At 41.3% G+C, this 72089-nt stretch overlaps 1 protein-coding gene across 1 annotated transcript; it reads right to left on the reverse strand.

Annotated features, from left to right (window-relative positions):
* Positions 1-24301: 24301 nt before the first annotated feature.
* Positions 24302-51523, reverse strand: LOC142948122 (solute carrier family 23 member 2). Its single transcript, XM_076090004.1, has 12 exons — positions 51452-51523; positions 45817-45969; positions 43538-43695; positions 42000-42183; positions 40361-40542; positions 37268-37385; positions 34618-34774; positions 30451-30704; positions 27470-27634; positions 26666-26774; positions 24576-24671; positions 24302-24483 (listed from the first exon to the last, which is right to left on the reverse strand). Exons 1-12 carry the CDS (start codon positions 51521-51523, stop codon positions 24302-24304), a joined length of 1830 nt encoding a protein of 609 aa, XP_075946119.1.
* Positions 51524-72089: the final 20566 nt, after the last annotated feature.

Below are 72089 nucleotides of genomic sequence, written 5' to 3' on the forward strand. Positions count from 1 at the left end.
CACCTACAAAATGACGTCAGAATGCCGACAAAGAAACATACAACGATCACAAAAAGACTACAAAGGCACCAAAACAACTACAAAGACATACAAAACTGCTGCAGAGAGACACAAAGAGACTCACGACTACAAAAAGGGTCAAAACAACCACGAAGAAACACAAAACGATTACAAATAAACCCAAAACAACCACAGAGACACAATATGATCACAAATAAACAAAACAAACGATGACAAAGAGACACGAAACGACTACAAAGAGACACAAAACAACTACAAAGAGACACGAAACGACTACAAAATCATGCAAAATAGCTGTAAGGAGACACAAAGAGACACAACAATTACGATAAGGGGCAAAACAACCACAAATACTATATACAGTAGCCTACTATAGATACTATAGATCATAGCTAATTATTGAGAATAATGTGTCATCTTTGCAGACGATACAAATGTATTTTCCTCTGGAAAAGTTTAAAGGACTTTTTTGTTTTCTATCGAAAGGAAGCTGGAAATCATCAAAACTTCATTTAGGATTGATGTGTATTTATGTGTATTTATGATGACAGTCAGTATATCCTATGCATATATTTGGATATCATACATTTCAACACATATCACTCAGTGTGTGTGTCTGTGTGTGTGTGTGTGTGTTTCATATTCATCAGGTTGTGGCATGTTGATACATTTTTGGCAGCAAGCATGGATGGATTGCCGAACAGGCCTCTGGCCAAGGCCCAGGGTCCCAATGTGTCAGGGGGACCCCTGGCCTTCACCTACAAAATGACGTCAGAATGCCGACAAAGAAACATACAACGATCACAAAAAGACTACAAAGGCACCAAAACAACTACAAAGACATACAAAACTGCTGCAGAGAGACACAAAGAGACTCACGACTACAAAAAGGGTCAAAACAACCACGAAGAAACACAAAACGATTACAAATAAACCCAAAACAACCACAGAGACACAATATGATCACAAATAAACAAAACAAACGATGACAAAGAGACACGAAACGACTACAAAGAGACACAAAACAACTACAAAGAGACACGAAACGACTACAAAATCATGCAAAATAGCTGTAAGGAGACACAAAGAGACACAACAATTACGATAAGGGGCAAAACAACCACAAATACTATATACAGTAGCCTACTATAGATACTATAGATCATAGCTAATTATTGAGAATAATGTGTCATCTTTGCAGACGATACAAATGTATTTTCCTCTGGAAAAGTTTAAAGGACTTTTTTGTTTTCTATCGAAAGGAAGCTGGAAATCATCAAAACTTCATTTGATATTATTAAATTGTCTCTTAATATAAAGAAGACTAAATGTATGTTTTTGGAAATCAAAAATAATTAGATGGGAATATTGAATAAAAAATCTGTGATGATAAAATTGAATGAGTTTTTGAGGCAAAATTCCTCCTATTGACCATATTTATGGTGAAATTCTAAAGTCAAGAGCAGTACTGTATACATCTAGAGATGTATTAACTTCTTAGGCCTTGCATATCAATTATTGCTCACTTATACTTCCTTACATATCTTATTGTGTGGAGATCAACCTAACAAACACTGATGAATTCAACTGTCTTGTTACAAAAGCAAGCTATACGTATTAGCAATAAGGATGGTCTCATGTTATGATATTTAATGATCAGGTACATTACAAAGTACTGCAAACAATGTTCCGAGCTTGAACAAAGTTTTTGTCAATACACGAGTGTAAATATGATTTGAGAGATGTTTCATGATTCATTTGTCATTTGCTAGTCCCGGTAGTCTTTAGTCAGTGAAGTTAATACAAACCAACATTGTGTGTGTGTTGACCACAAAGACACATCCATAACTGCTGCTAGAGGGATACGTAGTGCGTGATAGTGTGAAGCTTAGAAGTACCGACTCTACCAGCGGTATGTGATGCATTGGCAGTTTGAATGTGAATGTGTTGCCTGTGGCCAGGGGCCCATTTTCTCATCGTACTTTGTTATTATTTTAAATTACAGGGTTGAACTTGTGGGAGTGAATCTTCCTTACTTAATTGCAGGTTTTCTATTGTAGGAGGGAGAGCATTTCTGTTTCAGCCTCACCTGTTGAACAGTGACCACATATTCTGTTTTCCTCTGGTTGCCATGAGTTTGTGTGCTTTCCCAGGTATATTGCCAGCTTGTGGTCACTGAGCCTGTACTCGGCTAGGATCTGCCTCCGCCTCATCTCTTTGTTAATGACCTTGTCTCCTACAAAATGGCGTTCTCTTACAACTAGACTGCACTCTCAATTAAGCTTCGAGGGAAATGTTTTTTTCTTCCCGGATAATGTGGTTAGCATGAATTGAAACAAAAGACAACAAAAAATGCCAACAAAACATCATGGTTTGGCTTAACAATTAATAAAAATTGAAACATAACAAAAACGCAGCAATGTACTTGATTATGTTTAGGCATAAAATGTCCTTTGTTCACATGGGACACCAACAGCAGTCTCCTGCGAAAGCCTTGCGTTTTCTGACCCATCCACCACCCCGACCTCAACAGACTCCTTTGAAACTTAATTTGTGATATGTAAAAAGTAAAAGTGATCCACAACATCATATGTTTGCCTCTTAAAGGTAATTGTTGCGTTCCCCAATTAGGGTCCAGGGGATGAGGGGAGTAACAATAAAATAAACCCAGGGAAAGACAGTCAAGGGCAAAAGATGGATAAACAAAAAGTAGGCACTTATTAGCAGTTAAATGAAGAGCTCACAATGAAACCGACTGAAAACGACACTTTCTATGCGAAGGATGCGGCTTTGGTATATTTGAATGTACCAAGGCTACATGTACAGGTTACTATGTACATGTGCATCGAGGCCGACTTAAGGAAGACGCTCCGTACAAATAGTTGGGAGTGGGAGCGGTGTCGGGCCGGATTGGAAACAGTAGTCCTGGAATGGCCTGCAGGCTATAGACTCATCTCTCTAACCTGTTTCAAACAGAAGTTACGACCACAAACCGTTGTTGCAAAATTCAAACAATTTTGTCATGTCTTCATGCCTTCTTGTCTGTTTGTGTTATATACTATGTGTATATTTAACCTCCTCTGTTGATGCATGAGCATTCACTTTTACTCTGTAATGTATTGTTTTGTATTTTATTGTTTGTATGAAATCAACGCGCAGTTGACATGTAACTTTGCTGCCTTGTTTTTTTATTTGGTTAAATAACAGATTACAGATTTCTGTCAAATGAAGCTGACATATTGCCTTTAAAAAAAAAAAAAACTTGAACCATGAAATCGTGCCCTCATTTTGTGTGTGTAACTTAGTGAATGACTAAGTGTGAGTCACAGTATCTATAAAAAACATGGGTAATTTCACAACAAACTGACTAAATCCAGCACATTGTGAGCAACAACTATGAAAGTCAAAACCTTCATCGAGTTATATGGCATGACTGGTATGTGGAGCGGTTTATATTTACCCAGAGCAAAGAAAAACAGCTTGATGAAGTCTGCCTCATATACACACTTATCTCATCCATCTTTACCTTTATTATCCAGAATGTCATATCTGTGTACTTAATACATAGCCTCTGTCAAACAGTAATTGGGCTTTTGAGATGAGATTAATTTGTTGCATATGATGTTTTCTACAAGAAAGCTCTGTGTCTGTGATGCTCACTGTAATGACATGATGGTGGGACTTATTTCATGGCTCTGTTATTTGTGATCATTGCTTAGTGTTGATTTCACAGTGGCCTAATTGTTTTCAATGGCATTCCCTGTTGCTGTTCTGTCTCTCGATCAGTTCAACCCGTGGTAACAAGCTCGTGTTGCATGTGACATTGGTTTGTCAAAACATTGAGGAACTCGTTTTTATTTTAGCACAATTCCATTTCCAGTGTTAAAACATGTCTTCATTTTTTATTACATTTTTACAGCTTGAATAATGTGTCATCATCATACTTGTTACATATAATATTGCCTTATGATAAGATATATGACAGTCATATATAATATGATCCGTTTTGTAAATAACTATAAAAACACAGAGACAAAGTTAAGATTTGTGTCATTATAATTTTTCTGAGTCTCTTCTATTTTCTTGTGGAGGAGTACAGGGGGTAGATTCTATTAGCCGTGCCTGAGGGGTAAACGCCTCTAATGATAGGATTGCTACCGCAAACGTTTGTGCTTGAAGCAACAAACCCCAGATCACTTTCCCCTGAGTGCTCCTCTGCCTGTCCTGTCACCACCTGCATGCCAGGAGGCTTATCTGCCAAGAAGTTTCAAGTGATCTGCACATATTTGGAGCCCAGTTTTGGCAGGCTTTTTTTGTGGCGTGGGTGCAAAATTTGCACAAGACTTTCGTCGCATTGCAGAGAAATAATCAGGCTTAACAATCAGAGGCATTGTTGTTCACCGAATGGGCAACTCCTAAACCCAAGACATGCTGCCCGCCCCACCTCTCTCGCAGAGCCGCTGTCTGACGGGCCTCCTTCCATAATCTGCTTATTTGGCAAATCTGTCTGTTAAATGCGACGCCTTCGCTGATATTTATCAATGAATGTAATCTAGACCTGCAAGAAACAGGATTTCCTGTACTTACAATGCGAGTCCCCTGTGGAATGTCTGGAGAATCTGGCCCCTGAATCCATATTAAAGCTTCATTAATTGATTTTTGGCCACTATAGGGTTCAGAAGAAAAAAAAGCCCACAAGCTCCCCAGCATATTATCATCTTGTAAAGCTGACGATGACTGATTTGTTTGCAAACAGCAGCTTACTTACAAATCCAGCAGACACAGAGCAACGTCATCAGTCTGTAACCGTAGTTTTCTCACTAATGTTAATGATATGAGGTCCAGTTTTTATTCAGATAAATAATATAGAAATATCAAGTTAAATATAAGTTTTGATATTTACTTGAATTAATTAATTAATTGTTATAAAAAATAAAAAAAACGTCAGTGTGTTCAAACTTATACGACTCAATGCCAGTAGCACTTACAGTGATTCTGACTGTTGGGAAAAGACTTCAGAGTGTTACCTTTCAAAAGAGACCAAAACCATGCATGCATGTACTCCAAATGGTTCAAGAAGAGCTTTCAATTGACTTTGGCTATGCCTTGGATATGCGTTTTAGGCTAATTTTACTGGAGTGGTAACAGGTTACTGGTTTACTTTTGAATATTGACTCCAGGACTCATTTTAATGAAACATTTAAAAAAAAAAAAAAATCATTTTGTAATTTAACTTTTTGAGTATTACTTCCACAGCAGCACACTTCCTTGCTCTTCATCATCATTATCTCCAACAGGTAATCAAATACTGAGACAATATCAGTTTTGAGTGATATATGGGCCCCCAAGGTGTGCACATTCCTTCAAATTAGATGCTTGAATGCACAACATTTGAAATGTCAGCATTAATAAAAAGCTTCAGTGCACTACACAGACGTCTACACCGGCGCTACAGCGTTTCTCTTTCAAGTTACATACTTGAAACTTTTGTATTCAGTTGATCTTTCACGCTCAGTCATGTCTGTCCTCCACTTTACTGTGACTTACTGTTATCCCAAAGTGGAGTTGGTTTCGTAGTTGTCTTATATCATCGTTTATCTGTCAAAGATGTTGCATGTTTTAATTTCCGTCTAAAGCTCACCTAATAACATGGAGTAAAGTGCAGCCCTCAGAGGGAGCTGATAGTGAAACCATCCAGACTCATGTCGGAAAGAGTCTGGCCAATTAGGATTTAGGCAATCCGTGGCAGCCACTAGCAACATACACACATGCACACAGATACACTGTATGCTAGTTTAAGCAAGTCTGTAACCTTCCCCCCCTCCCCCCCCCCACACACACACACTTCTCTCCGAACTTCATTCATAGATAGAGGGTTTACTTCTTTTGAGTTAATGGAAACAGTTGATGAAATGACTGACCAGGTTTTGGAGTTGGTGTTACTCTAATAGACAAAAGTTATTCTGCTTTAATCTTCATTGTTTTAGGATGAAAAATAATTGCCTTGGAAGTGGACGTAGTCGACGTGACATTTCGGACTACCTTTTTTAAAGCCTCAAGTTTGGCATTTTGGCCGTCGCCATCTTTGTTTTGTACAGCCAGTGAATGGAAGTGACCCTATTAAGACTGCTGAGGATTGATGCTTTGGTGGAGACGCCATATGCGGCTCTGGGTAACGACCTGTCAATCACAAGGTAGCCCCGCCCAAAAGCATACTCTTTGACTCTAAATGGACCACAATTTACTAAATGATCATAATGCTGTATTGAAGAATACTTGATACAAGTGATTGAGACCATAAACCTATGTTTATATTTACTGAGGTAATAAATCAAGAGAGAAGTAGAGTCATTTTCTCATAGACTTTTATACAATCTGAATTCTTTTTTCAAAAGAGTCGCCCCCTGATGGCCATTAGAAAGAATGCAGATTTAAGGCACTTCAGCATTGACGTCACCTTTTTTTTATAGATTGTACATTCCAGGTATGAGTCATTGCAGTTTCCATACCAGATAACAGATGAAACTAGTCATTACATTCTATGGTGCCTCAATTCAATTCAATTCAATTTATTTTTGTATAGCCCAAAATCACAAATTACAAATTTGCCTCAGATGGCTTTACAATATGTTGACATCCTCTTGTCCCGGAACCCTCACATCGGAACAGGAAAAACTCCCCCCAAAAAAACCTTTAACGGGGAGAAAAGAGGAAGAAACCTTAGGGAGAGCAACAGAGGAGGGATCCCTCTCCCAGGATGGACAGAATGCAATAGATGTCATGTGTAGAACAGGATAACAACACATTCAATGTAATTACAACACATTCAATGTATGACAGAACCACGGCAGGAGGCAAGACCAGGTCCAGGTATAACCTGGATACACAGGAACCTGTGAGGCGAGAAAGCACAGACACTCTGGTGAAGAAGCAGGTCAATAATGTGCATTAATGGTATCGGTAATATGAAATAGTAATGTGAGTAATAATAAAAGTGATATTAGCAGTTGGAGTCAGCAGGGCAATGGTAGGAGGAAGGACCAGGGTCCAGATGAAACCAGGCTCCATGGAAACCTGTGAGGCGAGAAAGCACAAGGACTCCAGGGAAGAAGTAAAGTTAGTAACGAGCATTAATGGGACATCAATACAGACAGAGGTGAAGAAGAGGAGAGAGGTGCTCAGTGTATCCTAAGGAAGTCCCCCTGTAGTTTTTGCCTATACCAGTTTGTCTAAGGGTTAGTCCAAGGCAAGCCAGAGCCAGCCCTAACTATAAGCACTATCAAAAAGTAAAGTCTTAAGCCTATTCTTAAATGTGGCGAGTGTGTCTGCCCCCCGGACTGAAACGGGAAGCTGGTTCCACAAAAGAGGAGCTTGATAACTGAAGGCTCTGGCTCCCATCCTACTTTTTAAGACTCTAGGAACCACAAGTAACCCTGAATTAATGGAGCGCAGCTCTCTAGTAGGGCAGTATGGTACTATAAGCTCTTTAAGATATGATGGTGCCTGACCAATTCGGGCTTTGTAGGTAAGTAAAAGATTTTTTAATTATATTCTAGATTTCACGGGGAGCCAGTGCAGAGAAGCTAATACAGGAGTAATACGATCTCTTTCCTTAGTTCTTGTTAGTACATGAGCTGATGTGATGAGGGGGATGTGCTCTCCTCACCTGTCGCAGGAAGTGCAAGCGCTGCTGGGCTCTCTTGGCTAGACATGTCTGTGATGTGCACCCCTCAGGACCCAATGCATTTCCAGACGGTTCCACGATGATCTCCGTCTCTGCTTTGTTGACATTCAAGAACAGATTGTTGGTTTTGGCACCAGTCCATCAGTTGTTCCACCTCCTCCCTGTAAGACAGCTCCTAGTGTAACGCGCGACGGCCGCCGCACGCTTTCTAAAAATAAAAGTCAATTAATAAAAAATTGAATTGAATTATTTTTTTATTTTTTATTAAAAATAATAATAAGAGGCCTTTTGTTTGAAACGAACAAAAGTGAAACGAGGATCCCTCAGTAGTGTGTGCGCGAACTGAGAGGACCTCGCCGGCGACGGGCAGACCCGAGCTGCCGCCGGGGTGACCACGGATCCACGGGACTCGTGCCCCGATGTCCGGTCGCCCCCTCTGAGCGCCCCTGGTGCAGCAAGAGACTGCAAGAAGGGGGAGAGAGGCAGAGGATCAGTTCTCTCTCTATATGACTCACTCACCTGGCCTGAGGGAGAGTGGCTCCCTATTTGGTGCAAATTGCACCAAATAGTAATAAATCGCCAACACAAGCACAATCGATAGCTCGTTTGCTTTCTTCTCTGATATACTAAATAGTATACTCTGTCGCTCGAATAGCCGTCGGTTTTATAAAATCTTTAAAAATTGTATTTCTCTGCTCAGAGCCCAACAGTTATAAAGCTCTTTCAAACTCATGGTCGTTCTTTGGGACCAGTTTGAAGCGGGACTTCCCCGAGTCTCTCTTAACTATAGAAACGGATGTTAGTATGTATAGGTGTGTGTGCATAAAGTATGCGTCAGTCGTGTGCCGTGCTGGAGGTCCTTCAACTTACCACAGGGGCTGGGAGATCTCCCCCTTAGAGGAGACCTCTTCTCTCTGAGTTGCCAAAATAGACAGAAAAAAGTTAAAATGTTGCTTATTTATTTCTGTTCAATCCAAAGTATATTATTTTGGTTCTGTTTTCAAATGTCCGGAGATTTGTAAGAATTTAAAGTTTAACCCCACGCAGGTACAGACCTGGTGGACTTCTCCTCAACTATCGCCTCGATCCTTTCAAATATTTATACTCTCACAACACCGGGGGAAAGTTCCAAACCCCCCCCCCCCCCCCTTATTGCTGCCTCTGTGGGTCATGACATGGGCATGGTAACCCCCCTTAAATTTAGTCATACATTGATGAACATACTGTTCTCTAACACAATGACATCTACTGGTACTCAGGACGTATGACACACCTTGCGCACTGGTTGATAATAATATTCAGATACATCAGGTATGTTCCAACAGGTTACAGGGATACAGGATAATACAAACAATACATGATATAAAACATAATACACCTTTTTGCCCATCATAAGATTAATCCCAGGGTATTCTCATATATATGTACCCTTCTGCCTAAATTGCGCCTATGTCCTTAAGGGAGCCTTGCCTGTTAAGGGGCAAGAATGCGGACGCGATCCGATGCCTAAACTAAGGCTGTAGGAGACCCTAACCGAAGCTTAAAGTAAACATAAAAGATAAGTAAAAAATGTGTGTGCAGGTATGTGGTCATCTTTCTAGGCCAAGGTGAATGTGTTGACAAACGTCCAGGGCTAAATGCAGAATGCAAACATCTGTGTAAGCAGATTTGTGGATCAGATTTGTTTTGTGGAGCAGCAGTACGGTGCTTGTTAACACCTAATAACCAGGGCATTCTGTGTAGAGGGCATTCACAATTTCGCAAAACACTCCAACATGTCTAACACTAGTCATCCCCGATGGACTAATAGCATTGTGTCATCTGCAAACTTTATGATGCGGGTCATCAGAGTAAACAGTAGCAGACTCGGGACACATCGCTGCTCAGTGAGATGGTGTTGGAAGTGTTTTCACAGGGTCAATGCCAAGTAGAGATGCAAAGAGGCCAACTCTAGAGCAAGAAGCCACAGACTCAGGTAGAAGGTTGATGCTTACATGTCTATAATTACGCCGGATTATAACCTACTTTCTCTTGTCAACATGAAAGTCGACCTGTCAGTGTGGCCAACATCGAGCAGCAGGATTAACTGCACAGAGATAAATCATGCTAACTTCAGGGCAGGGCAGCAGGCTCTGACATGTTCTAACTCAACATCAATGTGCAAACCTATAATTGGCACTTAGGCGCACAACCGACTCCCCCAAACTCAAAATAGATTAGTGACCAAATAAACCAGTTTGGTGCGCCAGTGCCTGAATTAATACACTGCTGTTGTTGGTGCAAGAGGATTAGCTTGAATTACAGCGACTTAAACTAAAATAGTCACAATAGTTAATTGTGGCAATTATCTATTTATTGTGAAGCCAAAGCGGCTACATAGTGCTGACTTGGCGCTGCAATTAACACCTGTTTGACCTCCCCACCGCGAGGCAGGATAGAGAGGCACTGAAAGGTTGGCTATTTTGAATTCCTTGAATGGTTTTGGAAAAGCTTTTGTACTTCCTTCTTTTTGGTTCTCAGTTATTTCTCATAATTGTATAAAGTATTTTGAGATAAATAAATGAAAGACGCTTCAAAGAAGCTTACCGTGAACTTTTTTTATTTTAGCTTCATCTGATTCGGAGGTATTATGGCCAACATACAAAAGGCTGAATTCTTGAAATGAAATGCTTTGTCAAGTAAAAGACGTCTTCCTTTTTATGAAATAAGTCTTAAGTAGTGATTTGATTGAGCTGTAAACTACCAGTCTTTTGTCACTTTGATGTTTTTCTCCTCTTCAGCCTCAGTCTTGCCGCTCCTTTCGTTTCTCTATTTCGTTCCTCTTCGTCTCCTCATTTCCTCTCTCCTCCCCTCTATGCCTGTGACCCGAAAAATCGATCTCGACATCTTGATGGAAGTCTCAATTCCTCAAACGCGTCTTGAGCAGAGAGAAGGAGGCTTGCTGGAAGAGCTATAAGTGAGCAAGCACACGTGTGTCCTCTGTGGAAAAACCTTTTGTCGGAGCCGTGACCCCGACAACATTGGACAGATGACGTTTGATCAACGTTGTTTTAAAATGATGGATGCCTTGACCGCTCTCTGCTGTATGTGGGTCTTCAAGTCTCATCTGTCTTCTAGCTGCCCTCCTTGAGTTTCTCTCCTCCAGAGATCACCTGCTCAGCCGTCTCAGATTCCCTCATCCGCCTCCTCCAGGACACTTTAACGGTAGTAACGCAGAGGGCCGATGCCGACAAGCTGCTTTTAGTTGTCTGTATCTGCCTCGTTTCTGTTACCTGCCCGACACATGTTTCCCTGATTTCATGACTTGTTGCATTTCACCATTAATTTCCACTAGTTATTAAATCTACATTTGAACGAGAGGAGATCTAGAGCATCCTTTTGACTTGATTTTACGAATACCTTCTCCAGACGCTGTTTTGTCGCCACAGTCGCTTGTGGGCTTCACCAGTAAGATAACAAATTCCTTTTTATTCCCCCATCTCGCTTACTGCTGCTTTGCTGTGTTTTTATTTGGCTAATAAAAAGCACCCAGTGGAGCACTTGACACCATTTTCTCCAAAATATTTGTTTCTTGTAGTGTATAAAATTTAGGGGCTGATGCTCTCATCATAGAGGCTGAAAACGGTAACAAGTCACCAGATGTGCGGCAGTACGGAACAATAAATCCATAATGGGTTCTTGAAGAAGTATGGTATGTAGGAGGGAAGAGTTAAAACAACTTTTACGTTGAGATTTAGGAGAGCACCGCAGGTGTCATGTTCACACCTATAATGCCAATCCCTTTATGGGGTTTCTAGTGGAGAAATATGCAGTATCATGACCCTTAGGAAATATAAAATATAAATATTGCAATACTTTCATCAGTGAGCTCAAACATCATTGCGTGACCTCCTTCGGAGATTGACAGTAACTTAACAGACATTTACTTGAATTAAAATCTTGGGGATTTCCACTTTAAAAACCTTGGAAACATGGTTTAAATTCTGAAGTCACTATTTATAACCTTAAAGGTTCTCTGTAGGTTATTCAGAGCATTAATAAAGCTGCAAACGTGAGTGAATGAAGCCGCTCTCCCTCTTTGCTTTAAAATAAAACTGAAATGAATTTACCTTAGTTTTTTTAACCAGGCAATATTGTTTCAGTTTAGTTGTCCTTATAGGATATCTTTTTTATTCCGTCTCAGTTTACTAAGAATATTTTTCACAGCTTATTCTTGTTTCATTTTGGTTTTAGTTTACTACAATAACCCTGGTCCATACTTTGATTTTATTATGTTTGGATTTCCACGTATAGGGAGCTTTTCGATATCAGAAGGATTTCCCTGAATGGTCAAACCAGATGCTCAACACACCATGACTTACTTCCTGTAGCGGTAATAGGGCTGTCACGGTGAAGGAATTTCCCCTGCGGTGATAATGATTTGCTCAACAGTGCTGTATGCAGTATTATTGCCTCCCCCCCCATTTATCCTGATTCTAGTTCTGTATAATAAGTTTTATATTTTTTGGCTATTATTTGGTATATTGCTGTTTTTTAAAATGATTAAGATGTTTTAAAACTAATTTGGGTCAACGAACTCCTCAGGGTTTCCCAGTAAGATCTGGAAAGCGTTGCTGGGGAGAGAGAGGTGTAAGAGCCATCGGCTACTTAATGAGATGCGTTTGGTGATTTAGTAACAAAATGTCGAAATGCTCCTTTAGTTACACTACTGTCTACGTCACAGCCAATAGCCCTCAGTTGAGGTTAATCAGTCTGCGGAGCGAGACGTTGTGCCAAGTTGAGCACAGAATGAATCTTGTAACTTTATTTTTTGTTGAGTAAACCTTTTTAATAAAGTTACTGCCTCTGAAGACTCATTTTGCATGAAGCTTATTGCCAATACACAGTAACAGTTAGTGGTTATGTGGATGACTGGACGGAGATAAGATGCTCAATGTCTCAACACGCTGCTGGCATTTATTGCTTAGTGTAAATATGTGGCGCTCCCATTCCCAAGAATAAGAAAAATAAAAGAGAATAATAATAACTATTTATATAGCACCTTTAAAAACAGAGTTTACAACGTGCTTTAACTGACAAAGCAACAAAAGCAAGGAGATAAAACGACAGAGAGCTCAACAGTGAGGCCCAATAAAGCAAGACAAACTAAGGTCAGAGTTAAACTCTGATAAAACAGTGCAATAGATCAAAGAATAAAACCAATCCATACCATAAAAATTAAATAAATAAATAACATAGCAGTTGCTTTCCAATATTCAATGTATCCTCATACAACGGTTCAAATGATACCCCACAAAAAGTTATTCCTAAAGTTCCAGCTGACAATTCCCGCTCCTTCCGTGCAGACAGTCTTTTCAAAATAAACCTCTGTCTTAACAGGAAACAACTCAGTTAGGTTTAGGCAACACACGTACCTGGTTCAATTGAGGAAAATATCGTCTTTTGGGTTAAAATAACTACGGAAGTGGTGTTAGTGAAGTAAGTGAGTTACGTGACAAATAAATCAGCATTGACTTCTAGTTTCACAAGGTGAAAGTTCACCGTCGGACCCATCCACCTCCACTAACGCCCGCCCTGTGTGGGCTTCTGCGGTCTTATTACTTCCTGGTTCATGATTACGTGGCTGAGATACGAAATCATTTCGTGGAATATCTACGAATTACGGCGCATTATTTTCAAAAAAAAGCCCTAAACTGGAGCTTTCTCTGCATCCTACGGCACTACATTGAAGCATGCTTGGGCGCCTCAGAGAGTGAGCGTGAGATGCCTACAAAATGGGATTCTATTACACAAATCATCTAGTGTTGTTTTTTCCAATGCCACCTATTCTCTACATTCTTGTATGTTGCTCATCTTCTTTCCAGCTTAGTTGTCTCCATTCCCCACGATGCAGCGTGATCCCATTTCACAGTTTCCAGTAACTCACTCAACAGGGAAGTTGCCCGTTTCAAATTTGCGAGCAAGTTGCAACACACATCCTTTAACACATCCTTTAAGGACACGGTGAAATGAATTATACATTTTTTTTTTATCACGTACACGTATCATGTGACCTTGCATGAACTGTTGCTCTTTGTATCTGTCATAAAAATATACTGTATCTCTCTGTAAAACCTTCAAGTGGAACTATAATTAAAATGTGTTTGTGGCCAAAGTCGGTATATATAACATTGGTGTTTCTTTTGACTTTGCACAACTATCAAAAAGAAGACATACAACTTCAAAATTGGTCTGCAGTGCACACAAAACTCCAGGGACAGCTGTATGCATGCCACAATGGAATGTGCACGAATCAAACAATTCTGGTGGGACATCACTGACAAACTCTCTCTCCTTTTGCGCCAGACTCTCCCCTCCACTCGGCTTACTTGGAGACATATCCAACATAAACCTGTAGAATACTCTTCATAGCCCCAATCTTCGGCAAGAAAACTACACAGCTTTTGCAAGAAAAAACGTCTCCTTTGTGCATCTAATCTAAGGAACGGCTGAGTTTGCATACATGTGGTATTATTCAATGTTCCCTATGTAAACCCTGCATGAGCATGAAAGGTCTCCCTCCAATTTTTTTTTATACGTTGTATCATTAAATGCATTATTCTGTGATGGTAAGTCAATCTCATTTGAGTTACATTATTTCAACCGTAGTGCTTCCAAACTGAAATATGTCAACATGACACTCTAGTGGTTCTGTCTAAAAGTTATGAGAAACTTTTAACTTATCTTAATTTAATACTGATGCCTCTGTATGACCTACATGAGTACACAAGGCCATCAGCTAGAAGATTGCCTATTTCTACGTAGTTATTCTTGATGCTTGTCATCGGTGCCATCGGGTTGGATTTCCTCGCAGAATCAGACAAAATGATGCAGGTTCACTAGAAACTCCTTCAGCTCAGACTCCAGTGGGTCCTTGACCTGCCTGCTGTGGACAGACCAAGATCCGGCATCGCTGACACCTTGGTCCGGTGGAAGGTGGAGAGCTCTGCCCCCCAGCAGCAGCGCCTCCTACTCCTCCTTCTCCTCTCTGCTCCTCCAGTCCCCGCTGAAAAACCAACACCGACACCACGCTGCTGGAGGACCCAGGCCGCATTGCTGGGCCCCGCTGGAGGGAAGGGAGGCATGGGAGAACCAGAACCAGGAATAAACTTGCCTCAAGGGGCTTTGCAATCTGCAAAGAATAAGACACCGTCTGTCCTTAGAGACCCTCGATTCAAATGTAAAAGATAAAACTCCCCCCCTCAAAAATGAACAAAAACAATAGTCAGGGCCTCTCACACAATGTTCCTACTGGGCCTCTTACCCATCACACCATGGTTCTGGGTGAAATGATTTTGAAGAAGTAGTGTGTTGTTATTACCGTCGACCACATTTGGTCCCTGCTGAAAGTCAACACCGACACCGCGCTGCTGGAGACCCGGGCTTATTACTGGGCCCTTTTGAGGGAAGGGAGGCATGGGAGAACCCGAACCAGGTCTGAGCATTTCAGACTGTCAGACACTGCTCCACATGTTGTTCTTTCTGTACACATGACATATGTTGCACTTCTGTCCATGCTGGGAGAGGGATCCCTCCTCTGTTGCTCTCCCACAGGTCTCTCCCTCTTTCCTCCCCGTTAAAGGGGGAGTTTTTCCTGTTCCGATGTGAGGGTTCCGGGACAGAGGATGTCGCATGTGTACAGATTGTAAAGCCCTCTGAGGCAAATTTGTAATTTGTGATTTTGGGCTTTACAAAAATAAATTGAATTGAATTAAAATAAGATGTTTTGTAAAGGGAATCTGGTGATCGGAAACACATCCGGTGTTGTACAAAATCAACACAAAAGTTCCTCGTAATCACATTAAGTGATAAGCTGATGGACGCTGTTGGACGCGTGTAATGTATGCAATATATATTCAACCAGGATATGGTTGCAAGCTGGAGGAAAATAATTTCATATGACTGAAGAAAAATTGCATTCATATGAAATCGTGCTATGCTGTTAAACTTGAACTCGCTGCAGAGCGAGTGTCAAACTGCGATTGGTGCGCACGCTTGTCAACAGTCAAGTCTTTGATAACTATATAGCCCAATAAACTTGCCTCAAGGGGCTTTCAATCTGCAAAGAATAAGACAACATCTGTCCTTAGAGACCCTCGATTCAAAGGTAAAATGACAACATAAACAATCGGGGCCTCGCACACCATGTTCCCACTGGGCCTCTTACCCATCACGCCATGGTTCTGGGTAAAGTGATTTTGAAGTAGTGGCTTGGTATTACTGCCAACCACGTTGTGTGTCCTTGTGACTCTTTGGTTACCGGGGAGCTTGTTAACCGCAGATGTGCTTCATTGTAACATGATATTAAGGCTTTAGCTGCAAGACACTGGCGGGATGTAAAGGGAGAGACAAAAGGGAACTTTAGTAGACTGTTTCTTTTCATACTATCTTACTCGCACTGCTTTTGACATAGTCCAGCGTCGGTGGGGAATAACACTTCAGGCTAGAAAATTTCATTGCAACTGAGGTCACTCTGCACGCTCGAACACTTTATATTGTGGCTCTCCTTCAACTCACAGCCAACAGCGATACAAAATGTTCTCTTTCCATGCCTTGCAAAGGCACAATAGGACACAGATGTTTTTCAAACTTGCCGCATGTGCACACTTACACAGCGCATAATGGCGACCGCTCATATCTGACAGTGTTCAAATGCATGAACCCAGAGGACACACATTTGAAGATGTCCTTGTCACGGTCTGGCGAACAGACAACAGGGGATGCACCCAAATGCAGACAAACACGAGGAGCAGAAGGATTTTAAAACCGTGATTTTAATAAAGAAATGTCCAAAGCAACTGAAACCGACAACCGACAGACAAAAGACAGGACTATAAATACACGAGAAACTAATCAGTAAACAAGACAAGGGGAACGGAGCAAGGCTGAAGAGACAAATCCAACACAGATGATGTACAGAAAAAAGGAGGCGGGAAGACCGCAAAGACAGGAAGTCAGACAAACACAGGACACCAGAGGCAGGGAACTTCAAAATAAAACAGGAAACAAACTGAACCAAAACCAAGATCATCACAGTCCCTGTCTGACCTTGTCCCTTGTGAACATTACTCCATCTGCATCTCAGCTCCACACCTGTTTGAGAGAGACTCAAGAGGGAAAAGTAATGGATGCAACAGGGATTAAGAATAGATGGGATGGCTAAAGGAAACCCCATCAGTCGAAGCTCGAGAAAACTCTTTAAACCAGGGCCAAGGCTGCAGGAACTACAGCATGGAGAATACATTCCTAAACCACTCGGGTGTTATGCATGCTGAACAAACCAGAACAAACCAGCAGAGTAAAGGGAAGCTAAGGTGAGCAAGATGTGGAGGCCAACATGTGTTAAATGTGAAAAGGACGCCACGGTTAAATGCTGCAGCTGCGGAGGAGTGCTTTGTGTTTGGAGGCTGCGTAGTACAGAGAGAGAAGAAGAGTCAAGGCTCTTTACACAGAAGCACTAAAGAAAGTAATGGGGCTGGAACACCCAATAACAAAGTGATTGTAACGCACCAGAGAACCAGGACGAACCCAGGAAGACTCCTTGAGATGAGACACATGAAAGCAGACCAGACGCCCGCGCTGCTGGACGCAAACCGAAGTTGGACGAAACAGTGGAAACAAGCTACGGTGGAATGCAAGAAGCCCCACAGCTGATAGCCAAGAATTCAAAAAGGTATGTGTATAAATGAAGTAGTTCCAGATGTAGCGTGCGTGCGTGCGTGCAAGAAATGCTGTTTTGACCAGAGTTTAGGGTTTCTAGTCCTATTAGACACGGCACAGCTAATAAAAAAAAGTCGGAGGAGGTGCTGCTTTTCTCGAAGATGGGTCGGCCTACAGGGAGTTCCTCTCTCCTGAGGGTTTACAATGTTTCATTGTTAACATTAACAGCTCGATGAAGGAAGGACATATTTAGTTGTAAATGTGTTAAATCTGTAAAACTGTTGACACGTTCAAGGAAAAGGTCAGGGGCGGTGCAGAGAAAGGAAACATGGCGTGGAGATTTTAAAGCCCCGCAGCATGATTATGGAGACGCAATGACCGAGACAGTAATGGGAATAAAGTAGGATGAACGATCACTGGTCTTCTGTGAGGACGGACATCGTGCAGGAGTAGATATGAGTAGGGCGATGGTGTCATGCTTGATCTCACATTGGTGTGTAGTAGATATTCTACATTCATTCTTAGTAATGCGAATAGTTCAGAGCGGGTTAAAGGTGCATCATAGGTTCACATCAGAAGTATACAGTACAGGTAGTATTACTATGAAGTGTAAGTAAACAGATCTGGGGCGCTGTTCTTAAAGCCTATGGAGCAGAAGAAGAACTTAAATATGGATATTATATTTATTCTTACTTGTTCTTGCTGTGTATTTTTGTTTTACTTCTGCTGTTTTGTGTGTTATTTTTATTTGTTGACGACGATCCTGTATTTGATTGTTTGTGAAGCACTTTGTAACAGCTATATAAATAAAGTTATTATTATTAACAGTGCTACATGTTTGATCAACAGGTGGTTGTTGCCTGCTTTATCTATAGAGATTCCTCCAGTTTACACAAACGAAGATTTTCTACCCGCACTGAATTCCAAATATGGGCCACAGTCATGACAGATTTTTAGAGAAACCAGATTTGACAGATAAACTTATAACCTTTGAGCCAGAGCTGCACCATCTGATACAAAGCCAAACATTATGGCCTTCATTTGAAGAAAATAATACAAAATAGTCATCTTGTTCAACAGGATGGATTAAAAAAGGCTTTTCAGTCACAGTATATAGTGTTTCACCATCCAGTAAGCATTGGCAAGGTGGGTTGTGACTCATGCAACGATTCAAGTTGAACTGGAAATGGAAACGTGAGCAGCACAAACTGTCACGTTGCTGTCATTCTGTATGTAAAGAGCAAAACTGTCATCATTATTTTAGAGGTATCACACAAACAGTGTGGAACATATGGGACCAAAAACAACTTCCCTGAGTTTTACCCTCTTATCTGCGTGTGCCGGTTCTTCTACATTTCTCTCTTTGGCGTATCAAAACTCTGTCTTCTGCACCAGCACAAGCTGCACATACTCTTTTCCTCTCCGCTGTAAATATGTCAGCTTCTCTGGACCAGTCGTACCAGCAGGGTTTCATTCATCATTTATTGATGCAATGTTCACATCCTTTTTGCAAAATAATTAACACTTCGTCACAACGTGTTTTTGTTTGTGAAAGAATAGAATTATATATTTTATTAAGTTTTCTGAATCTGCTCTTTTGATTTTCAGAATATGATTTTACAGAGCAAACATTGCCAGAAGAATACATATTGTAGTTAAATAATTATTTAATTAAAGCAAGTTTTCTCTTTGAGCTTTTCGGTCAGTATCTATATTAATAATATTGCTCAAAATGATGTTAAATTGCTTAGTTTTAAGTTAAAAAGTTATTCACTGTAGAAATTCTGAATGTGATAATAGTTGCTGATATAACGTGGCAACATGTGAATTAGGGGAGCACTGGCTACTTTGGCTGTGAGTAAATACTACTGGATATAACTTTGAATGGTTATGGTCAGCCTCACAGCTGTATTGGCAAACATGTGCAGGAACAAAAGATCATTTTGAGTCATTTATTTCTGGTGAAATTGATGAATCCAAGGCCACTAGTTATTCACTCTCCTTAAAGCTCTGTTTCCGTCTCCACCAACTCATGAAAGAATTTAAAAAAAATCGGACTCACCAGCATTTCAAATGGCACAATTTCACAGCAAATTCGTGCCATTCCACTGAAAAACTCTGCAAACGGTAGATTTGCCTGCGAGGGCAAAGTACATGTGTGAGCAAAAAGGGGGGGGGGGGGGTAAACAAAGAACAAAGAAACCTTTATCCTAGATTAAAAAAATGGAGTCTGTGCTGATCCAAAGAATCATACAATTTGATTGATTGGAGTTCATGTCAAAAACAAATTTAAATGTCCACATTCTGTATCACTGTAACTGTCTATCCATCGTGACATAGGGTACATCCCAAGTCTCTTAATTGCATCCCTGTTTCCCTCACTTGCGTCCTTTCCTTGCGTCTTAGTCCCTCCCCCCAGGGATGCATGGATAGATGCAAGGAAACCATGCGAGGAGAGAGGAAACGAGGAAATGACAATTAAGAGACTTGGGAATAAGGATGAATCTGAAGATGTAGTCTGCGAGCCGGGCGGTTGGTTGTGCCAGTTTGGAGGGACCATATCTCATAGTGATTTGTCCCAAGGTTTACGTCCCTGGTGTAAAGTGCATGATAGCTTTGCAGAAATGGTGGATTTTTAAGTGCTATCGTTCCCTTTTTCAAAAGCCAGTATAAAAGAGGGCCACCTACACAGAATATCATGAAGTCATAGATCATTATAATGCTTTCACAACACTGAGGACAACATAATTTGACCATTGAACTCTTAAACGCTGCAGTAGGGCACTTTTTGAATGCCACTGCAAATGATTTATGAAAGCTCATGGATTATAATCTTAATTGCATCACAGCGATAATACTAGATCAGTGTTCTTCCACAGAAATTCTTCCCGGCCACTTTTATCTAATCACTACTGGCTCCAGAGAGCTGCGATGCCTTCGATAATGGCTTAATGTTTTACCTGCCTGTTTCCTGTGAATCACATGCCGATGTGCCTGGCAGACTGACGACAAGGCATCAGATATGAACCTGGTTCCAGAAAATGTTTCTAAACAATTATTTTTGCTGTGGATTCCTCGACAATCAGTGTATGTTTTGTCTCTTCATGTTTCCTTAACTCCCTGAACTCTTGAGGTTTCCACTTTGGCAGATTTCAAGTTGATAACAGTATGGTCGCTTGGTTTCCTTATATTTTGCAAAATGTTTCATGAAACTAGTTATTCGTTATGTTTTCTGGACAGGACCACCATTAACAGTACAAATGTAACATTTGTTAGAACTGAGCTATGAAATGATTTAGTAAAAAAGTACTACTGGCATAAAAAGGGTAGAAATTAGTTGTAATAAATAAAGTATGATGCTGCCACCACCATGCCTCACCATTGGGATGGCATTCAACTTAAACTTTATTTTCACTTATTTTACATACATACATGTGCATTAACATGATGCAGGTGATGAGCGCTGCCTGGTTCCCTTCAAGCATAACGATTAGAATGGAGGAAGAACAGGCTTCATCAGACCACATTCTGAGAGTCCTTTAGGTGCTTTAAAAAAAAAAAAAAAAAAAATACTCTAAGCAAGCTTTTGTCGTGTTTTCTCAGATCTGTGCCTCAACACGAGCCTCTGTGTGAGCTCTGCAGGAAGCTGCTTCCACCTCACACTTAGGTTTACGCTCTGATGTGTATCGTCAGCAGAGAGACCTTATAAAGACAGGTCCAAATCACGTCCAATCAGTTGAATTTACCACAGGTGGACTCCAATCAAGGTGAAGAGACGTCTCACACATGATCAAGAGTAATGGGAGGCACCTGAGCTGAATTTTAGGTGTCATGCAAAGGGTCTGAATACTTATGTCAATGAGATATCTTTATTGAATTTGCAAAAATCTTTCATGCTGTTTAAGCATCGTCATTGTGGGGTGCTGAGTTTGGATTAAAGAAGGGAAAAGAGTGACTTTAAATAAGTGCAACATAAAAGAAAAGTGAAATCTGAACTCATTGTATATGGATGCGGTTTGTGGATTCTTACATTTCCAGGTAAAACCTGAGCTCTTGAGCTGCGGTCAGGCAATCTGGTCTCCTAAAAATTATGTTTCCGTACAACAAAACTGCATTGTCCAGTTAGTTTTAAGGGAAACATATTTCCTCCATTTGTGTAGGGAGGAAGACGGTAGAGGGATGGCTCAAACAAACACAGGACTTTCACCCAGGAAACCGTTGTTTGTGTCCTCTTAAATTTACGTCTGAAACTTAAATAACGTATCAAACCTACTCAATAGGGGGCTGAGATTCAGTGTATCGACAACAAAGTGCATTTTTTAAAACAATATACAAACTTAGTGTTTAAATCGAACATAAATGTAGAATAGTATTTTGTATGCTTCCAGCTCAATGGGTCTGTTTTAAAAAGTCAACTGTGAACTTTGTGAAAGGGGAGATATCATGAAAAGCTCACGATATCAGTGCTTGTGCACATACATGTTGTGTATCTGGAGTGCCTACCAACCTACAAACTGTAAAATGAGACAACTCCATCAGTTTGTTGTGGGCTTCCAAGATCAGAAAAACATGTGATTCAACAAACCAATCAGATCTGGCTCCCCTTCATATGTCACATGCAGACTCATTAGAATATACCTCCCCTAGTCTCCATCCGCGGGTTGAGAACTACCTTTACAAAGGTACACTGTATTTTTCTCTCCAGTCAATCAGAGCAGAGTAGGCTTTTTCTGGAGGGGGTCTTAAAGAGACAGGCGCTAAAACAGAAAGAGGGTGAATACAGGTCTATTCAGACGGACAGTGTGAGTGGAATAATGTGTTTTACACTACGCTTTGATCGTAAACATGTTCAAGCAGAAACCCAAAATACTCGTATGAACCTGAAATGAGCATATGTCCCCTTTAAGCTTTCAATTTGGGTTCATTTCGTTCACTACAACAAAGTCAAATCTTTAGGTGAAAAATATAAAGTTTGTGCAGAAGTTGCTATGATTCTACTTCCTTTTAAGGAGTATTTCTAAAATAAAATTGTTTTTGTCATGGTTAGTGTTAATTACAGCGAATGAAGAAACCTGGAGCTGATTTTCTTCTTGATAAGTTTCTGTGCATCGACTTGAAAGGCTTAGTTGAGTATTTTCCACCTTTAACTTTTCTATCTAGAAATCCGAAAAACCTTCTTCAGCTCAGAGGTGGCACACATCCAAGAAGATTTACGTCTCCAGTGGATGATTAAACCTTTCTCTAATACCTTCAAGTACAGAACATTGTGGGTGATGGTGCCTCTTCACCTAATGCACACTTGCGTCTGTCGATACAGCTAAATCCTGATTAGATTTTAGTAATCCCGTTAGATTTGTGCCAACTGACTTGCAAGGCTACGCAAACCATCTTAAATATTTATCAGCGCGACTGGCCTGTTCCTTGACCAGGTGATGGGCTTGGTGACAAACTTGGCACTTGTCACATGGCTTTCACATATGGTGCTCGCTGTGCGTGACCCCATTTTACAGGGAGACAGAGAAATAGGTGCTATAATTAGAGACATTGCCATGTTGTGTTTACCTTAACCTAATGTTTTTACAAGATTTTTGGCAGCTAAGATGTAGTTTCAGGTGTATAAAAGAAGCAAGTCATCCACGTACAGTGAGTAAACCTAACACGAGGAGAGCAGAGGGAACCTAGAGAGACGAGAGGAAACAGGAAATCTGTGAAATCGCTGTCTTCAAAGCCACAAGACACCATTGACAAAAACTGTCATTTCACCTTGCAGTTGCTGGTTTACCGCTGCCTTGATCACAGAGTTTGTTTTGTGGGTTTTGGTGTGACAGCAGTGCATTGCTTAGCCTCGCTGCAGGTACTCCTGTCTGTTTCTCAAAACAGTTACTGTAAGTTACACTGACTCTGCCGCCTAGCTGTGCGGGCCTGGGTCTACCCACTGTGTTTTTTATTCTCAAAACCTGTGGAAACTTGACATCTCAAGTTGAACAAGTTACATAGTAAAGTCTATATTAACATCAGAATTTATTTAACAACAACCCATCGCAATTTAGGACTTTTTTAAAATTATGGTACAAACATTTGTCAAATTGCATATATCTATATATCTGAAAATGCAAAAGCGTCGCATGTAAAAACAATTAAAAAAAGATGTTCTTCTATACAGTGTCAAAACACATAATGAAATGTATGAAGCAGTAACCTCAATAATGTTAATGAAAACAGAACAGACATTATAATATTAAAATCATTATTAATTATATAATATGAAAAAGCTTTCCATTAACTGTTTCTGTTCTCGATGAGGTAGCAATGATTCTACTCAAAACGTTACTACACATTCGTAACACCTGAAGAGTGGCTATTGAGCAGCTTGATGACGCATCAGTAACTCAGTCTTTACGTCCGAATTTGAATTGGAACAGTGCGTCATTTATTTTAAGATCAATCGGCTGCAAAAAGACTGAAACATGTGTACTTTAAAGACTTTATGCATGCTGAAAGAGGTAAAAAAAAATGTTTAATCTTAATTAAAACATATCGTAACACTCTAGAGGAGTGTCTCATTAATGTCTATGTAAGCTCTTGGTGAGGACCGATGATTCCTCATAAGTGGTTTAATGCTGCTCTTTGCTTGTTCAGGCACTACAGATGTTCTATTAACCCAGAAGGTTTTTGTTTTGAATTCCAACAGTAAGGAGACACAGCACCTCGACTTTGTTCTACAAACTCAATAAGTCAATGTTTTAGTCTACACAAGGACAAACGTGTTGAACTTGGGATTCCTAAAGAAGACACATGGATTAGATTTAGGTATTTATATTAACTACTGTTAACTGTTTGATTTCATGGGGCTGACAGGCCAGCATCAATGCAACCCTGGAAATGAACACTTCACTACTAAGATGTCCCCTGTTGGGTGGTCTTGTAAGAAGGGAGGAAGGGCAGGTACTGGAAACATCTAAACCGCTTAAAAACACTGTTTAAGTACGGGATATCGTAGCACGACTCGTCACAATAGTTTTTGCTTCCCTGTTGCACCTGGTCTTGCCAGCTTTTGATGCCCCGCTCTTTGTCGGTGCCTGAAGAAGAAAAAGGCGACGTTAGCTGATAGTGATGTAATGGCTTGTGTGGTTATTACTTGAGACCAACAGTAAAAAGCATTTTGACGTACCTGGAATCGTGTTATCAAGGATAAACCCGAAGAATCCTCCGATGAACATGTGTGTGGTGAAGAGCACTACGATCACTTGGTCCAGCTCTTCTATTCCTTAAAGATGGAGAAGAGAGTAAAGACACAACATTTGTTAAATTTTGACACTATAAATCTTGGTAGCAAGCATCTCTTTATTCTCTCTGCTCTGACCTCATCCAAATAAACACACCCACACCTCTGCACCACCATACGGGAAGGTGCCACATTTTGAATAATTGCAGCCGAAGGACAGGCTTCACCCTGTCGCTGACTCCTGTCCTCTGCTGTGTGCAGCACACTCTGCACACAGCAGAGGACAGAGACAACGAGCAAGGAGAAACACTGAAGCTCATAGAAACTACGCCATGTGTACCATCACTTTGTATCACAGAAGCTAAAGGGGGCCTCGGTATTAGAAGGCGAGCGCTGAGGGGCGTGACAGCGGCATTATTTGACGACCTGGGAATGAGAACGGGCCTGAAGACTCTTTGCTGACGCCCAGGCACAAGAAGAAAGGCAGGGGGCAGCAGGGTGTCTGTAGAAACGGGATAGCGTCACTCACTTTTAGTGGGTCACAAATGATGATTGAGACGGTTATTTTTGTTTCAGTTTATACCTTGTTTTTTTTTAGCAAAATCCAGCATAGAGCTGGCCTTTCATGTGGCAACATGTGGTTTATGTGAATAATGCACACCATAAAGGGGGCCTGCACACTGTTAGGCTCCAAATAAAAAGTGACACTTCATTTTCTTTTCTTTTTTAAGGCAACATTTTGATCTGTAAGATCTTCCTCGCGTCATGCGTAAACTGCCTAAAGTTGTATGAAATAATACTATCAAGAATGGCAGACAGCGCTGACGCAGCAGCTTGACAAACACACGCACTCAATCAAAGCAGTCAAAAGTTCAAGGAGCCCGCTGAGTTGGTTTTAAGCCTGTGCCTCTAGAGATGTCTGGAAGAGCAGCAGCAGTGTTTACAAAGAGCCTCCTCTTGTGTGGCACTATCAGCTGAGTGTTGAGGCTGGGGGGGTATTAAGTCAGGTGAAAGAGTGCTTTATCTGAGCCGGGCAGATCACAGACAGTGCCAAGGAGGTTAGCCAAGAGGATTGGAAGGTAAGCAGCCTAGACAAACCCAGACAAACCCTCATGCCCAGTGTTAAAGTCTGGATTAGCACTTTCCTGGAAGACACTCGAATCACATGACTCATGGGATCAAGAATTTATGTCTGCGGAAAAGTGCTGTTTAATCTTGAGGATTGCTCTTTTGATGGCGCTTCTTTGTAGGTGGCCACGGAGAGACGCTCCGCAGCCCGATCAATGTGTCATCAGCTGATAGGCTGTGATTGATCCCTGATTGGTCCTCCGATTGATCAGACCCGCGTTTGTAAAAGCTCCACATGGTCTAATTTCTTCTGTTGGATTAGCGTAATTGGGTTCTGCCTGTTGCGTATCTTTAGACGTGTATGGGTGTATGCGTTCGCTTTCTTGCTAAACGATATTACACATTTTTGTAATCATTGTTTCTCCACTTTTTTCCCTCTAATGTTTGTTTTTTCATGAAAATCTAAATTTTTCCTAAATAAAAAAAAACATAAAAGTCAAGCAGGTCAAGATATAAAGACTGAAGGTAACCAAGTGTTTGCCATCTGGGCCTGTTGGATTTGGGATGTCTTGGCTTTAGAAGCTTAGGCCTTTTTTAGAATAATCTGTAAGTGGAGCAGTGGGAACACACAGCCTCCCACTCACTGTCAGAGGACCTCTGACAAGGATTTAGAACTTCGGTGTGTTTGCCAATTCAATCTTTGCAGAAAGAAGTAAGTGTGAGTGTGTGAGTAAGGGCGGGGGACACAAATTACAAATATTGGGCCCATTATAAATATTATTTAGGCATTGACGACTGATCTGATCGAGTCATTTCCAGTCTGGATCTTTTGGTATTGTCAGTCGCCAGATAAACTAACTCATTATATTCTACATGTGTGTAAGTGTCTGTAGATGTTTTTAATAAACTCAAGGGTTGTTCCCATTTGAAGGGGCTGAGTCATGAGTGAGTGAATGTCTCATAATCACCTGTGTCAATGATGCCGGGGTTGGAGTGAAACCAGGTCGGTAAAACGAGACCGCTGAAGGTAGAGAAGCCAAGGATGAGCAGGTTACGCGACGAGTTCAGGTCCACATACTAGGGGAGGGAAGAGAGAGAGAGAGAGAGAGAGAGAGAGAGAGAGATTTGTTTGTTGTTCTGCCTCAGCTGGCTGCCATCTCTGTTTTGGAATTTCACTAAAATGTGATTAGAAATAATCTGGAACCTCAAACAACATTTCTATTTTGTTGCAGGATTCATGTTTATTTGGTCATGGCAGGTCAAATCAGGGCAGACAGTGGGGGGGGGGGGGGAGTAAAAGAAGAAGCATTTATCCGACTACATTACATAAAATGACCGTGACTCTGTGAGGGGCATGACACAGCACAGTGGCACAGTTAGCTTCTGTTCCACTAGCTTTAAGCTCTGATGTAATTTCCCTTTCATTGGTCTTTCTGTAAAACTAAAATATGATATCAGGGTTTTCTGTCCGATTTCAAAGCTAAATCCGAGCACCTTGTCATTGCAAACCCAAATAAAGGTTATCTCTAATAGTTGATGCCCATAGAAATTGTCTGTTTTTTGCTTGTATTTCAGGGTCACCGGGTCAGGGCTACAGCAGCACCCCTAGAACCAGTTAGACTCAGTATCTCAATCAAGTGGCCCTTAGCAGGAAGGATGTTCTTGATTTTCATAGGAAAGGGCGCCATTTCAATACTCCATTTGGGAAGTGATTTGGATAAAAGTGTCCAGCAAATGAAACATAAGATGTTGTAGTATTGAACTGAGTTTACCTGGAGGTTGGATATTCCCACCGCTGCGATCATTCCAAACATAACGAGGAACATGCCTCCGATGACCGGGTCTGGGATGGTGATAAAAACTGCTCCAAATTTCCCAAAGATCCCCAGGACAATCATCAGAATGCCGGCCGTCTGGAGGACCAGTCTGCTGCCAACCTGGCATAAAATGAGCACAGGGTCAATACAAGAAGGGTTAATCCATCTTTCTCATCATGCCACCTTTCATTTTTACCAGGATGCTGTGTGGGGGGGAAATGAGCATGAGCAGGGACACTATTAATCAAACTGACACGCTGTGGCTCAGTGTTATGTGCTTTTTACGTACTCCATAAAGAACTCCATAAAAATCCAACTTAATACTCGAAACAGGAATCTTTATGGATGCTGTCGTCTGTATTTTTTTCTGAAAGCAAAGCTCTTCACTCCGTATAAAAACCTTTAACGCATTCTGGCTGTAGAGTTAGAAAATGTGGGTTAAACCGTTGCGGTCCCGTGGACAGCTGAGCAGGCAGAAATATCAGATGACTCATCGGCTATTTGCTTTTTCCTCCTCCAAACTATCGGTCAACCTCAGGACTCAACAGATCCATCTGAATCTTGGTGAGCAGACTCTAAAGACCTTCACGATGCTAAATTGTGAAGCTTTTTATTTATTTATCTTGGAACGCTGTGGCGTGGGGAAGCGGACAATTTGCAGTCTTCGCCATGACACAGGAAGCTGTTGTGACTAAACTTTACGTTGTCCAACCACGAGTCCAATGCCTGGGCTGAGTCATATAGAGGCAAAAATCATACAATTGACATGGAATTGACATGGCTTGGTCTACACATGTTATACAGCAACATGGTGTAAAATTCTCTAGCGCCACATAGTGGACAAAAATAGCAATACATCATCTTCAGTGCTTTGGATCCCACCAGTACCGTCGATGTGTCCGAAGGTGCGAGGGCTCGTTCATCGCTGCTTGCAGCGATAAGTGATTCTCCCTTTTTTTTCCAGAATGTGAAGATCATAGATTATGATTTAAGAATCTATAGTTAGAGTGCAGAAGTGAAGAAAACAGATTATTCAGAGAAAGAGAAGGACACTCCTCTTTCCCATCAAGTCGACTTTATGCCGGTTCCAAGGACGAGAATTCCTTTGACTTCCGAAGAAATTCTCTGCCACAGAGTTTTATTATCGCGCAGCACGGAGCTGCGCAGCCTGAGAATCGAGGAGCTCAGAAGGACCACATCGTCGGCCACGAAGTCATCTCATCATATGGTCACGTGCAAACTCCATTTTGATAGTTCTATCTATCTTCAATGTGTAGTCCCACGTGACGTAGCCACGTTTTAGATTACATCATACGTTGTCTGAGCTGTTCTCTTGCCTCTACCCCCCCCCCCCCCCACACACACACACACACACACACACACTCTCTCCCTCTTACCACAGTTTGTTGATTTTAGATAGCGTGCTCATAAATGTATAGTATTTGTTCTTAGTTTTAGATATTAGTTGACTAGATCATTATTATTGGAACTTAATAAACTCTGTTATCACTCTGATCATACGAATCGATAAAATAATTGATAGTGTCAACTAAATGTAGTGAAGTAAATGGTACAATATTGGCTTCCAAAGTATAGTGCAGTATAAAGTAGCATACATTGATGTTCTCAAGTACTTGAGAATTGTACTTCAGTGCCTGAGTAAATGTACTGACAGTACTTACATTCCACCGCTGGTTTCAGCTGACATCTTATGTGAACATAACTCTGAATACCGTCGTACTCTATTCTTAGAACTTGCAGATGCCTGGATGATGCCCACAGTAGATGGATGCTATATGGATTTTACACCATGGACATAAACTCAATGGCATTACAGGGGAAGCGTCCACTGGCTTGTAAAGCTCTCTGCCAGACACACATCAAATCCCCATAAATCAACATTATTTGTGAATTAAGTCTACCCTCCTTCACCTCCACTTGGCACTCAGTAATGTATAACTGTGTGCATAATGTGCAGACGTAATACATGAAGAAATCCCATGACTGAGCTCTTGCAGTGTGTGAGTGTGAGTAAAGTCTGGACAAACAGTTGTGCTCAAACAGGCCAACAAAAATTGGGATTCATTTATGATAATGAATTCACTGCTATTCAGAAAATGAGGTATACAATAGGTTGGGCTCACTAAAGCTCAGTAAAGTCAACTTGAGTTTTCACTGTAATGTATCAGAACTAAAGACAGCGCCGAGGGATTCTTCCGAGCGGACGTGCCGAGGGGCAGTTAACCATCAAAGCGCTCTGCTAGGCCTACTTCCCAATCACACGAAGAGGCATGTGTTTGGGAAATACAGAGCATATGACGTCAAGGTAACGCGGTGTGAGTTACCGATATACAAATGGTCATTTTGTGGGTGAAGTATTCTTTAAAGTAACAATGTGTATGTGATTATACACTTACTCGTATATAGCATAAGATTTTGTTTGTAGATAAATGAAAGGGGCTGCGATGCTTCTTTCCTTATCTCTTTTATTAAAGGGTCCACTGGGCCACGCTTCACGAAAGGAAGTAAGATAATGCCATCAAACAATAACATCCGCCGCTGAAACCAGCCTTCTTAGGAGGAATGTGATTCTGTTTTGAATTTCAATGAACTTTTTCTATGTGTTATGTGTTATAAAAGTTTAGTAGTCCATTTCCAATATCAGTGAAATTCATTGATTTTTAATACCCAATTCGAAACCTACTTTATAATTTACCATTTGACCGCAGCTAAGGTCAGCAACTCGCTGGTGAGGACATGTAAGATATTTTCGTCCGTGGAAACAGAAACAGAGCTAAAAGCAGAGTAAATATTACATTCATAAGGTCGGCAGAAACATGACTAGATAAATGCTAATGAAATTTATCTAAATGAAGTTCCCAATTGTTAGAGTTAGAGAGCCCTGACACACATAGGGAGACTATAGTGACGCGTACCTTGGTAATGCCGAGTGCAGCGATGTTCTGGCTGTAGGAGGTGGTGCCGTTTCCAGTTCCCCACAGCGCAGCCAGGATGCAGCCGATGCCCTCCACCGCAATGCCTCGGTTTATGGCGTGAGTCGGCGGAGGAGGGGCACCGGACAAGCGAGCGCAAGCGTAGTAGTCGCCGATCGATTCCATTGTAGATGCCAAGACGCCCGCCGTCATACCCAACACTGAAGACACGCTCACTGTGGGCGCACCCCATTGACCTATGTGTGCAGAGTAGACACGCTTTAGATTCACATATTCACACACACACATATTCAGACACAAATGTACACATGAAGACTGGATTATTGCCTAATCCTTCAACATTTTAAGTTTGCTTCCGCTCCAGGGGACGCATTAAGATGTTCCATATTTACTAAAGCTAGCAGACAGCATGTTGAGAGACAAACCAGTCCTCCTAAACCATTGGGGGATTTATAGACAAGCAGCGGAAGAAAACATCTGCCAGACCAAATGTTTACATGACGCCATGTCCGCCTTACTATAACTCTTAACGCCTGAAGGATCCAAATATCATGCTAAGATTCAATTCCCTTACATTGTGTAACTGAAGTCATCCCCGCAGTCCCAGCCCAGGTGAAATTCAAACATTTTATGTAAATTTAATTCAAAACATGACATCATTTCATAATTTATTGAGCATGAATAACTGATACATCTAGGCACTATGTTTCCACTGAAGACAGATGGTAACATCTAACAAGGTTCTCCATCTGGACTCAGAGTCCTTTCTTTTAAAACCTTATGTCCTATGTTGTGCATTTTCTGTATTGTCCTGATAATATCTCTGTGATGTGTTTGCAGGCTTGGGGAGTAACAGAATACACGGTTAGGCAATTAGGATCCAAAACAAAGGTATCAGAAAAAAAGACGCCATCAGATTACTGACAGATTTGTTAATAATGAGTTTATTAGCAGGATTACAATTTTTGAATACACTTTAAAATAAAGAATGATAAACCATGCACATGCTTCAGGACAAGAGTCAGCAAGATAGCCATCATGCACAGGTTAGCGGCCTTTAGGATTTCAAACCCACCCGGTACCTATGGTACCTGTGGTATTGCAGAAAAAAATAAAGTTACATAAAAAAAACAAACGTCAGTAGCAGAACTCTCAGTCGAACTCTCTGAGCAGCGCGGTTGTCTTTTCCTAAGTCCTTATGAATTCTCCTTCACGTCTTTCCTTGACCTCGTGATGTTTTCCATCGAGGTCGAGGAGAAGTGGTCGGGAAAAGACAAAAGACACGAGACATCCCGGCGCTGAAAGAAGGTTTGTAATAAGTGGGCGAACCACCTTAACCACCTTAACCACCTTAGGTTAATTTCATTTGTATCGGTACTACTGCTGCTCCAAGTTCAAATCCGGATAAGGATTCGATGACAGCAGTTTAACAGCTGGAGGACAAACTAGCCCTGTACTTTGATGTTCGCATTTTCTGCTTTACATACAAAATAATGACGAAATGTCAGTCATTTTTCTTTTGTCTCATCTAGGGATGGGTATCGTTTGAATTTTATCGATGCAAGTACTCTTTTCGATTTTGCTTGTCGGTGCGGTTCCTTGTCAATAGTGTTAACGGTTCTTTTTTGATTATATTGAGAGAAAAAGACAACTAAGAAAATAACTGACATTGCTTTATTGTTATTGTATGCAAACAAATAGTCTTTCCTGAGCAGCAATACAAGAAGTTCCAAAATCTGTACAATTCATTTGCAGCTAAACAACTAGCTAATCAGATTAAAGCACAACTCCGCCCCTTGAGCAAAGACACAGAGACAGAGAGACAGAGACAGAGACAGAGACAGAGAGAGAGAGAGAGAGAGAGAGAGAGAGAGAGAGAGAGAGAGAGAGACAGAGACAGAGACAGAGACAGAGACAGAGAGGAGGTTTGAGACGGCGAGATCTCACTCCGTAACTTTTAATTAAAGTACCGATAGCAGAACTCTGGACCTGACCAACACTCTGGGTTTCTACTGATTTAGAACCGGTTCCCGTTTTGAACCAAGTTCCGTGGGGGCACCCTTACTCTCGTCTTTACTTTTTTGTGATGCCTGGATTAGGCTACTGATTATATTTTCAACAGTTGACCAGTAATTGTACAGCAACACATGTTTAAAGTAACCCTCCCTGCTCCCTGTAATGCTGACGTGCTGACATGCTGACGTGCTGACGCTTTTCTTCTTTCGATGCGTGTCATCGCAGAAACAACATTCCCAGAGGAATATGATGCTATCATAACCTAGCCTAAAGTTTATTTGCCTATTGTTATTTGTGAGGCATCAACACGTGAAGGTGTCAAAGGAGAACGTTGAACGTGACCTTTAAAGCACACACGTATGCTGCGTCAACCTCTTCGGTTGATGATGCGGATACTTTTATCACATTTTTCTGATTCATGGATCAAATACAGAACCTTTTCGAAAGCCTGCAGAAACATGCAGTCACACACAAGACACGCATGATTAAACATACATGATCACTTATAAACGTTATGTCACGCATAGTTAGAAGGGGTTTGGGTTCATATTAGGATTAGAGTGTTTTCTGGTTTATTTGACTGTTTTATTGTATTTTAAATAGGCTTACTCCACATCCGTTGATGCACAATGAATAACAGAATGTCCTGGCAAAAGAACTGAACAGACATTTTACCAGTTTGACAACAGGGAAGATGTTGAGTCTGCTTTTATAGAAAAGGTTTTATTTAATTGGCACAGTTGTTCCTGTTGTCACTGTAGATTGTTTTCTGGTTAAAACGTGGATTACAGGGTCCGAGTGAAGAACCCGTTTGCAAACAGTTGCCATGTGCAAATAATCAAAAGGTCATAAAACTGGCTCATAAAAAGTTGTATAATTATTATAACAGCAGCACGTGTTCCTTGAAACTCTACACGAGTTGTTGCCAGACAGCCTACTCTCTGGCAGGAGATTTCTAGTCCCAGTGTGGTAATAAAAACCATTTAATCGATATATCATCATCATCTCATTTAGACACTAAACTGGAGGAAATCTCCGAGAGCTTCTGTGAAGTTTTGGCGGGTCATTAAAGAGCAGTTGTGCAACCCTCAGCTGAGCTGCAGAGCATCCTGTTTGAGTTTTGGAAGTTTATCAAAGACAAATTTGACTGTTAAGAGAACCCTGACATTTACGACACCTGTCAGATTGTTTGTTATTGGCGCAGCCACTGCAGGAGTTTGGGCAGCACTGATATCCATAGTTATTGTATAATGAATCCTGTATACAAGTATAAATGACAGTATGAGATTTGTCAATTAAAATTACAACAGGTAACCTCTTTATCATCCTCTTTATCATTCAGTCAGTTCAAATTTGGTACAAACTGCATGAACTGTTGAGGCAAGAAGGATTCCTCTACTCTAAAACCAGTTTGTGGAGAAATAGACTGCTACCACCGATCTGTCAGAGAAGTAACTTCAGATTATTATAGAGAAAGGTGCCGAGAACACCGCTATGAGGATGGGGTATAGACTGATACAATCACTCCATATACATTGCACAAATACAACTCCAATATTTCCCTTTGTTTTAGATGTGGCCTAGAAGAGGGAACATTGTTACCCTCCACCTGGCAGTGCCTGAAACAAAAGAGGTTTCGGCAGAGCGTATGTGACACCCAATCCAGTATCCATGGTGTTGACTTTCTATTGGACCCGGAGACTTGTTTATTGAGTAACTTTACTAAATACAACCTTAAAAATGTCCAGGTGATGAAGCTCACAAAAAACTTGCTGGCAATGGAAATCAGATGTAGCGGTCTCGATGGAATGTGGCTCTCTTACACGAATAGTTCAGAGAAGATAACGTATTGCTTAAAAGGAAAAAGAGTAAAACATTTAACAAGATGTGGAAACCCTTCTTGGATTATATAAAAAATCATCAAAGCGCACCAAACAGATAGCGTCTCTTTTTAATCTTGTATTGGTGATGTGACTGAATACCTGGAGCTGCTTCTTGTCTCTTAATGTTTGTTTAGTTATATAATTTTATTGTCATTGTTGTTCATTTGACTTTAAGTTGTTTTGCTTGCTGTCTTTTTGACTTTGTGCTGTTATTCATCATTGATTGGCTACATGATATTTGTGCACTCACCTGGGTAAGGCACATGGAACCAAGGGGAGTTTTTCACGGCGTCCAGGCTGATGTCGGTCCTGGCGGAGAAGCCGTACTCATCGGACTTTGTGGGGAAGACGTCAAAGATGGTCAGTAAGAAGCAGACCAGCCAGGCGCCGCACATCCCGAACAAAGCCTAGGATTTGTCATCAGATGCAAAGCGTCTCAGTGCACTGAAATGGAACTTCCACCAATATTAACATTCTGTGAGAATACTAAACTCAACCACATGCCGAGCGTCACGTCGAGCGTCAATCCGCCACCAATAAATCAGCTCAGGAAGGATCGCGTGGAGCACAGGTTCTCACAAACAAACTCCGCTATTGCATCATTCAAACAGCACGAAATATGACGAAGTTTCTCGCATTCCATTTTTATGTCTTCATTCAACACGCCTTGGGCACTGGCCTAGACTTCAGATCGTGGGAGCAAAGAGTTGTGAAGAATGCTTTTATCTTATGCGGGGCTCTTCGAGGAGTGTCGAACAGTAGCTCGGGGGCAGAGAAAAGAATGTGCTTCAGTTTCCTGGATTTCTGTCATCTTTACACCTTTAACCTATAGGATCAAATAGGAAGATATATCAATCCATAACAGCTTCATATTCAAACTATAAATTACACATTTCAGTGCCAGAGTATTTCACGCATCATTTGACTACTTAATGATGAATGAGGACTTGGCAAGACGCTGTATATTCTACTGGGAGTTGGCTAACCTCGTACAGTAGATAGGATCTTCCTATGCTGCTATATAATCCCGCGCGTCACTCCTTCACACTAGAAAGCACCGCATTCCATTCTTTGTGTGGCTTCATTTGACGATGGAAAATAAACACTGATGAAAAGCCTTGTTTACTGTAAGATGGAGAGACCTTTAGGGTTTTGTTGTTGTTTGTTTTTTAGGCTTGTGAGTCCTTCTGCCAAAATGTGTAGCGCTGCCATACACAAAGCATTCCAACCCTGAGAAAAAGGTGACTCAGAGGCCTTTAAGTTCTCTGGAGGAGCTTCTGCATTCGGTTTGATGTTTTTGTTAATCTTTTTAAACCTTTATTGTTTTTTGAAGTCTGCGTTTTGGTAGCATGTTTACTTTCAGCACCATACTTCTAATCATTCACACATATTCACACCCAGGAGCTTCAAAGCACAGCCGAAAAACCCTCAGGCTGCTGGCAACGCTTGTTTAACAGAAAATAAGTAAGTGTTTAACGATGGGAAAGGATTCTTCTGTAGTCAACGTCTGTGTGTGTTAATCTCTTGGCACAGTGTAAATTACTTTTGTACGTATCCGCCGAGTTCTGATTGACAGCAACCGGTTGTTGTAACTGTGTGAATGATGCAGGGCGGTTGAAAAAACTGAACCCATCCTTAATGAATTCAGGGTAAGAAAAACAAACGCATTCTCTGTGTTGGTTTATCATCACAGATGATCTCTACCTGTCAGTTTCAAACTAGTCAGAGGACATTTGAAGCACTCAGAAGTCATGAAAGACTGAAGTTCCACCGACTAAAGAAAACAAAAGACTTTGAAGGAAAGCATCCAAAGTCACGCAGGATCAGGCTGCACTAAGACGGACGGAGGGCAGGACGGAGTGCAGGACTCTGGTGGGACGAGAGGTGGACTCGTGATTCTTGGTGGTCAAACATCAGTCAGAGTTGATGGACAACGTTTCCCTGATGTCGAATTCTTAATGTGAAGATGTCGGCCATATTATCTGCCCAGAGATCTTTTTTTTTTTTTGTTGCTGCTGTTTACGTTCCTCCTGATGCAAATCTAAAATAACTGCACTACAGGAATGCCCTACTGCGAGTATTCTGAAAAGTATTATTATATTACTGTTTTGGTTTTGTTCTGTTTGTCGTGTTTTTCTTGTGTTGCAAATGAGCTGCTGCTGCATTTCGTTGTGCCGCCCTGTGTTGCATTGCAATGAATGATCCTTGAATTTCTTCATACATTTGAATGTAATTATCTCAGTCACATTGACTGGTATATTTGTGATAATAAAAAATATAATTATAATTATTATAAAGTTTTTGTTAATGTACCTCTAAAAATGTTCAGCTCCACAGAAGTTTATGGACGCATTATTTTTATTTCTGCTGGCATGTAAGATGAAAGCAACAGTATCTGCACAGATGCTTCAGGAACGGAGATAAGATTACTTACATTGTAAAAAAAAAATCAAGTTGTACTTGTTTTGAATATAGAATTATAATCTAACAATCTATAATCTAATCTTTCTGACTTAATTATCTGACTGAGGATGAAAAATAGCTTTTAGCTATATCTCTGTATAATGCATCTGATTTCAAGTAGTGAAGTTTATGTTTATTATGTATGGTTTATTATATATATATATGGATATCTTTGATTTGGACACTTTGAATTAGAAACATACACATGTTTTTAAGATCCACACGGTCACTGCACGTTATGAGCAGACTTTGGCTTAATGCTGGATGATTCCTCGCAGTGTACAGTATATTTACATTTATGGTTTTGAAGCGAGGCACGGATGTTATAAACAGGTTTTATGGGACAAACATGGAGCTGAAACTAAAATTGTATGTTTTTTTTTCCATGACAGAAGAGAAGCAGAACGCATGAGACCCGGAGAACTTTGGCAACTCACAGAGAAGAGCTTGAAGAGAGGGTACTGGAAAACCTTCCACTTCTTATCCTTGTACGCGATCATGGGGACGTTGACTTTGCTGAGATACTGAGAGAACAGCAGGATCAGACACACCGTGCTGTAAGAAAAGACAAGACAGGTAAGAATGCCTCACTCGCAGTAGTTTCCCCAAAGGCCCGGCCCTCGCGCACAGCTACTAGTGTAAATCTGCTTTGACATGCTATGCTTCTATATGTCTTAGCAAGGGAAAGCTCACAGCCAGTGAAAACATGCCATGTCAAACAACGGGTCATACTGATACTTGTCATCGTCTATATGTATGTAGCATAAAATCAGTCAATCGAACAATGTAGAATACTTATTAACTCAGTTCCCTGCCTTTGAATGGGATGTCATGCTGCCCGTGAAGCACTTCACGCTGTGCATGAAAACACTGCACACTGCATGAAATGCCGTTCTGGACCGATGCCAGTGTCATGGTGCATGTTGTTTCAATGGGAGAGTCTGCAGCATGTGGAAACGTCTACCAGAAACAGTTACTGGAGGTAAAAAAAAGAAGCTGTATCTGTCAGCTCGACATAAAGAGCAAAATCGGTCTATGTCATGAACATATTGAAGGAAAATAAATGTGCTTGGACAAAAAAATAAAAGATTCTAAGAAACCGTAATGGATCTTGAATGAAAGAGCAGGAAAACGGCAGGATGCCCGAGAGGGGAAAGATGCGGGAGACGGTGATGTGATATCCTAATTTGTGAGAATGTGGAGCTCCTAGACTTCTAAGGTCTCCTGCAGTGTTTTCAGAATAAAAGCCCCACTCTGTATTGTTATTACTGTATGTATACCATGATATCAATAATACATACTATTAGGGCTGCATGTTTATGGTACTTTTTTGATAATCATTATTCTTCATGATCATTCATTGATGTTAGGGACAAAATATATTTATTTTGCACTTTCTCATTTATATAAACAGAGCTTTCGTAGCAAGACTTCTTACCTAAAATGAAGTCAACAGAGCTTTCCCTTTTCACGTTGTGATACAGTCCTGCTAAGTAACACATCTTTGCATTAAATCAAGTGCATTTTGGAATATACAACAGCGAGCGAGTAATATACAGCGTAATACTGCGGCCCTTTGCACGCTCCCAGATGACGGCTGTGTATGACGGGGTTTATTACCCTGGGATTGTGTTCACATACTTTTTAATGCAGCTAATGAACTGACAAAGTAGAGCGGACCGAGGGCTACCTCTTGAAGCGGTCTCGATTCTGTTGTTGGTCCGCACTAGGGTTTTTTTGATTAACAGCTTTCACTCCGGACAAAATGAAACCGACAAAACGCTCAAGGGTTCGGTTAAAACGGGCCTAACAGGTTGTGTTCGTTGTGTGTGTGTGTGTGCTGGGAGTGTTGAGAATGTCTGTGTCTCTGCGCCTGTAAGCTGCTGGTTATCCTGCAAAGGGACTGCTGGGTGGGTGGGGGCTAGTGCACTGAGGCTTAGAAGGATGTCTGACTGATTACCACCACCGGGAGGTGGATGTGCTGAACCTTTTAAAACCTTTTAAAACCCGCAAGGATGGCTCTATGTAATGACTTTAGTGGCGGCGTGTGATGGCGGTAAATGAAGACATCTTTCATGGGGTTGGACGGCTCAGGAGCAAAAGTAAATCAAAGGAGCATTAATATGGAACAGTGGGCTGCAGCAGCAGTCGCTGTGGAGGTTTGGTGGATTTAAATTGTGGCCATGACGGCTTTGATAAAGAAACAAAGTGGGTGGAAAACAGACGATGAGTTATCGAATGAATGAAGATGTTTTGCTGCACAGAAGCACAGAAATTAGATTAGAAGTCTGTTTCCAGTAATGCTGTTAGGTTCCCATGCATTTCTATGTCTCATCTTACTGTACTATATTTGTAAATGCCAGAGATATGTTGCAATTGCAATCGTGTATTGCAATTTTATCATTAATCCTACGTGTAATCTTACATAGAGCCTCAGACACAGATGACAAACTAAAGTGAAAATCTGAGGATTGAGTGTTTCTGAACAGTTTGATATCATAATAATATCACATATCATAATATCACATATCACAATACCAAGATCTCAACCCAATTGAACAAAAGTCTGGGATTTTGGACTTGGACAGGTGACATCATAAGAACACAAAAGGAGGGAATATCTTTTGGCAGAATGGTGTTCATCCAGTCAGTGAGGTTCACAGACCAATTGAAGCTCCTGAGGCTCGTGGTGGAACAACAAGGTAATAAGAACTTTTTGTTTGTTTTTCCTTTCATTTGTATACCTGAGAGTACATTAAAGTACACATACATATACACCTACAACACATATGATCACTATATCAGCTTATCATACAATATATGGACATAACCTCGACCATTTTGACGTGATGACTTTTTGTGCCATATATGGACATTACCTCAGACGTTTTTACGCCATTGATTTATCCTATGATAAACGAACAAGGCCTAAGTCATTTTACAGTATTGATTTATTGTACAATATATGGACATGACCTCGGTCATTTCTACGTGACTTATTGTACGATAAATGGACATTACCTCAGAAGCTTTTACGCCATTGATTTATCCTACGATAAATGGACATGACCTTGATCATTTTTACAATATCGACTTATCGTACGATATACGGACATGATCTCGATCATTTGGGCGCTATCAACTTATCGTACTATATATGGAAATTACTTTGATTATTTTTGCTGACCTCGATATTGCCAGTTGTGTTAACATGTTTACATAAGAATGGCACAAACATTTTTGCCAACATGTTGCCAGAATAAACAGTAGGGTTTTCCCAACCATTATTATACTTGGGCATTACGCAGATGTTGCACATGTTCTGTTAACAGAGCCCGAGAGTTTAGGATATTTAATACTGAATATAAAATGGCAATAATATTGTTTGTCGCAATTGTTTCTGGTACGATAAAACGCCCAACACAAAAAAGTTATCGACAGGCTCATGTGCTTCATAAATATATCCTCCACTACAAATATATGTTTGTATATTTTGTGCAATGCAGCGGTGTAAAACACCATCCACTCACAGAGCAGCTATTCCCCAGTGACCTCCAGACTTCTTCCCAGCTTCATTGAACAGCGACAGGCCGATGAGGTTGATGGTAGGAGCGATAGCCAGCGGGCCGATGTATTTCAGTACGAGACCCACCAGCCCCGAAAAACCCAGGACGATCTGGAGCAGAGAGGACACCAGGATGGCTCCCTGGATCTGTGGACGAGGCAAGAAGGACACAATTGAGCTAGATGCCGGGTTGTTGGTACTCGACTGTGCAACACATAGCATACCAATGTTGTTCCTGGAGGTATATTTAAACTTATAATAACTTTAAACTAGCTTTAATGCTTTTTGCTACTGTGAATGGAAAACAAAAACAATTTGTGATATGTGATTTTGAGAGTCGTGAAATATTATAGCTCACAGAAACATCGCCTTGTGAAATTTAGTTTTCTAGTCACAGGCATGTCTTGTGTTCTGTTTGGTGGACATTTTGGAAGACAATAACCGTGATAAAAAATAATAATAAAAGATGACTGCAAGATCTTGCTATGTATCTGCATACTCTAAAACATTTTGATTTCATTTCCTTTTGATTTGGTATTGGATGTAACTGAGCTCTGAGTAAAAAGAAAAACATGTATTTATTGACCTTTAAAGGTCTATTTTTGGTTTCACTATGCAGATCTAAGGGTGAAAAGATAAAATATTAGAGTTATGTGAACTTTATTTTATTATCTGTAAATAAATGTATGTTGTCCGTTTCATAAAGCAGTAGTTGTGTTTCACTTATCGTCCTCTTAGTATTCTATTGGCCTCTAACCCATTCCATTTTAACTTGAAGTTACACATACACACATACACACATACACACATACACACATACACATGCATGTTGACTTTCCCTCAGGGGAAAGATTTCTTGTGCAAAACTGTGAACAGAGCTCTGTTACAGCAATTTAATACATATCTAATATCATGGAAATTGAGTATATAAAGTATAATTATGAGAATAATGATTTATTACTGAAGAGTCTTTGGAATATTTATTATTATTACTTTTTGATTAAAACTAAACCTAAATTTCTGGTACGATTAAAAAAATGAAGGGTTTTATTTGAATGTACCAAACTTTTTCTTAGAAATTTGGCATTTTCAACACAGTTTTTTGACCCACATGTATATATTTTACCCACATTTCTGTGTTTTTACTAAACATATTAGCATTTGAACACAATTTGAAGGTGTTTGATCCCAAATGTCCAGTTTTTTAAGTTGTGTTATGCCTATTGTATTTTTTTGAGGGGGTTTACAATATATTTCCCCTTTGGGGTTTTAACCACACATCTCTGGATTTATGTTTCCAGTCCAACCGTTAAGCGACAGGATTAGTGCCTTGCATGCAGGGGTGCTGTGGTTGAAGTGCATAACAAGCCTGCAACGATAACCAATAAGCAGGTTACAGCTATTATTTACCGCCAGCTGCAGTGTATGTGCAAAGAAAAGGTAACTGAGCAATTCAATTTCTTGAATTGAGACTATGATACACGGCCTTCTTCATTCCCTTTAAATGAATTAGCGCTGCTTAGGCGACTGATTGGTCACCTCCAATGGAAGGGCACAGAAGGTGCTGAAAATCCTCCTCTGGCTCAAGTAAGTATTTGACATACCTCACGCATTCGTGACATCCAGACTTCATCGGAATTTCCATCTTGCAGCGGGCTGGTACTGTTCTGCAGCTGCATGGACAGCGTCACAGATGCTTGTGGGGCTGGACACTGCCACTTGGGGAGAGCGAGAATGGCCAGGGTCGGAGTGATGAAACTGAATGTTCCACCCTGGAGGATCGGTAACCTGCAAGTCAGTAAGATGACGGGGTTAAAGATCAGAGGTCCCTGGACCACATGATGTCAGGTCTCTGCCGACTAGGATGACCTGGAATTGTTCAAAGCAAGCTTGAAAGGAGAGCTGAGAATGGTAATCATTTTGGCTTTCAGAGTGAGGACTGAGATACTTACAGAGACAAGGACACAGCGCCGCATCGCTCACGGTGTGTTGGTTTGAGAGAGAGCGGTAGAGAAGGTGGAGGCCGGTCATCTCATAATGTGAATCTACTCTCATTTGTATCGTTATTTTTCTTTCAGCAATATCGTCAGTAGGGGAATTTCAATATTGACTAACCCTGATGGAAATTATAATTAATAATGCATGAAATAATGTGGATTATTTTCTTTTTCTTGTGTTGCAGCGTATATATTTCTACAAACTTTTGTCTGTATGTCTTTGTGTTTTTATCCTTTTATTCCCTTGTTTAAAAAAGACCTTCATAGCACAGTTTAAAAAAATAAAATTAACTTGTCATTTAATGTTTAAAGTGTTTGCTGGGATTCCACTTTTGGCTCTTTAAGCTTTTGCCAAACTGTGTAGGTGGAAAACTCAAACTAAAGCATTTGCAATTCGCTCAGGCTTACTATTACAGCAGTGGGGGCAGGAAGGTGTGTGTGGTGCCCTGTACTGTATTGTACTCTATAGTATGTGTGGGTGACAGCTGCACTGTAAGGCATAGAGATTGAAAGATTTTCCTCTAACAGGGCCAAACAGCTCCCAGGATTTAGCAAATCTCTATTATGAAAGGAAAGCCACAAAATAAACTGTGTAAACTTTGGAGATCAAAAGGCTTTGAGGAACTCATCCTGAAGGATAAATCTCACTTCCACTGTTAGTGTCACGTAGAGCCCGACGGTGGACTGACTCACCGCACTTAACACATCAACCACCACCGGAGTCTCTGCATTAGCTGAGTTGATCTTCAGGCTGTTGCAAATACAGCTCAGCACTGTTTTGGGTGCACATGAAGGTTCGGAAACCAGCACGGGACCATTGCAAGGAGGCCGTGTATGTCGGGCAAGTGTCATGTAATCTTCAATACATTTTAGGTTTAAATACCTCTTTGTCCTTATCATCAGCAGTGTAAATCATTCAGGTCAAAGGTGTGTAGAAAGGGTAATAAACTAGAGTTCCCTCCATCTCTTAACCAGGGCATTCCCTCAATTTGTACCTCCTGTAAATCTTAAAACACGGGGCTTTGAATACGAAGAGGAGGTTCTCACATCTGTATGTGTAAATCTTCTTAAGTGCAAGTCAACATCTCCGTGAGGCCTGGTACCTTCCAGTTCACTGGTTCAGTGAGACAATAAGGGGGATTTACCTGGTACCGACAGCTGTCTGCAGTAGTGTACATAAACCCGACACGAAGAATATGGTGGAGATGAGCTGGCTTTTGGCGACGTTGTTGTCCTTTATGCAGAGGGGCTCGGCCAGGATCAGCGGGACTGCAATGATGCCCCCAAACGCGAGGATGTAATGCTGTGGAGGCAGACGAAAAGGTTTAGATTTGGTGATTTTTTGTAAAATGTATACATATGAATGTTTTCTTGTGTGCCATCTTGAGGTTTAGTTCAGTTTAGGACAGATTTCCATTCATCTGGGAGAATTTGGATGAATGGAAAAAAGAAATTCAAGGGAGATGTCAATAGGCCTCAGCAGATTTATGGGGCTATTTTCAAACCTACCACTCCCACAAATCAGATGGAGATGCCTATGGTCAGTTCCATGACAGGAAACTGGAAGGAGGCTTCCTTCAGGAAGAAGGCTGCTTAAAAGGCCACAGTTCATCTCCAGTCATCATTGTACTTTATGCCTCCTGGCAAGTAGGGCAGCAACAAAAGTCTTCCACTCCCGTCTGTCCTGGGCGAGTCGCTGGATGGTGCCCCATGAGTGGTTTAGGCTCTGCATCTCCTTCTCCACAGTTCTTCTCCGTGTGTTTCTTGGTCGGCCTCTTTTTCTTTTCCCTTCTGGTGTCCAATGTAAGGCTGTTCTTGTAATATCACCAGGGTCTTTTCTCAACACATGTCCTATCCATCTCCATCTTCTTCTCATTAGGATGGTCTCCATGCATTCTTGTTGGCATTTGTCATACAGTTCTTCATTTGAAATGGTGTTTGGCCAGAAAATGTGCAGAATTCGCCTTAAACTCTTGGTGTGGAAGGCTGATAGTCTGTTGAGATCTTCTTGTGTCATTCTCCAGCATTCAGAACCGTACAATAATCTCCAGGGAATGTATGTTAATCCCAAATTGACAGAAGCTCCTCTTTACATAGTTCTTACCACAAAACCCCACATTTGTATTATTCTGTGACACACAACAGTCCCTGACAAATACACTATTCACTCCTGTTTGAGTAACGTTTGCTAAAAACTACAGTGCCAAGGTATTTCAGAAAATCATTTGTGCTTTTTAAAAAACTATATAGTGTTAACCTGTTTTTTGTTTTTTTTACAGAATTACGTCTTCAGTAGGAACTAATTGATTTGGGGGTTTAGTGCCAGAGACACGGAAGGAAAGTCAGAAGGTGTTGAGTGTTGGTTTGAAGTCTTTGAGACATTTTTTGACAATAACTAGCCTATAGCCTTACACCAGCCATATGTGACGGTCATGCTGCAAAGCGACATTCGCTCGTCCACGTCCCACAAGTGGGGCAGGAAGCTTGGTGAAGTAGTGACAACACCATGGGGTAGTTGGTAGGGAGAAGTCAACAGTAAGCGTGGGTGTGAGATGGTGTGGCTGAAGGTTAAAAGTTGGTCAGATGCTGATAAATAACTCAATAAATCAAGAGTCTTGTTAAATAAAAGCAGATGGTGAAAACAAATCCACTCCAACATCTTGTCTTTGTCCAAAAAAGGACCCGCCTCTCCAAACCAGGAACGAGCCCCGTTAATCAAATGAGATTTCAAGTTTGACGGAATGCCACAGGCGAAGCTCCCTGGCTGTTGTTTTTACAGCAATTAGGAAGGTATCACAGTAACTTGACAATAAAATACTGTTGTTTAACACATGGAACCATTTACTGAAAGGTAGCGGAATAATTTATTTCGTAAAGGTATTTCAAATAGTTGCTTTCGGCTCAATAAATCGTACGTATTCACTAGGGCCGTCCAAAGAACTTTTTCTCGACAAAGAAAAACAAAAGCACCACTTTCAATCTTGTGTTTACCAGAGATGTGCTCATAAGTTTCTTGGAAATGAGTCATTCAGCATGAAAAAGCATAAAAAAATAAACGACTTAAGAAATATTAGTCGAAGAAGACCAAAACGACCGATTATTTGACTAATGGACTAAGAGGCGGCAGCCCTAATAACCCTATACTTGCTTGCATTTCTCTACAATCAATATTGTTATTTGATCATTAGAAAAAATTAGCTAATCTCACAAATCAAGACACAAATTTTCACCCCAATGCATAATATTTAAACATCCACTAATCAATACTATACTATTACTATTAATACTATACTAATTAATTACTATACTAATACTATTGGCAATGAATGAAATAACTTCATGTAGTGTTAAAAGTTGATTTTATAGAGGACTTCTACAACGCACACTATCACACTGGACCGAACAAGGCATGAGATGAAGTTACCTGGAAGCCGAGCAGAATGCAGAGGTACCACGGCGGCCGGTCATTGATGGAGTAGACCAAGTCTGAACCTTTGTCCACGGTCTCCTCCAGGGCCTCCGTGTGCAGCTCTCCGATGTCCACGGTCAGCTGTGGCGGTTCGTCACCGTCTTTGTCCTTGGAGAGAAAGCAGAAGCAAAGGAAAGCAATTCAGCAACGTTCATCTATCCAAGCAACATCAAATAAAAAACTATATTTTCATTACAGTCATTTAGCAGACGCTTTTATCCAAAGCGACTTACAATTCAGATTCTATCACATTTCTACACCGTAGGCACAGCTACAGGAGCAATTTTGGGGTTAAGTGTCTTGCTCAAGGACATATCAACATGCGACTAGCAGAGCCGGAGCCAGGGATCGAACTGCTGACCCTCTGATTGAAAGACGGCCCTGCTATCCCCTTAGCCACAGTCTCGTCCCTCTTTTCCGCTTTAACTCCCAGGCCCACATTCTTCTGACAACACAAGCATACCTTTGAACCAATCCCTCTGTTGCTGTGAGCATACTTCACCAGAGACTCTCACAGAGCACAGCTTTTTTTCTTTGCATTTGAAACTGAGGGCAGTTCATGGAAATCCTTCCATCTTCACTTTTATGGGGAGCTGTGTGTTTAGTTCAGCTCAGCTGGCAGACACCAATATTGATCGTACCCAACGGAGTTAGTGTGAGCAATGACGTGCGGATTGGCGAGGTGAACTACATACCTTCTCCCAAATCCTATCAAGATTGGGGTGATGAAGCTGTAGAAAGTTGAATTACAGCCAACTTCTTGTTTTTAAAAGAGAAACTTTAATGCCTTTCTTGAAAGCGAGTGGAAGGAAATGAGATAGTGCAACATAAATCATGGTCATCTTCAGGGATCAACAGCATCCTTGTTAAGGTGCTAAATGAAGATGTGAGGATTTGACGAATAAGTTGTACGTACTACTATTCACTGGGGCTGTCCTCGCCCAAAGAACTTTTTCTCGACAAGCTGTAGAAAGCTGAATTACAGCCAACTTCTTGTTTTTTAAAAGAGAAACTTTAATGCGTTTCTTGAAAGCGAGTGGAAGGAAATGTCATAGTGCAACATAAATCGTGGTCAACTTCAGGGATCAATAACATCCTTCTTAAGGTGCTAATAGTAATTCACTAGGGCCGTCCTCGCCCAAAGAACTTTTTCTCGACAAAGTAAAACAAAAGCATCACTTTCAATCTTGTGTTTACCAGAGATGTGCTCATAAGTTTCTCAGAAATTAGTCATTCAGCATGAAAAAGCATAAAAAACGACTAAGCAACTTACATTGGTCAACCTGTCACTATATTAGGATGTTTAATGTATTTCTTATGTTCATCCTTCTCACTGGATGCAGCAATTATTACACTTAAGAGCTGCCACACAAGATATTATCCAGCCTAGTGAATGCAAGCATATAACACACCCGGGGGTCCCACAACCAGAAACAAAGCCCCATGCTGAAGCCGTCGAGTCCTTCTGTGTCTCAGAGGTTAAATCTGACATTCAATAGGCACTAAACTCCTTGTTCTAGACATCCCATCCACTGCATCCGTCCCCCCTGAGAGTCACATGACAGAGACGGACCGTGCAGATGTGCACCCATCTGCACTGCTTTTCTTCTCCGTCTTTGATTTACTCGTTCTCAGCAGGTGGTGCATGTTGTCGGTTGCTCCAGTAATTACATGGCGAAGTGCTTCCATCTAGTGGTAACTACTCGCACTAAAGTACATATCACTCTGCATTCATTTGTGCATTGTGTTTTACGAGTTACGTAACTTGACATTTGTTTGTGAAATACAGTTTTAACCAAAATAAATATAAAAAACAAACTAATTACTGTGAGGAACGAACAGTTTCAAGTATATTTTAGATAGTCTAGCTGGAGGTCTGATTGTTTCAGTATACTTCACGTGAATTATACTGTAGGCGGCTATGGTGGATGGTTAGTGTAAAAAGTGGAGGACTTTCCGGGGACCGAGGATCACGTCCTGAGTCCTGTCTGTGTTTAGGTGTCGACAAACAAAAGCACAACAGAGAACAGCTTTGCTTCAGGTCACACTTAACTTTTTCAGTATTAAACCAAGACCACAATCTTTCCCTAAGTGCTGTGACTGACTAAACATGACTACAAAACATTAACAATGCTACAAGCATCTTGTGACATGGCAGACACATTCATAAACAATGACTTTATTACATTGGTAATCAGCTCATTTTTCTATTTGCAAAGAAGTCACCACAGCACAACGCCAATCACAACACTATTTTCTTCTAAAATGAAGCCAAATCAATCCAAAAAAGTACTCAAGTGGAGTACCACTACCTCAGTAGATACATGTGGAGTTAAAAGTGGCAGCAGAGTGATTATTCAGGGCACAGCGTCATGTGCTGAGATGTGTGCCCTCCACAGCTGTGACGATATGGATGGATAAATTGAGCGTGGGAGGACCAATCGGTTTGCTGGCTGCATGGATGATCTTCAAGAGCCTCTTAGAGTCAGTGAAGTATACAGAAGGATACTAAAGACCCGGTTCAATGGCGCTGTGATGCAGCAGGAAGCAGGAAGTGTTTTAGTTTCCGGATCACTGATCGTCTGTTGGCAGCATCTGTGAATTTGTATGCTGATTCAAACTGGGATTGCCGTTTAATCTAATGGTGAGATATTTGAAAGCCTTAAACCACCTCAACCCTCTTCATACAGTGTTTTTATGTGTGTTATGTTTTATGAACCATGAAGCGTTAGAATGTAATGATTGTGCAAAGCAACACAAGCAATGTCATATGTATATTTGAAATAGAGATAAAAGGAAAAAGGGGAAACTATACTAAGTTACTTCCTATGTTTTCGCCTTTTAATCTGGAGGCCAAAGTAGTTGGGTTATTCCACCTCCAGGCCGTTATCTCGTTTTTTAAAATTTTAAGTTTAAACCGGTTATAATATGTTTAAATTTCAAATTGATAATATTGATTATCACCTCCATAAGTAGCGGGTCAGATTCTACGCAAAATCAGACAAAATCATGCAGGTCCACTACAAACTCCTTCAGCTCAGTCTCCAGCAGGGCCTCACCGGGAAGTGGAGAGCTCCTCCTTCCAGCCAGGAGCGGAGCTTCGCCTCGCTGCTCCGCTGGTCCCCGCTGGGGGCCAACACCGACACCATACTGCTGGAGACCCAGGATGTATTGCTGGGCCCACTGACGGGAAGGGAGGCACGGTAGAACCAGAACCAGGACTGTGCAAGGCAGACAGTCGGACCCTGCTGCAGTATAACGAGAGGTTTTCTGAAGGTCCTCGTAGTAACTTATTTACTACTAGTTTATACTAGTTGATTATTGGTTAATGTGACTGGTTCCTAGTAGCCTGTAACTGAAGTGTTTTTTCTTGAGGCAGGAGGAGCACTTTGTCCGGAACAACAACCAAGTTCACACCCAAACAGCATCTAACCTGCCATCGAGGTCAAGCCTACTCAGGCGCTGATGAAGCCGATAGCAGCTACGTGTATCTTACCTGTAAAAACAAGCCACCAAACGTCCACATGAACTGTGATGTAGACACCTACAGTACAAGAAATGCTATTCATTAGCCAAATCTACATTTAAAACTGTGAATTTTTAATTTTGGCAAAATTCTCTACATCTTTACAAACTTAAACTGAAGTCTGTCTGACCTGTCTGAGGAGACAAGATCAGCAATCTGAGCGGTTCTGTCCGTGTCCCTGTCTCTGTGAGACGGACAGTCTATAGCAGGTGACTGAGTTTGTGTTGTATTGATTTCCACACTTTCATACAACCATGCATGCAACAAATAGGTGTACAGTTCTTGCCATATTCAGTCACACCAACTACTTTCCACTGTAAGACACATTCCCTTACCTTGTTTTAAATACTGCTACATATTCACCATTCGTTTCAGTTTGTGGGGGGCAACATACTTGTGTTAGCACAATGGCTTTGCTGTTTGGTTCCCTCCCCATGAATGCATTCCTTTCTATTAATGAATCTATTTTGCAACAACATTGTATGAGACTAGAAGTGCTACTTCCAGCACGGTTTCTCACAAACATGTAAAATGTTCTCAATTGTGTCAATTATTTGCAGAATCATTCACAATGAGTGAAAGACCAAGGGTCAGAGTTACTGTCCTATGACAGTGTCCACCAAAAAGAGATGTGAGCCCCGCAGAGACTTTTGGGTTTTGCTTCACCTGAAGCCGGCCATTGTTTTTGGAGTTTAACCTCCATCCTACGTTGATACCTGAAACCGTAAATTAGCTTCCACTGGACTGCGCTGACAAACAAAAGCTCACTTGTAAAAACGGCAAGAAGAATGCCAAGAACACATTTGCTTTCCCGTTCCATTGCTTTGCACTGGTGAGTCCGAAACGTAGTCCGGGTAGAAAAGACATTCGGTACCAGGTTGCTGCATTTGCTGAAATTGTTTGATCTCAACATGCATCCTCATCTGCTTCCATTTTATCATGGTTATCTGCTATTATGAGCCTTAAGAAGTGACTGTTGGGATTTCTCACATGCTATATGCGATTGATGTTTTTAGCTCGAAAACAATGGAAAGAATCTTAAAAAGGCACCAAGTAACGTGTCTTCTACAGAGTGAAGTGATTCCATTACCTTATCACCTTTTTGTTTTGTGCTGCACATTTCTGTAATATAGCCCATATAGCCCAAAAACAGTAGACTTAGTTTCAAATGAATCTTAAGTGTGACTCAAACAAATGTAAAGAAGGAAGGTAAAGCAGGGCCCAAAGTTCTAAAGGGGTTATTGTGAAATATTATTACAAACTCAAAGCCCAGAAATGAATTATAGAAACTTAATCTGGACGTCAAAGTTGGCAAGCTCGATCGATTTATTAAATGTATAAATCCTAGATCAACATCTTTGACTTCATTGTATGGTAGAAGTCTCATGTTGGGCCTTTGTATGGGACTGTCAGGTAGTACACAATACAAGGATAATAATAATAAATGACGCCCCATTCCTTTGCCGTCATTATTTTACAGATGTTGACAGACTGACGTGTTCGCCCATCTGCAGACGAAAATACGCTGTTTGTTTGGTGTTCTCATTTTTATAAATTCTTCAGTTAATTTGGGATTTCGGGAGAAAAACAAGGGGAAGCATCAACCCTGGGCTCAGCTGTGTACACTTGCGCGCCCCATGAAGCCTGACCTTTTCACCGTACTCACACAAACCACACATCCCCGCTGCAACATCCTTTATCCAGTTTCTGTGTCGTGGTTAGCGTTTCATAAAAGAACATTTCTAGGTCAAGACCGATATTTGCCACATTCTTTCAAACCACGCAATCGATTCCTCTGAAATATCTCGTCTTTCGTGAAACACATTCACACTTTGGTCGTTTCACATTCCACAGTGGCTTACATTTAGCTCTTACTGCTGTCATGTAAGTAAGTAAATACCAAGACTATAGTAATACAAAAACAGCTTTCATATCATATATAATGATAATAAAGATATTTGCCTGACTGATCTATCTCAAACCCTCAACAAGTGTTTGACACTTTGATTTTGTGGGTGTCACAAAGCCCAACTGAGGAGAGAATAAAGATGACACGTCACTTACCCCAAATGCAGGATTGACCGTCCCCTGCTCCTTGAGTCCCAGCTCGATTTTCTCCTCTGTAGCGAGACGCATTCTGATAAAATGAGGCAAAGTGGTGTATAGTTGCTTCCGGGCCCAAGTTGCCTCTCCACAGATCAACAAACACACACGGTGGGAGTAAAACCCTGACTGACCGCGGACCACAATGTGAACGACCGCCTCACGTCGCCAGGGAAACAGAGTATCACGGTCAGAAAGTGAGAGGCTCAGTTATTTTGTAATCTCCTCTCCGGCTCGGAAACATTTCTGCTCTGCCGCTAAGCCACTGTGGGCTGTAGTTCCTCTGAACACGGTCATGTGCCTACTGTTGTGTGACGATGGATCCTGTGAGTGGAGACGAGCACGTTTTGTCACATGAATCTTTCCTTTGTCATACTCATTAAGAGGGTCGTCTCCTCTCAAAAGTTTGGTGTGAAGACATTTTGGTGGAGGGTTTCACTGCCTCTACCTTCTGTGTTTCATTTGATTATTAGGATACAGTAGTTCACCTCTACTAATATGGACATCTTCACGTGTAACGTTACAATACTTGACGTTTAGGTAGGATGACATCGTCATTAGTGTCAGTTCATATCTCTAACAGATCATTGTGTTCCGCTCCACAACGTAAGACTGCAGTGATGCTATGTTTAATATATTCCCCTCCAGCCTACTCCACATTTGATATTGTGTACCTTTGTTACAACTTGAAGAATGCATATTAAAACTTAAAACAACACTTACGTAACATTTATAACCGCAGACAAAATGGTTTATTAAAGGTGACAAACTTCTGAGACACCACAGATATTATAAATTATAAGTTATTAGTGCTTATAATTAAGTAAATGTAGGTAAATTATTTTTTTTATCATTAATAAAGTTTAATGACAGTTTATAAACCCATTATATAGGTGATATAAAGTCATGGATCGTGACATCCATGGCTTGAAAAAGTGCATCCTACATCCTAAACTCATGTGCAGATATATCTACCATATCTTTACGTGGCTGCGGCTCAGGAGATGGAGCGGGTCGTCCTCCAAACAGAAGATTGGCGGTTCAATCCCCGGCTCCTCCAGTCCGTGTCGATGTGTCCTTGGGCAAGACATAACCCCAAACTGCTCCCGGTGTGTGGTGGGAATGAATGATTAGTTAGAGTCCTGATGGACAGGTGGCACCTTGCATGGTAGCCTCTGTCATCAGTGTATGAATGGGTGTGAATGGGTGAATGATGACACGTAGTGTAAAAGTGCTTTAAGTGTCGCTATACAAGTACAAGTCCATCTATCATAGCCAATAGCTGTTTGTGTTAATATTCAGAATGTTAAATACAGCTCCTTCCTAACCCTTAATTCAATCTTTGAAATTGGTCCACCATTGAAACCTCATCTGACCCGATATGCACTTAAGCTCCCTTGTTATTATTATTTCCACACATCCTGAGGAACTGGACACGCTCTGGGTATGTGAGAAAAAAACACTATGCACTGTACACACACACTATGAATACTATGTTTAACATCACTGTCCCGCATGCCAAATGGATACCCGTTTGTTTGCTAAAGGAAGGACAAATCAATCCGGTCCTTCGTCATGCCATATTTAGACTTTGTCATTGAGTCATTGAGAAAAGGTTCTGCTGCGTTCGGAGCAGCTGAGGATTCTTACAAACTTTACCCAGACCAGATTGAACCACGAGTAACACAAGTAAGCAAGTTACAATATTAGCAAACCTCCTCATAATTTACTTTCCTTTGAGAAACTGAGACATTCAGACTGGAGGACATTTTATTACCTCTCATTGCCTTCATGGGAATTTATTACAGTCGCCAAATAAGTTTCCAGAATTTCTTCGATAGTCTTTTATTTAACATTTGTCTGAATGTTTGTACTGTTCTAATAATTGTAGCCTACTTTTAACATTGAGTCTAATATGAAAGGCTACCGTTGTTTTAAGGCCGAGGGGACATTCAAATAATGAGATAGCCTGTTAAATCTACCTGTCATGCATTTATTTGGTATCATTTGTACATCTCTTGTATATATTTCTTGAAATGGTTGGTTTACCTACTCAAGATAATATGAAGTGGTGCGTAAATGTCAGTAGAAATGGTAGGGATGTCATTTACACACAGATTCACTCTTCTCATGATTTATAGGAAAGGTCTTTTCTGAATTGGGTCGTGATAGTCATTCATAAAACATCGTTTTAGCTGTTGACTTTCCCCAACATGTCTAACATAATAGTTAAAATATTTCAGGTCAACCATGTTCACAGAAAAAGTCACAGGTGTTGAAAGTAGTTTAGTTGTTAAATTTGCATTTAGACTCTTTTAAAGCTGATGTCATCAAAAACACGGAAGCAGAGTTTTTCCCGAGTCATCCAGACGAGTTAGCAAGCTTCATAATAATATATTCCATATATTCCAACAGCGGACTCGAGTACGAATGAATTCCGACAGCATCACGACCAGTCGAGAGTCACCAGTTAATAAACACTCCCGCTGGAATGATGAAACGATGGAAAACGCTCTTGTTTGTAGAGCTTATTTTAAAACTCAATAAACTCAAAAGTCTGAGTCTTTGTCTGAGTATTTGCTGTTCTGTACATGAGGATGAACGTAGTCGTGAGCATCTAGTGACTCGCATACTCGTAATTTCTCACCAGTGCAACGTTAGACACTAGTTTGTCCAAATACGTATATATATATATATATGTATACAAATTCTTAATTTACTTTACAGCACCGTGCATTGTCTTAAATGCTGTGCTAGCTCTGATGAGGGCAAAGTGGTTATATTTTTAAATGTATTATTACCCTTTTGCTATGTTTTTATTATAGGCCACAGTAAGTATAGGAATGTCTACGTATGAACTTAGAAAGGTAAATATCACTACAATAGATGAACATCAGGCAATACTAAATATATGCAAAATGTTTATACCACTCTTGTCCCTCCATCATTTCGAAGTTCTAAGAAGATTTTAGACAAAAGTTAGACCGTTTGTCTTACACAGAGCCAAGACAAGTCTGTGCTTGAAGAAGAAACCGTGCAGCTTTTGGGATTGAAGAGACCCTGAATGAAGAAACTATACAACTGTGTTTGGCTCGGTGCACCACTGAGACTTGTGTCTATTGTGTGTCACGGCACCATGTAGAGCTGGAACTGTTGTCAAAGGAGATACAACAATTTATGATTGTTCGCTTTTGAAATGCTGCCTCACTGTGAGCCTGAATCTCTGAGCCAACTTGCCGAAAGTCAAAGCCTTCCGACGTTCGGCCCTGAAGAGTTACCCTTTGATTTTCTTATTTATCACTTTCTTCTTGTAGCTACCTACATCAGCACCACAAAGAGGCCCCTTTGCAACTGTAAATAGTATTTCACAGTACGTTGTTTCTGCTTACATGCGGCATTGTCATTTTGTGTGTGTTTTTAAAAGACACTGTAAATATCAGCAGTCACGGACTCTGTGAGAATTCAAACTGCTTTTGTGTTTTGTAAATGGGTTTTACACATCTCCGTGCTCAGGATAGTTTACCTCCCTTGATGACTGGTTCCCTCTGGCCTTTAAAGTGCAGCTAAGAGACTTTTTTTCCCCAATAAGTTGCTACTGAGAGTCTATACAGCAAGTGTCTGAAGGGATTTGACATGGAACTCCTTGCACTGAAAAGATTCTTTGTACCTTCAGCCTCTCACAGTTCACAACAATGTTGTGAGAGTCTTCCACGTGATGAAACCAAAGAGGTGGGAATACTTCCAACCTGACAAAGTAAACCTTGGTTTTGTTTTGTAGCTGTGTTAACTGAAAGCACGGTGCCAGATACTCTACATACAGTATATTCAAAATAAAAGATCTTTCTGATACTTCACACATTTAAAACAAAAAGCATTTAGAGGAGCTGGCACCACAACTGTTAGTGAAGAGTAGCAGCATACTGTGTTACCAACCACTTCAAACAATAGGACAGATATGGTAGACGGTGACTAATAAAACATGTGAGTAGATGTCCGTCCAAAATAATTGATCAGAGCTTCGTGTCCGGGCTCTGATGAACCGTGGACCCTTGTGACGGTGTGACGCTCTGAGTAAGAGCAGCAGCTGTTGACCCGTGTGCAAGCAACTGATCAGCATGAGTGTTCCTGTCCTTCGCTGAGAGACATCACCTATACCGACATAGTGGGAAGTAACGTGATGTTCCGATAGCGTAGCTAAGTCATAAGAAGAAGGTCAGGGTGAACGATGTGTGTACAAAGCAGAGGTTGTACCAAGTCATTGTCTTTGCAAGTTCCGAGTCAATTCCAAAGTCAAGATTGTCAAGTCTCAAGTCCGAAACTTTGAGTTTTAACAAGTCACAACTCCCTCTTCACCAAATGAAATGTCATTTTAACAACAGATAATTGTGCACTGTGGTTTGTACATGTTCATATTTAGTTTGTGCAATCCTGTTGTGTTATGGTTAAACCAAGATACTTTATGCTTTTATTCATAAATCTTTATTCTCTCTTATTTATGTCTGCATTTCTATTTGATCATTCCTGTATTTTATTTAATGTCGTTATAGCACTTCAGTTTTTATCTGTCGTTACTAACTTTGCATACACTTAGGGGGTAAGAGGCCGACTACAAATAGCAACATGCTTGTTTTCTATTGTTGTAACTAACATAGGCATAAAATGTCACGAAAAATTATTAACATTTTTGTGCATTTATGTTCTTATATTTCCTTCATCGTACACTGAAGTTAGCCATGTCAATGAAGGGGCTATCAGATCATTTCTAATCCATTGACATTTAGCTCATGACTTGGCTCATTTGATGATGAAAAAGGGTCAACTAAGGATTAAAAATGTACTAGCTATCACGATGTCAATGGGGCGTATTGTACTCTCCATTGGTAATTGTGCAAGTTTTACACTACTGAGAAAATAAATGATTTTCAATGAGAAAGAATTGGACAGTAGCATGACCACACAATCACATGGAGTTGTGAATCTTTATCCCCACGCGGTGAGATAGATCCGTGAACTTAGACCAGACAGATCAAATCAGCCTTTCCTGTATGAGATGCACTAGCTGACGTATTTGATCCAGTCTTACAAAAACTGATTTGACACAGTAATCCAGCATCAGATTGTGTTTGAAGGGGGTTTCACATGAGAGAGTCCTGTGTTGGAAAAAGGAGTATTCTCACTGTTTCATATAGTCAATCATTCAGAAGCGTGAAGAAGGGAAGCTTGTCCTTAACAGCTATCCGGTTAATTATGGGGTCAGATCAGTCTCAATATTAATGCAGGGTGAACAGGCTGTGGCTGGGGTGGGTTTTGTCTTTTAATATCCTTCAGGCTCTTTGCAGACGCTTCTCTCCAATAACACTGACACTCGGTAGATGGGTACCAATGATGATCTGGCCGGTTTCAATCCCCCCGTTGTAGAGCCCTCCTTCTTGTCCAAACTTCACCTCAGCTCCAATGATGCAGACAGGGATGTGTTTCTTTCGCCCTAAACTGGCTGGGATGTTGTTTTTGATATGCTGGAGAACCAGTTTCCCAAAGCAGTTCGTCAGAATGTCGGTTGGTGCCACAGGGCGGGAGTCATTCAGGCTGGACACTGCAGACTTTCTAGGTACAGGGACGGTGGCGCGTGCCTTTAAGACCATTCTTCTGTGACAGTGGCATGTTGAAAACGTGAGTGATGAGTGATCTAAGTTAGCTGGTTGGCACACGCTCTTAGTACACGACCAGGGAAGCAGACTCAACAAGTGACTCGTTGAGGAGATCGAAGCGAGCATAAAAGATGTTCAGCTCATCTGGCAGTGTGGCCTCACACATGATGGGGGCGCTCCTGCTTTAGTAGCTTGTGACATTCGAGATGGCTTGCCGCATACCTGCAGTGTTGCTGGTGTTGAGCTCTCTCTCCAGTCTCCCCTGATGCCTCCGCTTTAGCTCCTGGATGCCAGTGTTCAGTCTCGGAGAGACAAGGTCGGTAATAATGGCTGAGCATAGCTTGAAATTAACTTGGTTTTCTCACCAGTTAATGAAAATATTGGCAACTGATGTTTGCAGGAAGGCTGTCTGCTACAGTGGTTCTACTAAGAATGTGTTCAAACTTACAGAATGCAGAAAGAGAATCCCCGGTCCCTCATTTTATTTTAAACTTAATTATTTAATAAAAAACGATTTAAATTAGAATGTGTCAATAAAAGCAATAGCTCAATTCCGTGCGTATGGTGTGATTGTATCACATTTGTATCACAACAGGCTGTTGCAGACAAACAAAGCACTTATTGTTTTCACTTTGTATCCACCCGCCAGAATCAGTCTTGTCTCCAAACCAATTTTCAATTATATGGGTTTAGTTTGTGAATGTGTATTTCCCGTACTACATACAGCGAGCTGAGAACAGGCCCACTGTAAAAGGCTGTAAAGTATTTCGTCCACAAGATGGCAGCATATCCAAAGGAGGGGACAGCGCTCTGCTACACTGCCTGAACTGCTGAACACACAAGGAAACACTATGCTGATTAGGAAAAATAAAAGTTCAGCATCGCATCTGAACAAGTTGGGACCACCTTCAGAGAACGGAAGCACTAAAGGAGTCGATATACAAACAAGCACAACCAACATGCACAACCACAGCGGTGGTGATCTCAGGTGTTTTCATCTCAGGTGGTACTGAACCCCGATAGACAGATATCACCTGTGGGATCCGTGCACGTGCAAGGATTTAAAAAATGTTAAATGAGTTAGAAATCGTATACGTCTTTTAATAATAACTTTGATTCCTGCATAAAGCTCATAAGGCTGTTAGAAAAGTGGAAACGGACCATGGTCACAAAGAGCTAAACACGGTTCTTGATATCATGTCTAATGTTAGCTTCACAGGTTTTAACGTAGAAAAGTAACATTTTAGAAACTTATATCTCCTTCCAACCTCTCCGGGTAACGAGTATCACCATCTCACAACGTCTGATCATGAGTAGCTCCAAATCCACTAAACCAGCCTATCAATGAAGATAATCGAAAATGATTGCGTTAAAAGTCAGATAGGTGTCGTTGGCCCTGGTCGCAGCTAATGCTACGCTATTACTGGCTAGTCCCCGTTAGAGTTAGCGAAAGGTGAACTGGCCAACTTTGATCCCTCATGGACTTGAAGACGGTTGTATGAGTCCAGAGCTGGTAATGCGATGGTTAAAAATAAAATACATTGACAACATAACACTATGCCGTATAATAAATTGATCCAAGTTGAGTTGTCCATATTCTAAATTCAAAATGATTAATAAAAATGGATGGATGTTAATGTGACCGTCAGATACTGTTTTAGCAACTTTGACATGACACAAACTTAAGCTCACTATCATCTGCAATTTAAATGTAATTATATAAATGTAATGATGTATTATTGCATTCATTCATTAATGTGTTTATCTCACATACATGCTTACATGCTTCTTGGGACATTAATGTCTTTTGAAAAGCACACTAAAAAACTAAGCAGTTAATAATTCCATGCCGAGCCTCCTCCAATCATTGACCGACTGTACTTAAAGGACTAGACTGCGAGGATCGCAGTGTAAACTAATTCACTGTTTGTGTAGGTCCCTTGTATCTCTTTCACCGAGTACACACGGCTCATTAGTGCTCACAAAGGTACATTCACAGGACAAACAAGTTTAATCCTAATCTGTAACCATAACCGCCTGAGGTCATTACATCTCACCGCAACGCAACATTATCTAAGGTAATCCTCCACCGAGACCCCTGGACCTGGACCATGTAGATCCCGAATGAAGCCATTCATAAAAGTGGTCTATCACCTTCATAATGTGTGATGACTGCAGCAATGACCCAAATGACCAAAGAGACACAGAGGTGTGAGAAGAGAATTTGGGAATACAAATTATTTTTATAAATGTCCTTTTTATAAATGTCCTTTATCAAAAACAGCTTTTTAACGGCATTCTTACCAAACAAAACAGTTTGTTCGTTTTTGTTCATGGCCGCGTCAAGTAATACTTGATGCGGCCAATGTGTGTTGCACCTTAGGTTAACCAACAAAAATCACAAACCAAACATTAGACAGCAAACAGTTTGGAATGAATACATCTACCATCACACCTTCAGATTGAAGACGCAGGCTTTGTCCATTGCTCAGGGCTGTAAATACGTTCTATGTTGAAAACAGGGCCGGCCGTTTCTATCGCCATTTAGAAAAACTATAGCGTCCGAACTGTGTTTTGGCAATAGTGAGTGTTCCTCTGTTTGTGTTTGTGTTTGTGTTATGTAGGAACATTATCTCTGTTGTACGACAAACAACGGTTAATGACAAATAACATAATCTATGGAGAAGCCGTGCACACCCCCAGATAGCACATAATAATTAAATGTATAACATGTCTATTACTTTTACAGTGCAATTACACTGAATTAAAAAACAGAAGATCTAAAACCAGTACCTCGGTTATATAAACCAATGTGTGATGAGCAGTAAGGTTGTGTAGGCTCTACAAGCATTTGATTGAGAACAAGATGTATATGTAAAATTATTATGGGCCTTAAATGTCGGCCACGTGTCCTGTAAAATGAATTGATCAGCTGTTTTTGATTCATATTACTTTTGCTGTCCCCTTTGTTAGCATAACATATATGTGAGGCCTATATTTATCTAATCTCTCTCTCTATGATTTCCTTTGAAACTCTTATGTTCATTTCGCACTCAAGTATCTTATTGTTAAATGTGATTAAATACTCAGTACTCACACAAAAAAAGGCTTTACCATGTAGTTATGTCATAAAGGCATTTACTTATTTAATGAGGGCATGTTTGTTTGAGCAAGTATATCTGTGTGTGCACTTATGTTTGTGTGACTATTGAGGTTGCGCATGTGTGTGTATGTTCCCTTTTGTCGCTGGCATTCAATTAGTCTACCGGTTACTCTCTTTCTCACACACACACACACACACACACACACACTCTAAATCAAGCTATCTGTATTAGTGTTCTCAGTGCTAATGGAAAGCCAACAGAGAAAGGTGAACCCTCTCAAAAACACACTCACTCAAAACAGTTAGTGCTCTTGAAATGTTGCCTCCATCTTGTTCTGCTTTTCTGTAATCCGTCACTGTTTTATGAATTTCTGGTGTTTTTTTGTGCATGTTTATCTCCCCCCGTCTCTTCATTTACACAAAATGCAAAATACTCACCTGTAAATATTTCTCATCAAAACTATTCATAGCTACCGGCAGCGATGCAAATTTGCAACATTTTATCAATAAAAGGTTTGAATAGATTTGCGCAGTCTGTCTGAGGTAAACTGTTGTACAGACTAAACTACTGGAAGATATTTTATTGAGTTTCTTTTTAGCAAAATGTGAATGAGTGAATTTGAGTTCCCTCTGGTAAACTGCTACGTTGTGTTTATGTCTGGGGCTTTTATTGTGAAAGGTAAGAATGCAAGACGTGGATCTGGTCTGATGCACTGACTTTGTCAAGTTTGAAAGGAGCAATTAAGTCTGTTGTCTTGTTTGGACTCCGGAGCCTCCGTACTGACCTCTAGTGTCAGTGTAGAGTGTGTGAGTGACTGAGCACTGGTCAACACAAATGGCCTCGGGCCTCGACTGATCCAGTTTGCACTGATGTTTTAGGCGTTTACCAAACATTTGCTAGCTTTGGACTTCATGAATGGAGCCGTTTAGAGAAAACTTGAATTCCTAGACCGTCTAAATTAGAAGCCGTTTGAATTTCAGCGAGCGGTCAAGGTGGAGTGGTGGTGGAGCCAAACGCAGACATGACCAGGGATGCAGAGTGAAAACAAAAGGTTTTATTGTGAGGTGAACACAAAGGAAAACTTGACAGGGAACAACAGGGAGATCCAAGGACAAGGCAGGGCAGACAGACTGAGGAACCGGGAGGGTGATCCAAACGAGGAGGGTGATCCGACACTTTATTCCCGGCAGAAGACACCACAGGCAAACAGTCTCGGATCTGCACACGTGTAGAAATCCACTCGGTGGAACGCCAAGTCGTCCGGGGAGAAGGCAGACCGGAAGCAGAGGCAGAATCTCGTGGTCAGGGACAGAAGGCTGAGTCGTTTACCGGGGCAGAGGCAAGGTGGAGAAGTCCAAACCGGAAGGGTCGGCAATGGGGAAAAAGTCGGAGGGTAAACGTAGGAAAGTCTGGCATAATGCAGAGAACAATCTGGCAGTGAGTGTGTGTGAGACTGGGGTCTAAATACTAGGTGCAGCAGAGTGAGCAGGTGAGAGTGATTGAGCTGATGAGGTGGGTGTGACTAACAGGTGCACTGATTGAGCTGATGAGGTGGGTGTGACTAACAGGTGCACTGATTGAGCTGATGAGGTGGGTGTGACTAACAGGTGCACTGATTGAGCTGATGAGGTGGGTGTGACTAACAGGTGCACTGATTGAGCTGATGAGGTGGGTGTGACTAACAGGTGCACTGATTGAGCTGATGAGGTGGGTGTGACTAACAGGTGCACTGATTGAGCTGATGAGGTGGGTGTGACTAACAGGTGCACTGATTGAGCTGATGAGGTGGGTGTGACCAACAGGTGCACTGATTGAGCTGATGAGGTGGGTGTGACCAACAGGTGCACTGATTGAGCTGATGAGGTGGGTGTGACTAACAGGTGCACTGATTGAGCTGATGAGGTGGGTGTGACTAACAGGTGCACTGATTGAGCTGATGAGGTGGGTGAGAGATAGAGTGACAGGAGAGAAGGGGCAGAGCTGTGACACAAGCATGATAAGAAAGAAAAAGTACAATGACGACAACTGTACTGTGAGCACAAAAGAATAAATTGTGTCCTCAGCTCTCTTATCTTTGAGCAATAATCAACAATACACTATTATATGAATTTTATGATCTTAGTCCCGTAACAGCGTATGGACTCATGCCCTAGGTCAACAAAGACTGATGTTTAATCTGAGGGTGGCACAGAAAGAGAAACAAAGGGCCATATTGGAAAGCAGGTCATTGTTTGTAACATTGTTTTCACATCTCAGAAGGATAAACCCGACATATTTTCTCTCTTACTCTGTTGAGGCTTTGCAACTGCAACACGACACTGTTTCCTGTCGCTTCTCAACCTCTGTCTTCCCATAACAACAACATCACACTCTGTTCCTTTCATCGCGGCACATGTGGAGCTCTTTTCACTCTCTGTCTTGCCGTCTCACTTTTTGTCTCCCTCTTCAGTGCACTTTAGCAAAGCACGGCATTTCTCCAAAGCTTACACATTCGTTGCATTGTTGGTCAGTACGCTGGCTGTGCCCGCCGTGTAACGTTTCATTGGCCTCTACTCGACTATGCAGTGTGCTGATGTGAAATAATACTCGGGTTTCTTTAATACGCGGCACTGGAACTCTTTGTGTATAATCCACTGCTTCCTCGTGTGCTTTTATTGCCTCTTCTCATTCTGCTTGTATCATTCTTCACAAAACTGAGAGTCCACTATGTTATTACAACAAGATGTTGCTTTAAACCCGTCTCTCCCTTCTCCTCCCTTTCTCTTATCCTCTCTCTCTCTCTCTCTCTCTCTCTCTCTCTCTCTCTCTCTCTCTCTCTCTCTCTCTCTCTCTCTGTCAAAGCCAGTTTTTCTGAATGGGTTTAATTCCTCCGATGACGGCATGCTTTCCCCTCCCGCTCAGGCTCTGCTCTCTCCCTTCCCCCTCTTTCATCCAGCTGCTGTTTTCCTGAATGAGCACTGAAACCCATGCCATGACCTCATCGTTGGCTCAGCTGTGCACCCCCCTCCCCCCCCCCCCTCTCCAAACATGAGCGATGATGATACAGATGGCGGTCCTGATGATGATGGAAAGGGGTGTGTGGGATGGAGCGGCAGCCATAAAACGCTGCTGTTGCCGTGTATATGAAGGCAGCCAGAAACATCCGGTCCTCTGCAGACAATCGTAAGTGCTCGCGGCGCACGCGCTGCATCTCTGCGCTTCAGGATTACAGCACTTAATCTGCACAGCAACAGCCCCCGTGCTGCTGCAACACTGAGCTGATGGGTGAGAGAAAAGAGGAGAGAGAAACAGAGGAAATGCAAGACAGAGAGACACAGATCACAGAGCGAGAGACTTAAAGAATGGAGGATGTGAAGGCAGCGGGGAAAGAGACACAAAATTAGGAATGGCTGCTCATTCATAATTTTGTCTTCATTCAGATCGTCCGACGGCCCGGTGGACAGCCGTGCTCGGCCTGTTACGTGAGAGGGGGAGGGGCAACGGGAGGTGAGGTCAGGTGAAGTTGGGAGGAGATAGATGGGAAAAAAACCAACACAAGCAACACGGCCGGCTGCACTAATCCCACTCTGTTACTGCTGGATCGATCACCTTAGCGTCACTATCAGGATGTGATTTGTGAAGTTTTGGGGATTATAATTGATGATGTCACAATGGTAGCAAAGCTGCAGGGGGTGAGGCGGCGCATACAGCACAGATGATGTCGTTGTAATGGTGGTGCACTGCGCTTCATAAAAAATAAAAAAGAGAGAAGCCCGACTGCATCCATTTTGGCTGAAACAAAGAGCCATAGGATGTGTCCTGTCCAGATCTATAGTTTTGTATTTATCTATATTATAATATACTAAATGAACATCATGCTGTATTGAAGAAGACTTGAACCTAGAGATTGAGACCATAAACTCATGTCACAATGTCATTTTTTTATAGACTTCTATACAATCTTACTTCTTTTTGCAACCCTGATGGCCATTAGAGAGAATGCAGGTTGCAACTTCAGCATTGGCTTCACTCTGCAGAAGCGGAGGTTGCCGCCTGGTTGGTGCTAACACTTCATGATTAACTCATCTATCTTAAGTGTGGTCAGAATGAATATTACGCCAATTTTAGAGGAAGCCCGCCTGAATGCAAAGTCATGGGGAGACATGAGCTAATGCGTGTCTACGTGCAAAAACTGTGCACATCCCAGGCTGTTTGACTTATGAATCATGAATGTATCAAAGAAAAAAAGAAAAACAATAGGTAAACAACAAAACATTTCATAGTATTTTTCATATCTGTTTGAGTAACACACAATGGTAAATTCAATAGGCTAATGGCATCCTTGCAACTTCAAACCACACTTCTGACTTATTAACTTATTATATTTTTTCCCTCTACAGTGAAACGTAAAAAGCTGCTAGTGTCTCATTCTGTCACCTTCTGTTTCCCCCAAGAGATGTGAAAGAGAAAGGGAGTTTAGGAGTGGTGAAAGGGATGAGAGAATAAAAGAGAGGACCAAGAGAGTGAACCAATAGATGAATCATGCCATGATGACTAACGTCTTGCATAACTCGGTCTGAGAATCCTTCCTATTGCTTGTCAACGAGCTCCCACCAAAACCATGTTTTGTAGGCCTCCCACTGTGTCCTCCTCACAATCCAGCGCTACATACACACCAATGCTGCGTTCACACCAAGCGCGAAGCGGGAGTTTACTCGCTGGATCCTTTGTGGAAACAGCGCCACGCCATTTACGCCGCCCGGCACGAATTTGCACATTATATTGTGATACATCATATTCATCTAGATATGGAATGACCTGTAGCTCAGCCCCAAGTGGTTGCGTTCATGTTTACATCAGGTAATGCTGCTGTACACTGCTTCTGATTTTATTTGTGGTTTTCAAAATAAAACTTGGTGAAATGATCTGTGTGTGAATCAACACATTTAAACAATATCGTGATACTACTGATAACCGTCATCATTTCTGTTATTCTATAAACTGACATCTCCTCTCAGTCCGTAATGACGTTTGCTTCCAGTCAGTACATTCTTTAATCTCTGCACATCCCTGAGTAGACCCGGTCTCTAACTTATGATACATGGCTGACCACAGTAACACACACACACACACACTTTACCCGCCTTCTCAATTTCATGACCTTTCATCAGATATCACACATATGAGTGAAGTGTCAGGCGGGGTGAGAGGACCTCTCTGAACACACACACACACACACACACACACACAGTACAGTCATGTTGGACTGATGTCTAACACTCTTCATGAACCTCTCTCGTTTATTAACTAACGGGGGTGAACGAATGAAAAAAACATTTGTTTTAGTTTTGTGCGTGTGATTAAAATAGTAATATATATAATATAATATTTAATATAACTGCAAAGTGTTCACTAGACGATATAATAGGACCACTTTTTTTTATTCTTTTTTTTTTTTTTTTTTTCTGATCGATAACCAACATTTGTTAACCAATCGTTGACTGTTTCAACATCCCTAGTTCATTTATCCCAAGTTCATTATTTATTTATTAATCAATTGAACTCAAATCACTGCTTTTTGACCTCGGCAACACAAGTTACAGGTGAAACCCCGTTGCCTGTTTTTGTTCCCTGTACCACGCCCTTTTTATATTTGGATTGTCCTCCAGTGAAAGTGTTTTACTAAAACTAAAGCTGTGCTACTATTTTAATCAGGACTTTGACTCCGTTATCCTTTTGTTCCGTAGCTTCTTGTCCTTGTTCTACGGTGGCGTCTACAGTGTGCACCAGGGTCTTTTAGAAGGGAAGTTGTTGACCATTGATAGTTGATTCAGGGTGCTTTCTTATGTTACTGAGCGTTGCATATGTGCATGTGATAAATATTCTTACGAACACACATGTAGAGCTCTTGTTGTGCTGTTATTCATACTGTTGTCTGAGTCTGCTTCCAGATGTTTAATGCTGCTGGAATATATTGGTCATCAAGCCAGCTTTCCTCTTGACCTCCTCATGAGGGTTGGCGGTTCGATCCCCGGCTCCGGCATCGATATGTCCTTGAGCAAGACACTTAACCCCAAGATTGCTCCCGTAGCTGTGCCTACGGTGTAGAAATGTGATATGATCTGAATTGTAAGTGGCTTTGGATAAAAGCGTCGGCTAAATGACTGTAATGTAATGTAATGTAATGTAATGTAATGTGGAAATACACTCAAAATGAGCTTCTATCACACAGACACACTGAAGCTTCTCAAGTATTAATGAGGAAATGAGTCGATAAATATTTATATCAAAAGTTAAGCGCAGCTCAAACAGCCAACCAAGACAAGCTCATCTATAATTCCGCACTTGGCTTGCTCATTCTTAAATCTTACACATAATGTCATGAAGTCATGACTACATATTTAGAGCCATTACACGGTGACTCATCCTGGAGTCACAGCTTGGGAACGATAGTGGACGGAAAATATGAATTCTTTATGACTATTCTGGGAACAAATGTTACGTGATGCTCACTGCTCAACATTTTCTAAGTAAATGAGGATAACTGTCAGTGGTTCTAAACTTTATTTTTGTAGTTCTTTCAATATTTTACAAAACATCAGCCACTAAAATATCCTTTTATTTACAGTAACAACAAACGGCTTTCCTTTTGTGTTGGTAAACAAGTCCTGTTTTTCCTCAAGGAAAAATCATAACAACTTGTGATCCGCTGACTTCTTCTCTGATTCCTTCAACTGTAAATACAATTTAACAGAATAAATATGATCGATTTATAAAAGTTATCAGCCCCCTCCATACAACTTGTATATTCATATTCTTTCAGTCATATTTCCTCATGTGAACCTGACAGTGAGCCTGCACAGCCACCAACAGATCTGAGAGCCTCCATCAGTCTGAACTGTGGGATCAGGACCCACACAGGGGTTCTTCTTTGACGGTGTGTTCTCACAGGCATCTCCGCTGTGGGCTCTGATGTGGTACAGAGGAGGCGTTTTCCTTAAAAAGCTCCACCCATGTTCTACATTAAGCCCCATGCCACACCAAAGGCCAGAGACATCTGGTGTCTCTCTGACACGAGCTCAAAGGCCTTCCGGCAGCTTCCCATCAGAAAATGCTGTCTCAGCTGTATGAGGGGTGGGAACCTCGAGGCACCTCACGATTCAGATTCAGATTCAGAGGGATATTAAAGTGATTTTTGATGCATCAAGATGCATCTTGATGGGTCTTAAATAAGGCGCCTAAATGATGACTACAAAATATCACGCACTCATGCGACCGTGGTGTAGTTCGTTTTCAGTTGTGCCGGCTGCATTAATGCTTCAAAAATCATCTTGCTGGAATAAACGTGTATCATAAACGTTTGTTTGCTACAGAGCTTACTTTCTGCAATAATCCAAAACCCAGTGGAAAAACCCCATAAACTTTTATTTCGAGGGAACTAGTGCTATGCAAACTTCCGGGTTGGCCCACAAAAATATCTCATCCCCTCAGCACTCTATATACAATATCTATTAAAGGGCATCTCGATTGCCTCTAAACGGCTCTCAACATGGCAACAGCGGGCCAGCACCTTGTAGCTAGCGGTGCTAACATCGCTGACGTTGCAAACTACAGCGCAAGTGCAGACAGAGCTGACAGTGTTTAAGTGAAGGGGAACCGGAGGGTGGGCGCTACGCTTCCACGACGACGCCGTCAGGATGCAGAGCGGCGGCTCAACGTATCACCGATCAGACCAAAAAGTGGCCGCATCGTTTGTTTAATGCCGAGATAAACATAATAATGTCATAACTGTATTAAAACCCTGAAAAGGCTGCTTTGGATGGAACTCTTACCTCCAGGCCATTCCTCACATCCATTAACCCAGGCGCACTATTCTTGGACTGCAGTCGTTCCAGCTCGTCATGTGCTGATCTCTCTTATCTCTCTCGTTACTCACTCATTCCACTGAGTCACATCTTTCCCATGTGTTCGGTTTGCTCTTCCTTCTTTTCTCCACACCACCGTTTCCTTTCTTTATCAAGTTTCCTAGCCATGACCAGTTAAAGGGAAAGGGGGAAACAAAACTCTGAAAGTATTTGAAGAAACAATAAACAGATCAAAGGGTTTTTGGGAAAGTAAAATGCCAACTCACTTCATCCAATTCCAAATGAATCAACAGATTGTTGTTTCAGGAGCTGATGATGGAAGAAGCTAAGGAGTGAGCCCTCTCGCTTCCTTCTCATCTTTGTTGAAAGTGCACAGTACCGATGAAGCACTCGTGAGAACATGGCGGGTAAAGATAAAGTTTATGAGCTTGAAGCGCAAGCGAGCATTTCAATTATCCTGCAAACAGGAGTTTAGTTGAGTGGCGTTAGAGGATGTGGGCAAAACTCCAGCTGCATTTACTTAAATAAAGATCAACATTGCAATTAATTTTGTTGTTAGATGATAGATAAAATAATTTGTATGGGGGCAAGTAAAAATAGGCTTTGAGCAAGTAGATTAATGTAACATTAATGTTGAGCCCTGCCAGTAAAAATTGTATTAAAGTTCAAACACATGTTGAAAATTGAAGCTTATGTGGTTCTAGCTGTTGTTGTCCCAATTGAACCTGATGGTTTCAGCGACCATGCCAAAGGAAAAATGCAAAGTGATAATTTACTAATCCTTTGAAATTAAGTAAACAGATACAATTACAGAACCCACTCGGAAATATCCCGCGAGTCTCATATCCGTCTTTTGTGACAAACCGATTATGTGAAAGAGGAGACACTTGGGTAATTACAGGAGCTGCAGGGAATGTGTGCTCATATTATCTGACAAAAGAAGGCAGCAGGAAGTTTGAGGCCACTAATTGTCCTTAAATTGCTCCTCAAAGACGACATGATGACAGCAGGAAAACACCCAACACTTGAGGCCGACACACGCGTCAACACGGAGAACAGATTCCCGAGTCTGATAGACCCGATAGGCTGCACAGAAGATGAAGCACAGAAGATGAAGCACAGAAGATGAAGCACATTCGTCTCGCTGTTGACTTTGGGTGCATCAAAGCAGCTCGAGAGATTTCAAGCATTCTTACACACACACACACACACACACACACCAGCATGTTACCTCAGCACCTTGGCTCTGAGCAAAGCACCAGATCATTAAAAACCTATGAGCCCCCCCCTTTTTTTTTTAAATGGTTAAAGCAGAACGCTGCAGACCTGAGCTCACTGTGAGCCGGGAGGCTAAATTATATATGGGTGCCTTGAGATGACATCATCCAAGAGAGTCCTCTGGAGGGGGCCTACGTCAACCGGTGTTTCCAGCTCTGTGCTAAAGCTGTGAGTTTGTAATAAAAGCACTCCAACTGTTTGTGAATCTGGTCTTTCTTATGACAAAGATATAAAAGAAACGGTTATAATAAACGTTTATAAGAGTAAAATAGTTAAATATGTCTGGCTGTACTATCGACTCGTGGAGGCCGAGGAGATAAAAACAAACAACACGTTTGGAGACAATCAGGATGAACATTTACAGTATTTGAACTAAGATGCATTATTAAAAACAAACTGAATCAAGCACTACAGAGTTAGAGGTAATCAGCCCGTACGTGTTAAGACGGTATGTCTAGAATTTTTTTTTTTGTCTGCTCAGTTTTGCAAGTCAACAAAGTCAACAGTTGAGCTTGTTGATTCCTGTTTAATTCCAGGGAAACGGGACGTAAACCAAAAAGCCGAATTCGTAAAAAATATGGTTTCATGACAGAAATACAGAAAAACTTTTCCTGTTCACATCAGGAATCTTTCTTTAATAGATCTTGGCTGACTGTGGCTCCAGACGGGTGTGAGGTGGTCATTTCACTGGAAATCCTGCATGTCTCATTACTCTGAAGAGCCCATCAATGTGTGTGTGGTGTCTGCAGCGCATCAAGTAATTAAAACCTTTACAACTATCTGTAGACTCCCCCGAGATCGTGAGCAGCTTCCAGTTTTCCCTGAGATAGTTGTTTTCCAGTTATGAGAGAAAAATGAAAACTCCTAAAACTTAAAGCTGCATCACCTTATGTTTTATGAATTCTACTGCAGCATATCTCCATGTGTGGTGTTTGATTCACCACACATGTCAAAACAGCTTCAATGACTAAATCTAGCATTTGATGAATAAATAAATAAATATCTTCTGATTTCATGTTTTTTTTTGTTCCATCTTTAACCCTTAATGTTTCTGAGTAAATTTAATATGACAGGCTGAACACACGTGAGCCGTCCACTGGTTACCCCTGTTTAACGTGACATTGCAATGATTTGACCTCTGAAAGGTCTATTATCACCTTGTGATAATTAAATGAAAACACTCCACATTTTTTTTTTTGGGGGGGGGGGGACTCAGTCTATGGTAGTTGGTGCGCATGTTGGAGCTCATTTGTGCCAGTATGAAAGGTTCTCAGTACTCACTGGTCCTTGGAGAATCAGAACATCCTGTTCAATGGTTGCTGTGGAGAAACGCTCCTGAAGCTCTGTCCACGTGCGTGTAGCCGGCTGACTGCTCCGTGTCATGTTAAGGCAGCATCCAAAAGCACACTATCCAGAAATACACACACACACACACACACACACACACCAATAAATTCTCTACTCGCACTTTGTGCTTCTAACTTAGTTAATAAACAGTAATTTAACAGACTTTGCAAAGCAAAACAGTGGTTTTAAGTTCGGTAGTTTGTGGATTAGCTTCTGTCGCTCGTCCCCGATGAACTCACACCGGGGCACTCTGTTATGCTCACTTTGATCTCAGCGACCCATAAACCTGCTGGGCTACAGTACTCATCGATGATTAATACAGAAGATTGATTAACTAATGAACCATGAGAGGTTCAAAGGCCTCTCTAAACGTAGACTATTTCAGTTGTTTCAGAATCAGCTTCATTGACCAAGCACATACAAGGACTTTAAGCCTCAAAAATACAGCAAACATGCAATAAAACCAAAACAACGAGCTAGAAGAGGCAAACAGCTGAAGGAAACAGCAGAGTTGGGTGATAATTCTGTGACTTCATCACTACTTGCATTCCGTTTCACATTACAGATGGTCATTTGACTCATTGCTCATTTTAAAACATGAATTAGTTTCTGTATAGTTATTCTCAATGCTTTTCATTGGTGTCACCATCTCTGATTCCACACAAAATCAAACAAAATCATGCAGGTCCACCAGAAACGTCTTCAGGTCAGGCTCCAGAGTGGCCTACAGCAGCGACCAAACCACCGCTAAAAGACCCAGATCCGGCTCAGGTGCCGCCTTTGACCTGCAGTCGGAAGCTCCGACGGAAGGTGGAGAGCTCTGCGCCCGGCAGCGCTTTCTCCTCCACCGGCCAGGAGCAGAGCTTCTCCTCGCTGCTCCCACAAGTCCCCGCTGGAAGACAACACTGACGCCACGCTGCTGGAGGGAGAGGACGTATTGCTGGGCCCATTGGAGGAGAGAGGGAGGTACGGGAGAACCAGAACCATATACATACATATACTGTATATATATGTATATATATAAGGGTCCAGAAATGCCTGGTAAATCCTCATTTTAAATCATGTTTTCAAGATATATAAGGCTGCCTTACAACAAAGCAGCGTGTTTCCCTCCTTGCTGTTAGAGAGCCGAGAGCAGGTAATTGTATACTGTATGCTGTACACTGACTCACAGCAGTGTCCATTTTAGTGGTGTTGGCGGGTGTAACTTCTCCACCATGACTCACCAGATTGAGTAATGTCACAACCTGGAGGTCACAGAATGTGTTTGCACAACATGCCTTTATAATGATGGTGATTACGGGCACGTTATAAAGGAAATGACTCACCTGACATGTTTACAGCTGCGCGTGCAGTGATTCACAGGTTTTCCATCGTT

This window comes from Anarhichas minor, unplaced genomic scaffold, assembly GCF_050575085.1.
Source record: "Anarhichas minor isolate MPS153535 unplaced genomic scaffold, ASM5057508v1 ptg000011l, whole genome shotgun sequence".
Lineage (NCBI taxonomy): Eukaryota > Metazoa > Chordata > Actinopteri > Perciformes > Anarhichadidae > Anarhichas > Anarhichas minor.

Bases quoted from the DNA above. Each gene is read 5' to 3' on its own strand.
- LOC142948122 (XM_076090004.1), bottom strand. From the start codon at position 51,523: ATGCGTCTCGCTACAGAGGAGAAAATCGAGCTGGGACTCAAGGAGCAG. The intron at 45,970-51,451 runs GTAAGTGACGTG...TTTCTCTCCAAG, and splicing joins CGGTCAATCCTGCATTTGGG to GACAAAGACGGTGACGAACC. The intron at 26,775-27,469 runs GTAAACTCAGTT...TCCCTCCCCTAG, and splicing joins TGGGAATATCCAACCTCCAG to TATGTGGACCTGAACTCGTC.